General features: G+C 39.8%; 3 protein-coding genes across 5 annotated transcripts in view; 1 reads left to right on the forward strand and 2 right to left on the reverse strand.

Annotated features, from left to right (window-relative positions):
* Positions 1–17,627: 17,627 nt before the first annotated feature.
* Positions 17,628–26,584, reverse strand: LOC103698072 (two-pore potassium channel 5-like). Its single transcript, XM_008780036.5, has 2 exons — positions 25,374–26,584; positions 17,628–18,104 (listed from the first exon to the last, which is right to left on the reverse strand). The coding sequence occupies exons 1-2, from the start codon at positions 26,324–26,326 to the stop codon at positions 17,957–17,959; spliced, it is 1,101 nt and encodes a 366-aa protein (XP_008778258.1). The 5' UTR covers positions 26,327–26,584; the 3' UTR covers positions 17,628–17,956.
* Positions 26,585–27,740: 1,156 nt separating this feature from the next.
* PDE320 (pigment defective 320) lies at positions 27,741–43,724 on the reverse strand. 2 transcript variants are annotated; one of them, XR_015975122.1, is made up of 6 exons: positions 43,316–43,713; positions 42,233–42,467; positions 41,628–41,982; positions 32,239–32,576; positions 27,923–28,213; positions 27,741–27,787 (listed from the first exon to the last, which is right to left on the reverse strand). XR_015975122.1 is itself a non-coding variant. In XM_039130650.2 (5 exons), the coding sequence occupies exons 1-5, from the start codon at positions 43,585–43,587 to the stop codon at positions 28,016–28,018; spliced, it is 1,398 nt and encodes a 465-aa protein (XP_038986578.2). In that variant the 5' UTR covers positions 43,588–43,724; the 3' UTR covers positions 27,741–28,015. The 2 variants fall into 2 exon arrangements, 1 of the variants encoding a protein (XP_038986578.2); XM_039130650.2 differs by having other exon boundaries at positions 27,741–28,213; positions 43,316–43,724.
* A 23,406-nt stretch (positions 43,725–67,130) lies between these two features.
* Positions 67,131–72,089, forward strand: part of LOC103707696 (CBL-interacting protein kinase 1-like) — a 10,000-nt gene continuing 5,041 nt past the window's right edge. Inside the window, exons 1-7 of one of the 2 annotated variants that reach the window (XM_008792284.6) lie at positions 67,131–67,287; positions 69,828–70,112; positions 70,199–70,261; positions 71,387–71,458; positions 71,569–71,676; positions 71,823–71,957; positions 72,059–72,089. The exon at positions 72,059–72,089 is cut by the window's right edge and continues 95 nt beyond it. In XM_008792284.6, coding sequence (XP_008790506.4) covers positions 67,177–67,287; positions 69,828–70,112; positions 70,199–70,261; positions 71,387–71,458; positions 71,569–71,676; positions 71,823–71,957; positions 72,059–72,089 — 805 coding nt within the window. In that variant the 5' untranslated portion in view covers positions 67,131–67,176. The remainder of the gene's footprint in view (positions 67,288–69,827; positions 70,113–70,198; positions 70,262–71,386; positions 71,459–71,568; positions 71,677–71,822; positions 71,958–72,058) is intronic. The other variant, XM_088715430.2, reaches the window with a different exon arrangement.

Genomic DNA, 72,089 nt, shown 5'->3' on the forward strand with positions numbered 1-72,089 from the left:
ACTAAAGGGAGGCTGAAACAAGCCACCCAAAAATTTTATTGCAAGAACAATGTTTACAGCAGAATATTTACAACAACCACCGCATCCGTTGCAAGTGAGGAGGACAGCGGTGAGGAAGGTGGAGTAGAATTTCTAGCGGCTCCGTGTCGGCCGCCATCACGACGAACTCCGAAATACCCCTATTCAAAGTCTTGGTAGCTGCATACAAGATAATTCCAGCATAAACGAATGCGAGGATTGGAATTACTTAAGAGGGTTTGAAGTAAAGAGAGACGATTGGGATTGGAAACCTTCATTGGTGCCCTTCTTGAGCTATTTATAGTTGGCTGCTTGCTGGATGAGATCCAATATGGTTATCGTTAGCTAGGCATCCGCCAATGGGTAGGCCTTCGGGTTCATAGCCTCGGTGCTCTATTATTATTTCAAAACATAAAAATATATATGCTATTTTAATTTTTTTTATAGAAAAAGAAAGAGAAGCATAGATATAGGTGAAGATATTGAAGGGAACTAAAAAGAGATAAGAGAGGAAGGGAGGGGCATCACCATTTTTGTTCTTGTCTTGGGTTTTATTGAGCGAACCGAGTTAAAGGCTCGAAGCGATTGGATGGAGAGGGCGGTGTCTTGCTCGTGTTCCACTTTGATTTGGGAGCGGAGGACGGGACGCTTGATTCCTGCTACGCCTGAGAAGAGAAGAGAGAGGATTTCGGCGATAGCCGGAGAGGGGTTTTCAGTGTAGAGGGGTGCCCTAGGTGCCTCTTCGACAGCGACGAAGAGGCGGGCGAAGGCATCATCGCCGGAGACGTTTTCTACGCGCTGCTTCTCGACGCCACAAAGAGAAGTGGGGAAAAGAGGAGGGGGGCCGAGGATGAGCCGAGGACGAGGCCGCCGCTTGCGGTGATGGAGAGGGAGGAAGAGTAATAGAGGTAGAGGAGGGCGGAAATGGGGAGGGAAGAGGGGGATTTGAGGAGATGGCTTCTTGAATCTGGAGGGGGTTAGGGATTTGTTGGGGGGGGGAGAGGGGGGTGCGTCGGCTAGAGGAGTTATCGCTTTTGAAAGCGAGCGAAGGAGAAAGAGAGGGAGGAGGGGCGCCGGCGGGGGGTGTGGGGGAGGTGGAGGGGGGGCGCAGGTTGAGGGGCGGCTGGCTGTAGGGGTTAGGGTTTAGGGGGATTAGATTTTATATTTGTGTTGGCGCCGGGCTGGGGGGGAGGGGAGGGAATGGCCCCCGACGACGCTTCGCTTTGAAGCGTCGTCTACTTGCCTTATCCGTCGACGCTTCTTCAAAGCGTCGGCAGATTTTCGCCCCTGAGCCAAAATTGTCGACGTTTATACTAAGCGTCGGCAGTAAAAAGTCGGGATAAGCCTTTTTTTCTGTAGTGCTCACATGCCCAAATTATCAGGCGACATGTCAAAAAAATTGGATCTATGTCCAATGGATCACACCTACCAAAAAAAAGTATTTTGTTTCGACTCGGTCCGTAGTCACATTTGAAATAGCTGATGGGATAAAATTAGCAACACTTTTTCCTCGGGATCTCTTGCAGGAAAGGAATAATGTCCAACTTAGAGTTGTCAATTATATTCTTTATGAAAATGGCAAGTCAATTCGAGCAATTTATCACAGAAGTATTCAATTAGTTCGACCAAGAAAAAACTTATTATTCCTAGGGGGATGGACAAGGACCTATGGAAGTGATTCCGACCAAGAAAAAGAACATTTTTTTAAACCACAGGGCTATAGAAAAGGGCCTGTAGGGAAGGTATGATTGAGCGACCGTCTGTAGCTAAACTTGCCTCTCAGAAGTAGTCTAGATCCTAGTTTAGCTGGACTATCTCGTTCTTCCAGTTTCCTTCGATTCTATAAATGAGTCATCAGAGTTTAAGACTATGTTTCTGAGACCTACCTTTGTATATTCCTTCGCCACCCCTCTTAGAAAGGATCTTTTGGCTTTCTCTCTTTGGCATGTGAAGGGAGTCCTATTGGGCTAGATATATCTCATCTTTATCTAGTGTGCAAGTGATGTTCTTTTGTTGTCCCTTGTACTCTACCTTAATTTAAGTGGTACCACATGAAGGAATTCTTCTTTAAGGACATCAGCCCTTTCCTTACCTTGTCTTTTCTCAGCCCAAACTTAAGACCGCTTTTCTTGACACTCACAAAAGAAAGAAATTCAAAAAGGATTTTCAGTTCTGAATAGAACGAAAAGAAAGTCAAAGGGAATGAAAAGAAAGATCAAAGAGATAGTATCCTGTGCAATATAAGTTAAGGATTAAATACCCCCACCCAGAAAGACGTGTTTTTTATTTTTTAAATAAGGCATGTTAGCCTCTTTGTCCCTCCCGATTCAGCAGCAAAAGCATCATCAGCTTCCGAAGAAGATGAAGCTACCGAGATGGAAATTGGGAGCTACTCTTCCGACCGAGAAAGCGATTGAGAAAGCCAACAATTCTATCTGAATCTTTATTCCGAATATCTTAGATTGAAGATCACAAGCCAGATTACCAAAATTCACAACTCACTTCCGACTGATAAGAGGTGCCTCTATCCAACCTCGATAGTATTGAATGCTCCTTCCATCAAAACACGATAGTTGCATTTTATGGTCAGAACTCAATCTTGAGATGGTGAATTAGACTCAGCCTATGTTGGCCTTATGCTCAATCCACCGCTGGAAAATTTTCTTCAATAACCGGGTCACGGCCGTGGCGTTGGGCAGAAAGTCGATGATTTCGACGAGGCCCTTCCCTTTAACCCAAACAACCAGATTAATTACGGGTCATCCCCTACCTCCGAATCCTTTGACGAACACCAGAGAAGTTAGTTGTCCGCCTATCGTTGGTTGACTTGAACGTTGTTCTCTCTAGTCCTAGAATCACCACCTCTTTAAACCTCTGATGAAAAAGTCGTAGGCGAAAGTGGGCCTTTCACTCATACGAATGAAAAATAAGAGAGCCTATTTATCCATTTCGAGATGGTTGCTACCTATATGTTCTGATTCATTTACTACAAGAAACCCATTATTCCAAGCGCAAGTCCTGTACTTTTTTGATTAATCGCCTGCTCACTTCGGATATCGAGGAATCTCTATGATGCTTGTTAAACAGCCGAAGAGCTACTACCATGGTTAGTCAACATAATTGCATAGGCCCAAAAGCCCAGGTAGCTTGGCATGGGAGGAAATGAAGATCTCTGAACTAATGGTCGGTCACTTACTCTATAATGCTAAGTTAATCCCCTTCTCCAATACTCCAACATCATCCTATCCACCGCTGTGGATGTTCACCAGGCTATCCAAGAAGTCCAAGGTGCATAAGCCAGCTCCTCGATAAATCCTTACTCATCCTCTTGTTCGATAATCCTTTATCGGTTCTCTTCCTTCCCCACATTTAGCCCTCCTTCTCCGCCAGTACTTTCATCTCCGGGGAAGCAATCTGATCTGTCTCAAAATATATCTCCTAGTGGCGATGGGCGATGAACCAAGAACGAAGTCCAATCCATCTTCTAAAACAACGAGTTAATTGGTACATAATGTAATTGATTCATCGGCGAGAAAAGTCTGACTTCTCGATCAAAGCTATCCCTTGCTGGTCCCGTTCCCAATGGAAGCTAATCAGCTGACGAAAACTCATATCTATCTCTCTTATCTGATTCTAGCGCCTCGATTTCTACACACGCTTGGCTCATCGCATCTCTCAATCGGGTGGAAAGCCTAGGAGCAAGGAATCAGACTGAATCAAAGACAAGAGATACATTGATGGCCTTGGATGGATTAGCTTGGATTGAGCTGTCCCTATTCCTATCAGTCGAGTGCTAATGCCCTTAGCCAGTACGGAACCAACCCAGCTCCCATCCCCGCGAGTGAGTTTCGCTAGTCATAAAGAGAGAGAAAGAAGGGAATAACTTAACATTTCATGACTTTATGGTTGTTTCGGAGGCAAAAAAAGGAACAGATAAACGAACTGAAAAGGATTGGGATAAATAGGTGGCATCGGCCTATCCAACTACTTCTCAACCGGCCTAGCTGCTAGTCACCGTGGTGAGACTCGGCCAGTTGCTTCATTGATTTTTTACAACCCTTACAACCACCGTGGATCTACTTATCGAACGGATATTACGGCTAGGATTATCTTAACCATTGGCAGGGGATCATTTAATCAGTTACGATACGAATGCAACTAATGTGACATGCCTTAAAAAGCACTTTTCATGAAGGTTTTTGGCCCCTTGGTAGTTTGCTTAGGCCCCCACCTCGCCTATGTGGTTCGTGCATACCTTGCTTCAGGGGGTTGGATCTTCTATCCAAGCTAGAGAGACTAGTTTGATACTAAAGAGACGGCTAGTGGACTCATTCGTTGGCCCACTTCAATATCTATGTGTCTTTCGATTCATGTATATGCCTTTTTTTATAGATATTTCGCTATTAAGCATTCCGCACGCATTACCAATCCCAACCCCGGCTAATCTTTTTTTCTTAACCACCTCATTCATCAACCTCTTACCCTTAAACAATGGGAGTTATGTCCTAATCTCCATGGTTATGCCCGATAGCACATGGGGAGAATGATTGGACCTAAACCTTTATACAGGCTTGCCTCTTTTTCGGGCTAGCTCGCAAAACCTAGACTCCCATGGCTCGCTTGGAAAATGTTCGTACGTTGCTAACCTCTTAATCTCTTCCTATCTTCGAGCTCTTCTTGAATCGAGGAGTTAAAGTAAAGCTCAGCTAGAACAATTCCTCTCTCCGATGGATGGGCAGGGAATAGCATCTAATATGATTTCTTATCAGCCTCTCCTGATTGGAGAGAGAGAACCAATCTGACGAGAAGGAGTTCTTTCTCCATCCCATCACTAGTAGTTGCGGTTCAGCCACCGATACCGGTGCAGAAGACAAGGAAAAAGAGAAGGGTCGGTCTATTTAGTCTTATTAGTCCCCTTCAGTCCCTGGACTGGGCTCTAAGTTATGATACTGAATGAAAGGCCCATGCTAGCTCCATGCAGGAAGAAGTCTTACTAGAATCGGGTAGCCAAGCTAATCTAATGAGGGAGGCATGCTTTCTTTATGGATGGATGCACCGGAGATGGTAATAACATATTCCTAAAAATGACTGGAGGAGTGAAGTCTCGCAAAGGATAGTATAGAGTCACTCTAAATTTGACCAAAAATACTAGACATGTTACTCTCAACAAAGGAATGCAACTAGAGGGATCCAACCATCAATCTTCATGTCACTGAACCAATGGATAACATGATCATTCTCTTTCCCTTCCCTGGTCCAAATAAAGAGATCTAGACTAGCCCAGACAATCCACCCACCGGGGGAATGAAAACAAATGTCTTAGATTGTAAGAGCACCCAGAGAGATAGAATATCGAACTACAGGATCCTTCAGTTATGGTCGATCCGGAAGTCTATACCCACATTAGAAAGCTTTCGTTTCCAACCTAATACGAGAAGAGGGAATCAGTGCATAGCTTTCACCGACCAAGACATGATCAACTTCTTGTTGTCCAATCAAAAAATTCAATGGTATTGGATGAGTCAGGTAAAAGTATTGAACCATCTATGTAACCCTAAGACTTCTTTCCTCCAAGAAAAAATGGAACCGATCGACCTATAATTATTCCTATTTTGTTTTTGAGAGACGATCTGAATTCATGGATTATCCATGACTAGATAAGTAGAAAAAAAATTTCATAGGTGTCAGAGTTTAAGAATAGGTTTCTGATGAATTATCTTCAGCCATCGATATATACCAGCAATAAAAAAATGGAAGGTTGCGAGGAGCTATTGTCCGATTCCTGTTTACCTAAAAATACGCTAAACAAATCGTTGTTAGAACTGACAAACAAAGTTTAATTTAATTATACTCTTAACTTTTCTACTCGAAGAATAGTGGTCGTAAGAGGTCGATCCACAGGGAGGCGATTGGAGTTGCATAAAAATTAAAACGTTCACTCGGATTCGAAATCGATTTTTGAATGATAGAAGAAAAAAAACATTACTTTGAGGATGTTAAATGATTCTCTGGTTCACCAGAGAATATTTTTTTTATTTAAAATTAATAAAAAGCATGTACTTAGATTCAAAGAATATTTATATATTTAACTAATCAAAGAAGAGCTTTGGCATAAATTAAAATGGATGAAAATATTGCTAGGAAGATTGAAGCCTGGAACATAGATTGCATGAGAGAAAATTTCATATATTGCATGAAAAAAAATTAAAAGATTGCATAAAAAGCAGAAATTAAACTGAACCTAGAACAAGGATTGCATGAAAGAGAAATGATAGATTTTATAAAAATAAATTGATTACAAAAGTAGAAATGAAGATTGGTAGCACCTTTCTTCTGCAAATAAAATAAAGAAAAGAAAATTGCATTTTCTCTCCCTTTCTCTCCCACAGTGGAACTTCAACATAAAATACTATTTCTTTTTTTTTTCTTTCTTCTTTCCAAGAACAGAGCATCTCTGTTCTTTGGCCCAACCGAACACACCTCCCCTATTTCTTTGGCCCTCCACCGAGCTCCCCTCTCCTCCTCTCGTCCTCCCCTTTTATAGATTGCCCCCACCCCTTGAAGCATGGAGAGGGGGAGGATGCGTGATTGCTGGGGCGGAATGCAAACGGCTGGATCGGACGAAAGAAGCTGCATGAGGGGCGCTGATTCGGGAAGGGGGCTGATCACGGACGCGGTGGAGGCTGGATCATCCGGTGACTGCGAGGAAGAATCACTGGATCAAGGGCTCCTTGTAGCTGCTGGGATCACGCACGGACGCGATGCAGGCGGAAGAAGAGGTGGAGGAGTTTCGGAATGGCTGGATGAAGGAGAATAATCCGGATTGGATCTGGGAACAGGATGCTTCACGGCTGGCCGCGGGATCACTGGGAGGAGCCGGGAGTGTGAAGAGGGCAGACGCAATCAACGGGGCTTCACGAGCGGCTGGGTCGCGGATGGAATCCGGAAGGCTGGGCGCGATGCTTGGATCACGCTTGCAGTCGGACGGGCGTGGGAGGCTGGGGATGCGGGGAACGTTGATTACGGACGGCTAGATCGTGCGAAGGAGATCACGGGATCACTGGGGCCCGTGGAAGAAGCAGACTCGGAGGCTTGAATGAAGCGTGGGATGCTGGGTCACGGAAGAGAGGAGAATGTGGATCCGGTGGATGGGGCTGGGAGGACAACGCGAGATCATTGCTCTTCCCTTTGACGTGGAAGAGGCGGATGTAGAGGCGGGGTGCAGCGTGGGATCACGGACGGACGCGTGATCGCCTGGGACGTTGATCACGGAAGAGCAAGCGAGACCTGATCTGGAAGGAAAGATGCTGGACCATTGCTCCTTCCCTCTTTTCGCACGAGCTAAGATGGTGCAGATTTGGGAAGGAAGCTGGGATCTTTGATTCGGATGAAGGGATCTGTTGTGTAGCCGTTGGGAAGGAATTTGGGAAGCCTCGGCTGAATGAAACGTTGGTTTGGGAGACGAACAGTTAGATGCTTCAATGGGAATGAGAAGATAGCCACTAATCGCTTGGGAGCAGCGGACGAATATGGAAGGCGGGCTGGGATCTCCACGTAGAGGGCTGAAGATGCATCGTGGACGATTACTGGCTGCGTTGGGCTCAAACCCAATGTTATTGGGTCTCTTGGATTACTTGCACTCAAACACAAATACAACGTTAATTAGTTAATTTTATCATTAATGATTAGCTATAATACTAATTAAGATGGTATGACGATTGCACTTTTGTACTCTCATCAGGAGCAAACAAACATTTTTTGAAAAACTCCGAAACGTCGTGGGTTTGAATCAAGTGAAAGCAGATTCGAGAAAAATACTGGAGCGCAACAGGTTTGATGCTCAAACAAAGGTTCGGGGCCCAACAGTAACTGCTCGCGCAACCGTGACTGCGGCATCCTAAGCCGCAGCTTAACTACAAGCTATAGGCTACCTTTGCAGCTAGAGTGCGGCTGCAGCAAGGTGCTGCAGTTGTGGCTTGACCGTGAGAGGCTGTGGCTCCTCTTGCGGCTGGCTGCAACTATCCCTGAATATGATCATTTGAATTTGCATCAGTCCCAACTACAGCTACTTACTCTACCCGTGTTCGTTGATTATGTTATTATCGGTCGATCGGGCTATACATCGCTGAAAGATAAGGAGGAAGCACCGGCGAGGGGGGAAGGGAAGGTTTTTGTAAGAAAGACAGAACATCTTGTGAGAGATGATCACAAGTGTTAACGGGCACCGGCCGGATCAAGTTGTTAACGGACAAGTGCCGTGCTAAAGAAGTCTCCGTTAGTGCCATGAAAGAGATTTATGTCCAACTTGATCTAGCCACAACCACAGGTGGTTTCCTAAACCACACTTAAGGAATGTGCAAGACGTGATGCGCGTGTGAAATGATCATGCATGATCTTGAGAACGTGCGGTAGCCTACCAAATGCGATCAACCTACATGCCCAAATTATCGGGCAACATGCATTGGCCTTCGCCTATACAATCTACTTTTAGGAAGACCTTTGAGATAAGTGCTCTAGAGCTCTAGCAGACCACTGTGTTGTCATGCCCAAAATTCTTTTCTATTTCCTATGTATCATTCTGACTTAAGCATCAAAGGGTCGCCCACTGGATACTCTTTGACAAAAAAAACTTTTTCATCTTTGCATTTCAGGCAGGAGCTCGATGATGGCCCAAAACCTAGGCGGAACCCCAACTTCCTAGGGCGGCTCCAGGTGTGCTGCCATCTGCATGCCTTGAGTAGCTTACCATCGAACCCTCCAGCAGTCTTTCCTGCTTGGTGCTTTGGCTGAATTGATTCTTGGTAGCAATACGTTGGTGCTAAAGGAAAGGCCCTTAATCCCATTATAGAAGATTTTTCTTCAAAAGGAAGATGACTCACTACCATGAAGTCTCAAAGAGCGCAACTAGCACCTTCTAACGCTCATCCAAGCATTCTAGAAGAATCTAACAACTTTTTATAGAGCCCTCAGAAGGCTCTACCTCTATCAGAACCGTAGGCATCACCAGCAGTTACAGTTGAGCAGTTTCAACTGCTCATGTAGCAGGTTCAAACGCTAACCATAGCTATCCAAAACCTGCAACAGTTGGCCACCAATCAACAATAACAACAGCAGGCTCGCAAGCCGAGCCATCAAGAAATTCTGGCATAGTCGGACCATCACTCCCCTCCTTGGAGCTTGGGGCAGACTCAGCATAGTCACCGTACCCATCCTCAAAGCCTAGGAAAGGCCCCAAATAGTCATCACTCCCATCCACAGTGTCTAGCACAAGATCCATAGTGCTGGTTCTCTGATTCCCCATCTTGGGAAGAGTTGGCATCCAGTCACTCCTCTTGGTCTAAGAGAGTCTCTAGGAGGGAGGCATATCTTGACTGCAAGTTCAATGAGATGGATGATGGCTTGAGGTCCTAAGGCAATACCAGGCCAAGCAAAGAGGGAAAGTGGAGTTCACCCTTGAACCCCAATTCTCGGCAATGATAATAGAGGAACATATCCCTCCTTGCTTCAAGATGCTGCAATTGGAGACTTACGATGGGACTACAGACCCATTGTATCACTTGGAGAGTTTTAAAGCTCTCATGTTACTCCAAGGAGCCATCGACGTGGTACTGTGTAGAGCCTTTCCAACCACATTGCTATTATCAAACTATATTACAATATTGGTGTGAATGTGCAAAAATTTTTACTGTACTGTAAAACTCAAAATCGCCTTTTTCCTCATCTTTTTAGAGTTGTAGGTTGTAGATTGTGTAGTACTTGGCTTGGCCATGGTTGTCTGGATATGATTGAGATCATAGGTGAAAGGAAGGAACAGACAGAGCATCATTGTTGCTAGTTGGATGAATAAATTTTTTGTAATTATACATGCTTGTTATTTGGTATGAATTGAGATCATTATTGTTTAGTGATATTGAGGTTATAATAAATTTTGAAGCCTAGCATATTCTCTAGGGCCTTGCCGTATGGAGCGTGCGACTATGTCACATAGCCGACCTGGGTGATGGATTTGGGGCGTGATAGAAGTGATATCAAAGTATTGCTTAAAGATCACTAGGGATTATGATAGAAGTGGTAGTAGAGCTTAAAGTTTTGATCACTCGGGACATGACTGAAGTAGCTGAAATGGATTAAGAGTTTAAGCTTAAGATCATTATGTTTGGTGATAAAATTTATATCGGGTTTGGTATACAATGAGTACAGAAGGGGTAGATGATTTATGTCTTTGACCATGATAAGAGAGGTTTGACCTAAGGTAAGTGTGGGAAGGTTAACCTTAGCATACCATATTAGGTTTTATCATACTATGTTTATTTGTTCATATGTTATTTAAATGACATGAAAGATCAAACTTGATATGGGTGTAGATGTGATAGCACTTTTACTTTTGCTACCAATTATTAGAGTGAAATTTAAGCATGGGTCTGTCATAGTATTGGTATAAGTTAAAAAAGATTTTTCATAGTATTGAGTAGATTATTCTTCGAGTTTGAATCTATATGTAAATTATATTTGGTATTGGCATTTTTGGACACTACAAATAGGTATATTTCTATTGGTAGATTTAATTTTACTTTTAAGGCCATATAGTATGCATATTATTAGAGAATTCTAGTAATTTGAATTTTTATATTTGGACCAAGCTACTAGATTTTTCTTATAACTGTTGGAGACTATTGGATGTGTTAAAATAAACTCAAGTCTAGTATTATGATTCGACCAGGGATCTATTTGCCATTGTTGATTAAGTTACTAGTAAAATAAAATAGTGATTAGAGACTTTGGTTTGGAGATTCTTGTATGAGGTATCGCATATAACATTGTCAATAGATGTTAGAAATCTTGGTCAAGGAAGATTGGGAGGTTACTAGAGTTAATTCTACTCATAGTGATATTGGCTCAAAGACTTCTAACCCATTCAATTTGGAGTAAATTCCATTAGAAGGAAAATCAATCTAGATTATCTAATTAAATTACTAATGGAATCTAGGGTTAACCCACTTTAAATTATACCTAGATATTTTGGATTCTAAAAAGATTGTGGAGATCATGTGGTGACCTTAAACTTGACTGATAGCTTAAGGATTAGTTATGATTAATATACTCTACATAAATTGAGGACAAGGAGATTTAGAGGTTCTTTTAGTTCTACTTGAAAATTTAAAATTTGAATTTTCTTAATCCCATGCAAAGTGATATTTTCATCGAAAATTATTTAACAACCTTAGAATATTTACTAAGTTAGATTAGAGTGCATAGCGAAAGTGTGGTGATTTGAGTTATTTTTTTGAACCTAGTTAGGAACATTAATTCTTTGATCTGAAAGTTATTATGGTAGACAATTGGAGTTAAGAAAGGAGAATGCCATTGATTCTTTGGCCACTGGAGGTAATTATGTAATTTTACTAATAGGTTCTCCTACTGCTGACAATTCTAAAGAGAATCTTGGGCATCTAAAATTTAGCATTAATGGATTGATGGTTTGTTGGTCTGGAATGTTGTGGCATAGATCTCCTTTTTCTAGCACCGATATTGTTATTCCATCAATTTGAAGGGGTTTGAGGTTTTCTAAAATAAAAGTCTTATTATTAAATCATGGGCGAAATTAAGAGAAGAAAGAGGGTTGTAGATCATGAAGAGCATTCGATGGTAAAGCTTTCTCCTATTTCTATTAAGCCATTTATGATTTCTATGTAGAATTAATCAAGAGCAATTAATTTCTTGGAAAAAGAATTATGGCATTTTAATCTAAATGTTGAGATGTTAGTCCTCTTTTAAAAGAGATCAAGAGAATTCAATAAGTATTGTGAATAGAAGGAATCAAGTTTTGAGATGCCTTAATCCTCTACATCTTCTTCTCTTTCCTTTTCGGTCCCAACGACACTAAGGTCGGTACACCATTGGAGGGGCACAAGCCAGAGGATTCTTGGACACTCCATGTCGATGTGTCCTCTATCCTAAACAAGAGTGGAGCCAGACTTATCCTTACAAATCTAAAAAGAGTTATTGTAGAGTGTGCGTTGCTTTTCAGCTTCCAGGCCTCAAACAATGAAGCAAAGTATGAGGCTCTCACCAGGTTAAAACTTACCCAAGAGCTTAGAGTTCAGCACTTGAAAGCCCTCACTGACTCCCAATTGGTCACTAGATAAGTTCGAGGAGACTTTAAACAATACTACTCATAATGAAGGGATCTAACTCTAAACCAACATACCAATACAGCAAAAGAAATGAAAATTCTTCAAATGCCCGAAGAGAGGATACATTATAAAGAAAAGAATGGGAAGCAATGAACCAACAGAAAAGATCAGGCAGGTCCTAATCCGGGGATCAATGTTAAGGGATGATGTTGGCACTAAGGCGAGCTCCCCTGCGATGGTGCGGTGCCTTCAAAGGGTCAAGGACATTTCTTTGACTTTTGAGGAGTTTGAAATCCTATAGATCCCGAGGTCAAAAAATGTTGGGGCTGACCTACTGTTAAACCTTGCCACCTCAAATTGTCCTGATCTTCACAAGATGACATATCTGGTAGTGCTTGACTGGCCGAGCATAAAGGAAGAACTAGCTCCTGTATTGCAGACCGATCTTAAATTTAGCTAGACGGATGTGCTCATGGAATTCCTTCAAGATGGGAAGCTCCAGAAAGATAGGAGAGAAGCTCAGTTGATGAGGAATCAAGCCGCAAGTTACATCCTACTAAAGGAAAAACTCTACAGGAGGTCATTTACTTTACCTTTCCTCTGTATCTTCAGCCATCCAAAGCTAAATATGCACTCTGGAAAGTCCACAAAGAAATTTGTGGAAATCATTTAGGGGGAAGAGCATTATCCTACAGTAAGGCTACTACTGGCCTAGTATTCAGAGGGATGTTGTTGGCTTCGCAAAGAAGTGTGACCAATGCCAAATATACATAAATGTCCAGCGGCAGCTGGCAGCACCGCTCATGCCGATTAGTGCTCCTTGGCCATATGCCTAGTAGGGGATAGATATCCTTGGATCGTTCCCTCAAGCGACTAGGAAAAGAAAGTTCTAATAGTCCCCATCGACAATGCTTACTTGAAGAGATTCTGCGTCAACTACAAATAGACCATCGTCTTACCTCAGTTGGGAACCTCCAGACGAAAAGGAGGCCGAAGTGACCAACTAAACTATCCTACAAGACCCAAAGATGTAGTTGGATAGAGTAAAGGGACTCTGTGTGGACGAGCTCCACAGCATTCTTTAGCCCTACCAAGTTATGCATCAGACTCCAACAAAAAAAACACCTTTCAACCTTACCTTTTGCATCGAGGCGGTAATTCCTATGGAGATCTGTCTACCCTCACTCGAGTGGACTCCTTGAATGAGCAGAGGAATTTGGACGACCTCCGATCTAGCCTCAACCCCTTTGAAGACACTAGGGAGCGGGTCTGCACTCACAGGGTTGTGTATCAATGACGAGTTGCCCGATATTACAACTCTCGAGTGAAAATCAATTTTTTTTAGCCTAGAGACCTATGGTTAGGAGAGCTAAAGTAGCACAACTGGCCGAATTAGGCAAGCTCTCACCAAACTGAGAAGATCCATATAGGATATCCAAGGGTGTATGACTTGGAACCTACCACCTTGAGCATCTAGATGGAATGCCCATACCTCGAACATAGAATTATGTCAATATTCGGATATATTATCAATAAGGCATATCAGTATACTTTGTAATCTAACTCATCAACGAAACTATTTTCTTTTGGCAAGAAACTTTATGAGTGTTTTAGGTTGGACTCTAAGCACAAAGTCGGGCACATCTTATAGCAACCATTGATGAAGACATCCTTAGACACAACAGATCGGACAACCTGTCCAACGTCCCCAACCTACAAGCCTTCGCGGCTAGAAAGTTTTCAGAAAAATTTCTGCAGAGGTCTACCTACCCTCGAGCCAAAGACTTGGGAGTGCTAACCGATCTCTTGAAGATGGGACAACCCAAGTACTAGCCCTAGGGTTGAAGATTTAGTATGCTAACCAACCTCTTTAAGTCGGAAAGACCTAAGTGGAGATACCGACCCCCGAGTCAAAGATTTGGCATGCTAATCGAACTCTCCAGGTTGGAAAAGCCTAAGTAGAGATATTGACCGCAGGCTAAAGACTTGGCAGGCTAACCGACCTCCTTAGGTTGAGATGGCCTAGTGGAGACACCAACCCTCAAGCTGAAGACTTGGCAAGCTAACCGGCCTCCCTAGGATGGGACGACCTAAGTGGAGAAACTAGCCACTTATTCAGTTAATCAATTCTCATCGAGATGGCAGTGGTTCTTTTTGATGAACCCTGCCCACAAATACTGCAAGTCACAACTGTGTCTGTGGGTGCAAAGCCCTCAAAGTTCTCCCGTGCTGAGTCCAAAATTTGGTGTGAGTTTGAGACTCGATCCTCAGAAAGGATTAAACCTAACCACTCATGAGGTAGCAGCACTTCGCACTCGCGGACATCACACATGGGCAAAAGGAGGAAAAAATAGAGAGCTAAGAAAAACCTGTGTTCATCAATTGCTTTAATTACAATGGTACCAGTTCATCAACAGGATACATTCATAAAAAGGGAGATATAAGATGCTACCATTCACATGAAGCAACAACCCATTAGGGCAGTTCAAAGGTAGCTGACCCTGCCAACTATAACATCCAGAAGGAGTTTGGCTCTTACCTCGCACTGCATCTCCCTTACAAGGTCGCATAGGAATCTTCAACCAAGTAGTCCTCGATGAAGACTCAACAACATCACATCTAGTCGCAGCCGAAAGCTTGCACTTCATTATCAGAGCAGTCTTCTTTCCGTTCTCTATGGTACATTGGGATGACTTGCAACTCCATCATGAGTTTGGAAACTCTAAGATCTACTTCCTCTACTTGGATCATAGCCATCTTCAACTCTGCCTCTGCCTCTGCCGCCTTATGATGGGTTGATGTCGCCTTCTTAGCAACTAGCCTACTTTGGAGAACTCCGAGTTCTGTCAATTGCTCCATGGTCTATCGATAGCTCGACCGGAATACTCTAGTATCCAAGCGACTCATCTTCTTTCTATGAAACAGAGACCAAGTGCAACGACATTTATCCTTAGAGAATTCAGTGTGGCATTGGATGTTTAAACCCCTTTTAACTCCAAGAGAAACCAGTGAAATAGCCTTGCAGACCATATATATCTTTACTTTGGTTCATCTAAAGAAGCTTAAGGCTCTTAACAGAACACTCTTGGAGTTTCATGCATGTTTTTTCCTGACTTAAGCCATACTAAGCCTTATTTGGGTTCAAGAAAAATCTAACGTGGTCATGGAAGTTTAAATGTGGCAGCATGCGCACAGAGCCATGCTGATGAATGGATACACAACAGCTTGTCACTGAGATGTGTCTAATTGTTCTATGTACACTGGTGTGTGGTAGTAATCACTCTTGCTCTGTAGACTGCAAAAGATCTTTTTGCTGCAATGGGATGATTTTTCTGTGTTAACAAGGCCTCACACGTCTCATTTTTGAAGGTAGCTATTTGAGTTTTCACAGATCGAAGAAATCCGACTCGTTTGTGAATTTAAGATCTTATTTGACAACTAGGCTTGGCTAAGACTTTCATAATGCTTAGGTCATGACAGAAATAGGCACATAAGGTTGTTGAGATAGTAATTATCATTCTCTTTTCTCAGAAAGAGGTAATAGGATTTACTGCTTCATTTCACCATAATAAAGCAAACCAAAAGTATGACCTGCTTATGAGACAGATCATAACAATTTCACAAAACAAGCATCAAAAGAAGCCTACAAATAAAATATCTAGAACCAATTTCAGATCAAATGTATAGAACAAGGTAAAGAAATTAAATCAAAAAGCAAAATCTCCCTGGTTTCCCTGATTGTTTTAATTGATAAGGAGAGGATTGTCGACAGAGTCCAGGAACCAAGTTTCAGGTCCTTAACTAAGTTCTTCACTTCAAGCCTTCCTCATTCATGGAAAGATGATTGATATAAGACTAGGAAATTGAGTTTCAAGTCTTCCATGAAGTGGAAACTAGGTGTTCACATCAAGCCTGCACGCCATACAAGATGAATTTTGAGATGCAGAAGAAAATTTTTTGTTATACACCATGTAACACATGATTGCAGTTACAAAATCTCAAAATTCTGGTGGATTTGAGTTTGGAAACGGACTTGGTTGCAGAGTATTGAACACATGATGGCATTTCCGACTCTCAAAATCCATTGTATCGGGCAGGCTCGAAGTAGAAAGCTAGATTCCACCATGGAAGGAAGCTAAGCCGCACCCCCTAACATGACTATGAGGACCCCAAATTTCAGGCTAATTGGAGCTACTAACAAAAAAACTTTCTGTTGTTGGTCTTTCTAACAAAAAAACTCTCTGTTGTTGTTGTTATTTTTTTTTTTTTCTTCCTGCCGTTGTTGGTGGCCTTTTTTTTTTTTTTTCTCTCTCTGTTGTTGTTGGCCTTCCGTTTTTTTTTTTTCTTCTTTTTTTTCTTCTTTTTGTGCGTGCGTCCGTGCGTGCGTGTCGAGACAAATCTCAATCACCACTACTACTGTGTGTGAAAGAGAGCTAAATTATGATGAGTACTACCCATCATGAACCAAATTCCTGGCTTTCCGTCACCAGTCGAGACAAATCTCAATCACCATTACTACTGAAAAGGACGCTTTACGTCCATATGCCGATATGCGTTGGCAAGGGAGCGCCTTGTTATATTAATTCACCCACCATCATCCACTCCCATGCGACTGTTATATTAATTCACCCACCAACATCCACTTGAACGCAAGAAGAAGACTTGTTTCTTTACTCCGTTGGTTCACAAATCACAGGACCGAGAATCATCCTTCCCCATTAGTTAACTCCGTAGAAGTTAAAAAGTTACAAGTTGCCAAAACGACGCTTTTAAGTGCAAGGGTCAGGTTCTTCATCATAACAAGAAAAAAATTCAAGGGTCAGGCTTTGTTTTTTTTAATTACTTCTCTATGGTTTGACCCTGGCTGATATTATTTAGCTCATGGACAAGGAAAACAGCACGTTAGGAGGCAATGACTTCAGGGCCATTGAAATGATAAAAGGCTTATCCATTTAACAAAATCACGTGAAAAGTAGGTGACCTTGAGTGCAGGGGCAAGCACTTCCTAGAGTCCAAACTTCCTGGTGAACCAAATAAAAACTCGTTTGATTCGTGAGAAAAAAAAAAAAAAAAAAGAGAGAGAGAAAGTACGATCAACAAAAAAAATTGAAAAATGACTCATATCTAGTTGAAATTTTTCAAAAATAAAGATAGAAAAGCAGCTTACTTATAAAAATAAAATTTCTACATTTCATAAAAAAAAAAAAACTCATATAAAATATAAAAAAGTCTAATTCTCATAGGCTGAAAATTAAGATATTTTTTTCAAAATTACCCTTAAGCTTTTAGATAGAATAGAATAAAATTTTTTCCTTTATTAAAAATATAATAGATATTTTATATATATTTTTTAAAAAATAAATACTCAAATCAAATATAAGCCTAACATGGCATTTTTTTTTCCCTAAATCAAACAAGTCCTAAATAAAAGTTGTTAGTTCCCTTTTACAAGTTATAATAATGGGAAACTTCATATCCTTCCAAACACAACCCAGCACCAATGACTTGGTTCACCAGATTATGAAGCTGTTTTGGGCTATAACATGTGGACTATATTTGACTAAGCACTTGGCATTCAGTAAGAATGAAAAAGAAGCATCACCTCTTTAAACTTCCTTCCCACAAAATTTTCCTTCAACAATAATTAAAGGGAAAGAAGGAAGAATCGTCATTCTATTTACGTTTGCTATAATTGTATATGGTAAAATAGCACAAGGGTGAACAATTTTGCCCACGTATCTTCGGAGAGCAACAAATGCTGCTGCTAAGCTGGAGCTGTACATGGCGAAACATCTCCTCTGGTATCATCTGGAGGCGTTCAATAGATCAAGGAGGGTTATCTTTCCAATGTTGTTGGGGTCGAGCTTGTTGAACTGGTTGCAGATTTGCAGTATGTCTCTCTCTCCAATCTTGCCCATCTCCTTGAGCTTGTATATCACAAACTCAGATTTACTGAGAAATCAGAACAGACAACATAAGACCGCATATCATCAAAGGAACCCTAAATGAACGCATAGCAACTACTGATGAGTTGTATAGTTGGAGCAAAATATTTTGTCTGTTAAGTCACAAAATCAGCATGCTAAAATTGACAGGAACACAATCAAAACCTGTTTTCAATCAGGTAATGTAAACCCTCTAACTACGAAACAAACTCCATCAAATTTCACCCATCTCATCTTGGAAATTCATTTTATGTGAACCAATGAGGCACCGGCAAAACAAAAAGGATCTAACTAACCAGCAGCATAGTTAAGTGAGAAGAAGATTTGGCCATGCCGGTTACCATTTTTCTGTTTTAGTTCAAGTGACATCCCAAACTGAGAAGCCAAGTCAAGTCGGCTCGCAAGAAAGAAAGTGCAATTACTCCCAAATGACATGCACAATTTAACAATCAACACATGATAAGATGAACATACATTAGTGGATCTTCATCAATTAATTTACATATGCAGATTTATTTTTTTATCTTTTTTCTAAGAAACCTGAAATTAGAAGTTGAGAATAAGAATGTACAACTAACAGGAACAAGCAAGTAGTAAAGCAACAATAAGCTTTTTACTAGTTAACACTTCATAATTTTTTCAGATGAAAATAGTCTAGGGGACAGGTAAGGACAGCTGGAGGTCCAACATAGATGAAGTTGTTTTGGCGAGTGGGTTCAGTACCAAAAGAGACATTAAATAGATCACCTAATATACTGAAAAAGAATAGCATAAACTCTCACTAGTCGTCAAGCATTGTACCATCCTTCAACCCTTTACACCATTCATTTTATATTTAACGTCATCAAGCTCATTACCATAAGTCAAGTATCTGCATCGTTGAAAATCTTGGCAAGATTGGAAATCAAACATAGAGAGACAAGGAGCATGACTAGTTTTCAGTCTTAGATTGCAAAGCGAAAATGCTGGTCAAATATCCTGCAAACTGCATGTATTACTGGTAACCTAGTTAGCGACCACTTCCAATGGCCAAGCACAAAATTTGAGGAACATGCAGTTGTTATTTCATCAAAGCTTATAAAGCTAAAAGAGATCGACCTTTAAAAAATGGGCATCAAATGGCATGAGACAATTGATGTGCTCATATACTTGTCATTAACTTGTCATTTATTTTCTTAACTTATTCTTGGTAGAAGCTAGATCCATGATTGATGACTATGAATTGCAACCATTGAGTTATTCTTAATATCCTTATTGCCTTTGATCCTTTTGAAGAGAGATAAGATCTTAAGGGACTTCACAAAAGGGCTACCTGTAAAAATGAATAGACCGCCCATCTTAATTGTCTAGCAAACCTATTCTAACATATAAAACCTCTTTTCATGCACATCCCACAAAATCAAGCATTCACTCTCCCATCTCATCGTTTGTTTTCCTAAATTATGTTTTGGCTACAGACTAGGAATGAACCTTTTCCACAAAAGAAAACTATTAGGATACTGAGCCTCAGAAGAATGTAGCTTTAATAGAAATAACCCAGATGGTCTTCCAATCCCAGAATTGTTTACCCTAGCAGCTCATTTCCAAACATTCACCTGTATTTCTGCTCTGAGAAAAAGATGAGAGGAGGACATCCAACATCATATAATTAACAAAGACAATTGATAGCACAATAAATTAGTTTCAATGTGCCAAAACTTCAATTTTTTCAGTCCATATGTCCACTTTCTTGTTTAGTAGTCTTAATTAATAATGAGACACTCCATATACTGCCAATAGCCCTAGATTTGCCTCCAAACTGAACAGAAGTTTGTTCAATTAAATTTATGGAGGACATATACCAGAAATAAAGCAAATGGTTCAGACATACTCTGTAGCCTCTAAACATGTAAAAATTCTTGATACTTGCGACAAGAAACTCCTTCACATCCAAAATAATCTATGAACTGGAGATCCTTCACACTGATTGCAAAATTTTGTTGGCTTTATATAATCTGCATATTCTTTGTCCATGAACTCAATTCATCTCCATATATCTTGTATGAAATTCGATTTCATATACTATATGCAGCTAGGATTATGTATCGAATCCCCCACCAATTTTCGTAGCCTTCCTCCATGGCTTTCACTTTGGCATTGAACCCATTAATAAACAATTAGTACCCTATGATCTGTGAATAACTAACGACAAAAGGCCTCTTGTATCAAAACCTGCAAGTATTTTTCAAATACCAGGTCCTTTAAAAAAATTCAAACATGAAGTCTGAGCCACCTGCCTTGCCAAAATCATCTATAGCCCCCTTGACTAACTCAGATCATGTCTCCATCAACCTAAGCTTCTATTTCTGCACTATGACTCCATCCTCTCTATTTTATCATACATCAAACAAACACCTTTCTAGTCTCTCATCCTTTTAGCATCCACCTTCATTCTGGCAAACTCATAATTCTCGTAACATACTGGTTTAATTACACTCAAGCAAAGTTTAACTGAAATTTGAAAACCCAATAACTGTTCCAAAGATCAGATTTTCATGCATGTATTCTACATATATTGCAAAATCTGAATCATCTTATTATTCTATTGAGTACTAAAGTTAATATATATTATAATATGTTGCTTTAGAGCTTCCGTTGGTGGCCAATTTTGATTGAGGCTTCAAATATTCAACTATTGCCACTTAATTTACATTTTCCTATACCAAGTTTACTTAAACAAACTTCTAGACTCCTGCACAAAGTATTCCTCCATAATTAAAGCTACCAATGCCATCTACATGACTAATACCATACCAGATGATGCAAAATGGACTACCATACAAAAAATACAATTTGGCTTAGCTAAAAGGTCAATGTCACATCCAATTGTTAGTACTTTTCACTAGTGTCATACACCAATAACATCAAATTCAATTTATTCTTCATTATCTCAAGATTGCGGGAACAAATCATAAAAGCAATGCTAGACGCCAACAAGATCTCTGGGTAGAGAAATGCCATTTTGTTTTCTCAAGCCAAAATTGTCCTCTCAATCACAGGAACACGGAGAAGAAATTTAATTCTATATATTGCTTGAGTTAGTTGTTGCAATATTTGTTTGCATTAACATTGATAAATAAAAGGGTGTGGGAAGGTTTCATAAAAGCATGCCTGTTAAGGAAGCAATAACAGGGTTTGAACTCCTGAATACTAGGGGTATTCATGTCTTAGTGTATCCTTGCTGTGTTTTCAAGACAAGAGAATAATTTGGACAGTTAAAACATAATTAAAGGGGAATAAAAGCAGGGGAAGAATGATTGGGACAAAAAGAAAAAGAAAAGGGCCTAAAAATCTAAGGATAAGAAAGAGGAGCTCACCACAAGAAGGCACATGGAGTCTGCTATAGAAAACAAAATGTGACCATATGATAGTACATGTGAGCTCGCAAGCAATTATAAAATCCAATCTTTGAAGGCCATTAAAATTTAACTTTCAAACTTAGTTACCAAAGCAGATACAGTTGTGGAAGTGCATGTATAGGAAAGCAGCTCTCATGAAATAATAAAAATTGCTTAGGAATAAGGTGCAGGAATGAGTTTCTTAGGAGATTTCGAAGCAAATGTGACACCCTAAGTGAAAAATTCCATCTGCTAGGCCTTCAACGAAATATGGAGTCTTTTGTAATTTTACTTAAATTATAACTCATATTTACTGTAGAACTATACTATGGAACACTAACTTGGATCAAGAGGCTGCAAACACAACCCATGCTGAATTTGATTCCCAGTCATATGTCTTTCGATGCATCATTCTTTCATAAAATGAAAGAATAGGACTAGGAAGCAAGAGGAGATAAAAATGAAGATTACTATTTTGTGCGGTGTATGCAGCAACATATGCTGATGTACTCCTCTAATTGTACACATTGTTCATATGTGATCAAACTGCATACCGGCCAAAAGAGAGTTCTCTTATCATTGTGCAACTGTATACATGACCCCCTTAGCATTTGTCCACATATGTGGTCCACTCTTATGTGAGCCATGGATGGAACTAGTTCGAGCCAATGACTTGATTGGATGTGTTTCAAGCTTGCTAGATATGGGTATTATTGATGATGTTAAAATAGTAATTATGTTATAATTATTGATATAAGGTATTACATACTAACTCATAAGCACTAATTATTAGTTATAATTGTTATTAATTTTGGTATTGTTTCTTTAAAAAATATTACTACCACTATTTTTTGTATTTAACATTTTTTAATAGTTTTTCTTCTAAGTGGAAGGGTAGGACCTAAGCCCACCCAACATATTTTCATATAGCTAACAAATAGGATATTAACTGCATATGTGACCCACATACTATGCAGTCCCTTGACCACCCACATGCCATAGCCAAGTTTAATTTATTATTGATATCATTTGATAAATACACTCTCTAAGACAGATTTGGAGATGCACTTCTATCCCTTTTAGCAAGAACTGAATGAAGTGGGATATTTTTATTCAAGATAGGAGTATTTACAATGGTGAGAAGAGGAAGAGCTATCAAGAAAAACAACCTAGAGGCTCACAAATAGCAAGGTACCCAAGGAGTTATGTTTAATAATAATATTAGAACGTATCTACTCCTTGACAGATTATTTCTCTTGGTGGTTGCCAATGGAAATGTTTGTCCATCCTCATATTGAAGTGCAGTCACAATAAGAAAAGGAGATGATATTTTCATTTCTATCAATGTGTCATTATTACTATTAGTGCTTGTCTGAATTTGAACATTTCTAGACAAGGTTGTATAATTACAGTCAACTTTAAACTAGAAAAACAACCATAGGTTCTCTTAATCTCCAAAGTGTGAAGTGAGGGAGAAAATGAAATAAGATTATAGCTGCTTACCTATGTCGTGCCAACTTGGGACTGGCATGGCACATGTTGTGCCATGTTGTGCCAGTAATTGGCATACCTAGCATGCTAGAATGGTACATGTTATGTCATGTTGTGCCAATAATTGCCATCCCTAGCATGCCTGATACTGCAGCCTGCCAAGCACTAGCATGCAGGTTGCCATGTACTGGACTGCCACATGAACCATGCTATAATCCACCGAGAATAGTAAGCCAAACGTATAAGAGAAAAAAAAATCATGACTTGCAATCTAGAACTGCTAAAGTCCCTAAAAAGCAAATAAAACAGCCTCGACCTGAGATGACCCAACTCAAATTTATCCCTCCTTTCAGCCAAAGCAACTTTATTAAGGATAAACAAGGTCAGCTGGGACTTCAGGTGCAACAGGAATTTCAGAAGCAAAATTAGGGGTGGGAATGCTTAACTGTTTAACCCGTTTAACTTATTTCAACCTGTCATAGATCGAGCTAGATTACATGTTTAACAAAATGGTCAGGTTTAGCTCTGACTTTTTGATTTATTTAATAAATATGTCGGATTTGGATTGACAGATTTTTTTATTTATCATGTATCTGACCTGACCCATATCTTGTTCGACCTGACCCAATTACCAACCCTAAGCAAAATATAAAAGAACTAGATTTAGTAGAGAAGAAGAGGGCTTAGTTATTGACTGGAATAATCTAGATACAAGGAACTGCATTTATAGAGATATATGAGCAAAGCATAAGATAGTATTTTTCAGGAGGCTCCAAACTGCTTGACATGCCAAGGCTCTAGTTCCCAATCTTTACAGAAGGAAGAGACAATTCTAACATCCCTCTATTAGCCTTCCTACTCAACTTTTTATGAGATTTTTCTGTTAAAAAAAAGTACATAAAGTGACATTTAGGCTTCAAAAACATTAAATGCTCCTTCCTATCTTTTGACTATCTAAAATCATGAATTAACTTCAAAAGGGGCAAAAAGGCTGTTAACTGCAATTAGTAATTTTCTTATTGTCCCTTTGTCCCTGAATCCTCATTGCAAAAGCTCATTTGGCAGAATAACTTGGAATAATGTGGTATTCCACTCTTATTCTATGATAAGCGACAAGCAGACAGACCTTTGGATCAAACCAAAAAATGTCCAAACCAAAGCCATATGTTCCACTCTAACAAATATTTTTAAATTGTTTTAAACCTGTAAGTCATTTGTTATTTACCTTTGTCTTTTCAAGTCTTTCAAGCTAGCATGATACTCTTAATCAGGTTAATCATTTTGCTTTTATTAGGGTATCTAGAGAATGTTCACTGTAACTACCACATCAGACATCTTCATTATGCTTATTTATGGACACAAAACTGCCTTATTACTGAAGACTCCAACCCATACGACGTTTGGTATTATTAGAATGACCAAAGACTATAGTAGATAAAGGCTGATAGTGATCAAGTATTTCAACTTGCAGTAGCTAGAGACTTAAAAGATAACTTGTAAAATGGTTAATAGTTGGGCCAAAGTTCAAGAGGACTCATAATTCTTGTATGGCACCTTAGCTAGCAGGCTCGAACTGTGATTTGACAACACCCGTGATCACATATTCAAGCAACATTATATGGATAATATTATCCTGAATTGTTTGTAGTAGTGACGCCTTTCAAATAATCATGAACAAGGGTTATTAAAAGGGTGCCGGAATTCGGTGGACCAAATCAATAATATAACAAGAAGTCTTACAATCATTGGACAGATTGGTAAAGAAAGATTCAGAGAGATGACGCCAAATACTCAGGAAAAGGCATAATGATGGTTACTGCTATGAGAATATGGAATGGACAATACTGATGGGTCATAGGAGATGGTTTATATATTACATATTTTTTGCCTTTCCAGCTTAAGTTTCTTTATCATGTAATTTCCTTTTTTTTTGGATAATCATATTTAGTACACATAAGAAAATAAGCTTTCTTATAAAATAACAGTGTGTAGTTTATTATGTCAATTTTAACTTTGTCTTGCAAATAATAAGTCAACATTGATATTCAGCTGAGATGTTGCATATTGCACTTCTTACGACTATTGTTAACTATAATTTCACCTACTTTTTAACTTCAAGTGAATATCTTAAAGCCGGGCAAGACCCTACTCTCAGACTCTCATGAGGCATCAAATGCTGTGTGCTCTGTCCTGTATACGCACCTTGATAGTCTCCAAAGTAATTTTATTATTTTTTTATACACATTTAGAGTCAACTAGCAGTCTTGCATATCAGTTATCAAGTGAAACCAAGAACACATGATTTGTCACAAACTGATTATATTCCAGCATTCAAACTATATTTACAAATTTGATGAGCATGCACTATAATGAATTATGGGAAAAAGAAGAGAGTAGAATGCGCCGACCTGATGAAGCCATTCTGGTTTAGATCAGCGGCAAGCAAATCCTCTACAGTCAAATCCCTGTGCAGCACCCACTTGGCAATCCTCCGGTGCCGCTTATCAATCCTGGCCTCCGCCAAGTAGAGAAACGCCCTCGCCACCGCGAGCGTCGACACCAAGAGCCAGAAGGAAGCGAAAATCCTGCCCGGCAGCGTATTGAAGGCCCGGTCCCCGTACCCGACCGTCGTCACAGACATCACGGACAGATACACCGAGTCCATCCAGTCGAGATCCTCCACCAGGTACAGAGCCAACGTCCCCACCCCGACGCAGAGCAGGACAACACCGATCGCGAGAGCGACCTTCATCCGGATCCGCATCCGGCCCTTCTCGGCGTCGAACACGTAGCTGGCGGCGCCGTCGCCACCGCGGGCGCTGGCGAGGATGAGATTCTCCTGGACATCGAGGACGTAATTGACGGCGCCGGAGAGGAGGACGTCGATGAGGCCGAAGCCGACGAGGACGAAGACGCAGGAGAAGGCCTTGGTGGCGGGGGTGAGGGGGTGGATGTCGCCGTAGCCGATGGTGCAGAGGGTGACGATGCAGAAGTAGAGTGCGTCGACGGCGGGGTGCGTCTCGACGCCGGAGAAGCCCTGGGGGTTGATGGAGTAGACCAGAACCCCGAGGGACAAGTAGACGAGAAGAAGAACGGAGGAGTGTTTGAGGATGGAGCCGGCGGAGCCGAAGTTGGGCATGGAGGAGGAGGTGGTGTCGGCGGGGAGGAGGTCGCGCATGACGGCCATGGCGGGGGCAGTTCGGGCGCGGTGGAGGGCGGACTGCCGGCGGGGGCAGGGGTCGGTGGCGGAGGAGGTGGAAGGGAGCAAATGATCTTCGATCTCGGAGGAAGAGAAGGGGAGACGATTGGAGAGTTGAAAGCGGAGAAATTGGGGCAATAAGGACTCCTCTTCTTCCTCCATTCACAATTATATAAATATCCAGGAACTCTAGATTAGCGCTGTTCTTGGGTTGAGAAGTTGATTGAAGTAGAGAAAGGAAGAGATAAAGATCGCTCCTTCTTCCTTTCTTTCCTTGCTCTCCTTGAGAGCTCTATTAAAGCTCCTCTTTTCTTGTTTTCTCGAGATGGAGCGAGGGAGGGAGAGAGTTCTTTGCCTGGTTGGTGGGTTTTAGCTTGTAGGTGTTGCGTGTGAGGGCATGAGAGAGCATCAGAGCGAGGCGCTTGATTGGAGTCTGTCACTGCGTTTATGGGTGGCGACGGACAACTCGGAGGCGGACTGATCTAGCCGTCCAATAGAAAGGCCCCTTTGGATCGTAGGGCATAATTTAGGACATAGAATTAGAGCGTGTGCCGAAAGGCTGGTGCACTTTTGAGCAACAACAAAAAAAAAAAAAGGGCAGGTGCACTCGTCGAGGGTGGTACCTTCCGTACTGGTTGTTTGTGTGGGGCCGATTTAGTAATAAAAGGTAAGAATTTGAACCAACGTGACAAGCCATTCCTCGTGCACGGAGATTAAAGCATCATGGCCCATTGTTGAACAAGGGAAGCTAGCCTCCGTAAAACCAAGAGATGAGCCATGCACATCTGGCAACCACTTTGTTCCACTTTTTCGACCTTCCTCACTTCATCTAATCACAGGAAGAAAGAAAGCTCTACTTGCTCAAAAGCTAAACCATAGCTTCTACTTTGTGGAAATGAATAAAAATAAGTAACATGAACAAAAAGTCTAAATAAATATACATATTCTAGAAACTACACAATGGCATGTATATTCATGATATGTCATACTATATTGAACCGAACGGTATCAAACATACCGACACTCGATATGCTAAAAAAATCGTATATCATACCGTACCGATACTATGCTACCGTGGCACAATAGAGAGTCCGATACCGAAACGACAAACTTTATGCATATCTCATACGCACACCGCCTCGGAGCACGCTTTGCTCATCCTAAATCTGGATCTCAGGTTAAGTGTTGTAATTGTAAATGAGGGACAAGCTGTGCTCGCACAACTTGCAATTATACAAATCAGATGGAAACAAAATGGCAAGAAGGCATCTCCAACACCATAAGTGGCATTATTGGGTAATAAGAAAACAACATAAGATCAGACCCTTGTAGGAAAGATCCCGGAAACATATGTGAGATTCACAAAAAAGAAGGGAAAACTACCAAGAAACTGGTACCCAGTGTTTTGCTGGCTTGTACAAAAAGTGTCGAGAAATTATTTGAAACTCTCGGTTTATAGCTTTATTAGATCAAGAAGATTTCTGGACAAATTGGTATCTCAATTCTCTAGATTGTAATTTTTTTCCGTGATAAAAAATGGTGATACAAACAAGAAGGAACAGATGTATCAGTCTTCTGACTAGTAATCAGCTCTGCACTTCCATCCTTGACGTAAAATTGGAACTGAAAATGGCACAGAGTAAATTTGATGTTTCCCAAATTTATCTACATAACTGATTAAATGAAAAAGTAACCCAAAAAGAAAAATACAGGAATACAGAAAAAAAAAAAAAAGAAGGAAGAAGACAACAATGAAACCTCATGCCCAGCATTGCAGCGAAGCAGGTACGATTTCCTCTTCAAGCTATCAGAAAGCAATTGCATGTTAAAGACAAGTTATTACAGAATTCTTCAGGTCTCGAAGAACCTTAGCTCCACCATGGCCTCATGATGCTTTGGGGAATACCAAGCTGTTGCCTTAGCTGAACCGAGAACCTTCAAAGCCCAGTCAATTGCATAAATTGACTCACCTAGACGAACAAATTGGCTTTTGTCCCTTGGGTCGAATTCAATTCTGGAGTCAACTCGAAAGCTGAAGGGTCCAACAATCTGCGATGTGGTTGAATAAAATTCACAAGGTAAGCAACCTTACAATGCAAAAAGGAAAAAAAAAAGACAACGATCTGGCTTGAAAGAAAAGTGAACCATGCATTCAGAATTTGTAAAACTACATTATCTCCAAATAAGATTGCTAAGTTGGAATAACAGCCATTGACTGTATTCTAGCTGGAAAATTAATAATAAAAATTTATTAGATGGAAGTGGAAAAGATGTCGCACAAACAGCATCCAGTCTCCTTGTGTCAAAAAATAAAAGCAGCATCTAGTCTTTAGTCGCTTCACCCGAAGCAAATGCATGATAAATGCAAGATGGGGGGGCGGGGGGGAACAAAAATACAATAGTGGAAGATGTCTAGCTCCTCAATGCTTACAATCATCCACAGAGCCTCTCAAAATGTTAATATGTTCAAGTAGTATTACTTGCAACATACTCGAAGAAATTATAGACCATGGCCATAATGGGACCTCTAATAGTCTTTTTACCATGTGATTACCACAATTCTTCACCACTTCAATTGGTCCATCTCCTATTCTTCCTAAAACGTTATCATCCTACATGTGTTCTTCCTGGTTTTGCTACATAGCATTCTCACCAATAACATCTTTGCCATGCTTATCTTATGCTCATAGGTCCTCTTCGTCTAGAAAACACTTGCATCTAGGCATGCACAATGCACATATTAAAAAATAATATGTAAAACAAAAATATCATTATGAGTAATTGAATTATATAACACAGATAATAAAAAATATTAAACCAAGTGCACAAAACCAAATCAGCGAGAAAGTTGGGTGATGTAAACTTCATGAATTGCAAGAGAGTACTCCCAATTGCTTAAATTTAAAATAAATTACGGGAATAGTAGCATCAGAAAGATAATAATTTGCGTAGTTGGCTAACAGAACAGATAAAAAAAGAAAGAAAGTATTCTTTTTGATATTTGTTGAAAATCCCATTGATAACATGATAGTCGCATGATATGTTGCTATAAAATTATTGGCATTTTGGTTAGTAAATGTTCATCCAAGTTGAGAAGATTTTTACAAAATTTGATTGTCGAATGAATAAAACTGTTTGTTTTTTGCTAGCATCATATATACCCGTAACCATGCTTTGAATCCTTTCCTTTTTTTAATGTATTAACTAGAAATCAATCTACCATGGGGAAGCTGTGCAAAACTCCAACTCTTGTTGCAAAGATGAGAGGTCATTGCCATGGGTGAAGAAGGCTTTTAAAATGAGATTGGATTTTGATGTTGTTATGCTGCAATGCTTATATGTTAATTTATGAACTGCTAGAACAAGATTTGTTTTCTTTTTATCATTTCCATTCAAGAATTTTTTTTTTTTTTTTTGCAAATTTGAATTACTAAATTCATAAAAATACTTGTGTTGGATTATCTTGAGAGGATTTGATAATCAAATTTTGGTGAAGTATTTGAATAAACTAGCAAACAGGCATGCGAAATACACACTTTACATAAAAAAATAATGATTATAGACCGTTTTTATTATTTACATTCTTTTACATTTAAAGTTATGATGAGCTTATATTATATTACCATTTTGCAAGCTAGCCCTTTACCATTGCCACCACCTCCGTTTGTAATGAATCCATTTTCTGTCCCTTGCCCTTATGCTTCGATTCACTGCCCCACCATCTGTTTTGCTACACGCTGCCCCACCATTCAATGTTCTATTTTACTGAATTTAATCGAGCCAATATAGGCTTCAATCAATCCTTAGTTCATTTTTACCGAAATTTCATGTTTGAGACTGATCCAAGATAATTCAAGCTTCTATCTTTTGATCTCCACCGACCTTTAAGGCCAAAAACATGAGAACAGGCCTGAATTTTTTGACCCCCAAATCTTTGTGCTACTTGGGCTTGCTCAGCTCATTAACAGTCCTACATGTGGCTTAACATAGAAGATCACCAAATTTCAAGCAAACAGATAAAACGCTTGAAAGGATGCTTTGAATTAAGTAACATTTATCCTGAAGCTGTATTTGCTTTATCATTTATGTAGTAGTAAGCCTTTCTATTTTTATTTTATTTTTAGGATTAGAAACAAAGATTATTAAAATAAAGCATAACCATTTTCTTATACAACCCACATTTATTAGCTGGTTGCCTTGGTTTTGTTTCGGATTCCATATTAAAATGTTCTATGCTTCTCTCCACCCATACTTCCACCAGCCTCACTCAACACGCTTTCAACCCTTCTTTGATCAAGCATCACTATAGCAACACAGTTGCCCATGTCACTAATCGGGACCAGCTAATGCTAGAAATTCCAGGCCCAAACAACTGTTTTGGTCATGGTAGGAGAAACAAAAATGGCATTTTGTGTGGTGTGCACATTGTGGAAAAAAATGTTTATGTCCTAGCCAAGAGAAATAGTAATATGGTTTTGTCGGTTTTCTACTATGTTCCTTCTTGTCATGATGGCCTCTTTAGTTGATCTCAACCCAGACTTCTACTTGATTGCTAGAAACTGGAATAGGAATGCTAATGGACAGTCAAAGGGCTGGTTACAAGAGCAACATGCCAGCAGTTGAAGGAAAATGAGAGGAATGAGTTTGGTTTTCAAGCTTCAACTTTGCATGTGTTTGTGTATGCGCATACGAGTGCAAATGCATGTTTTGGGTTACATGCAACTAGCTCTTCTTTCAACTCTTTGTTATTTCATCTCTTGTATTTCTTAGGTTATGGTGTAACTGGCTAGTATTGAAGTGGTATGATATAAGAGTTTGGGGTGCCAGTAGGACTTGGTTCTATTAGTTGGCACCGCTTTTGATGACTGATGATAAGTTCCATGTTCGATTCCAAAGGTTGTCCTCTCACCATATCTCCAAAATTAGATGCACACATGTATTTCATACCTAACTATTCAAAAAGGACGAAGCCCCACATCAGCAACTTTAGTTTTCAGTTTTCATGTCAGCAAAGCACTATTTAGTGGAGAATCTTGCACATCCAATAGTGAGACATTGGAAGGTGAACCTTCAATCCCATTAGTTTATCTTCCTCCAATTAAATCTGAAATAGATAATAGTCACCTATGAGTATGAAGATCAAGATTTGCCAAACCGGTATTGGGACCCATGCCGGTCAACTATTGGTTTGGTACGGGTGAACTGAGTGGTTCACCCCTGGTTCAACAAACCAATTTCAAGCCTTTAAAAAGGTGAGGGGGTGAACCGGTTCATCTCTGAACTGTCTAGTTTGGAATGATTTATGATATTTTCCAAAAAACAAGGCCAAACCGACCTAGTTCCACACCAGTTCGGTTCAGTATAGGGTGAACTGGCCAATTCGGCTTGGTTCGGCATACCTTGATGAAGATTTTGAAGTCAATTCTTGGCAGTTTGTTCATCAAATACTCTTGGGATCATCCTAGCCTAAAGAAGCGACTAAGCAGAAAAAGAAAGATGACATCCACATACCCACTCATGATATGCAATCCATATTGAATCATCTTTATCCAGCATTTTATGCAGAAATTGATTTCACATGCCTGGATGGTGTTTTACTTGAGAAAAGAGAAAGCAACAAATCTAATGGCTCTAATACCATAAGACATCTCCAGGTCCCATATGTAATATGATTGTCAGACAACAGCTATTCACCAGTTAATAGTCACATATTTTGCTTCCCTACAGACATACCTGTTGAACTCATGACCACATATGATTCTCTCTACTTCAATTTCTAAAATTTCAACTATGCTGCAAACCTAGTAATTTAAATTTTCATTTAGCTTTTGAAAGCACTAAGTGATTGCATAATGCTATTAAGGATGATGTAAATGTGCAAGAGTCTCAAATATGGATTTAAGGGTCAAAAGAAGGGGATTCCAACTGAGTAATCCACAAAAAATGTGTGTGCAGCATTCAAATGGGCCCACATGCATACATAGACATGTACATATGTATGGACAAAAATATTCTTATGAACATATGGATGTATATACATGCATCTTTATGTATGTGAGAGAAGACATAGCTACCTGTTGCTGAAGAGAAACTGTCATGTCTGGACAAATAGCACACATTGCTGCCGAATCTGGTTGCCGAGAATGATAAAAATCTTGTGCTAGACGTGCAGTGCCATTTAAGAATGTTGAACCTGAAGGAAAATCTAGTCGGGCATTTATTCTTGTGAGATCAAGAAAAAGCCTTTGAAAATTTCCATGTTGAGCCGTAAAGGAAAAAGATGCAAAGAGATCAGCAAATAGTGCAATTTTATTTTTCTGGGAACAGAAACTGACGGTTTTGCGTCTGTGTGACTCATCCTTGACAGAGAACCTCACTGAACAATCTCCCAGCGATGCACTGGTCACTGCACCTGTAAGACAAAAGGAATGCCTAGTATAAAATGGAAATTCAACAAAATAATCAGCAAACAACAGAAAGAATGGCCGTTTGCCAAGCAAAAAAATTAACAGGGGAAGGAGATATTCACTAGTCACAAGAGAACCACATTACATCCTTGTGATATGCTGACAAATTTGCCAAGAAATGATGAAAATCAATAAGGAAATGAAGAATAACCCTGATATAACATAGCATGATAGTAACACTGCTGGAAACGAGCATTTGGTAAATCAAAACTACTATAAAGCAGGAAGGAGGTTGATATGCAACTCAGCCATATCAAAGAATGACTTGCTAAACCCCTGACAGTAAAAATATAGCTACCTTTAGAAGATTTGAGCATACCTCACTAGACATACCAATGCTTGGACATATTACTATGATAGATCAAGGTGTATTTAGTGAGGTGTATTAAATGAGAAGGAATGTCTGAGAAGAAGATCCACATTTTTTTGAAATTTATATATCACAAGCACCAGTGTAATTTGAAACACGTGAACACTTACCTTAGTGATGAACAAAAGAAAGATAGGCCATCATGTTGCATGGTCACATGCCTGATACTTATCCCATGGCACCAGGGCTGTGTGTCCCAGCCTCTAATCTGGTGTATATATTGATGATCCTGAGCTGCACGCTCTGATGTACAGGAAAGGGCTTACTGAACCACTATTCACCTTGATGAATTGTCGCATCCCCATTGCAACTTGGCTCAACCACCAGCAAATACAATTTGGTAACTCTTTTCTAATCATAGAATCATTATGTACCTTTTGTTTGGAAGAGTGGAGGACCAGAAAATACATTCTCTCCTTATCTTTCAAATTCTGAACAATAGCACTTCTTTCACCCACTTTCAATGGACACAAATCATAAAAAACAATCTAAAAAGGTTGAACTATAGATTGCAATCCTCCCTAGTGGGAAAAAAAAAAAAGACCATGTACCATAAAAGTTCTAATAAATAACTAGAGATAAGCATAATCAGCAACCCTCATTGAAGTCCAATAAATAATTCAGCAAGTCCCCTATATTCTTTTCTAGCTTTGATCTAGAGTGAAGCATTTAATGATTGAAGATAACTACCAAAATGAAAAGAATGAAAGAGCAGAAAAGCATAAATGTTATGACAAACGAAGATCGCATTGACATATAGTTTAAGAAACAATAGTTGGATAAGAGGGGGACAAAGAAAACAAATTGAGATGTTTCATCACGTGCAACTACTAAAGTTCAAAAAAGTTGCAGTAATGAGAGGCACATTAATTAGTGGGAAAGGGTCCGAAAAGAGAATAAGACACTTCTTATATACATGGATGAATGTTCTGAAAGAAGCTTGTTTTGACTGTTCCAGCACAAAACACGAACAAGTTAAGAATATCAAATAAGGACACTTAACCTTAACTAAAGAACATAAGGTTCCATTCTAATGACTAAGGAAGTTCTCTAGCGAGAAGAGTTACCAATTTAATAAAGGGAAAGAATTTTAAATACTATGTATCTCTGTGTGTTTCAAACTGTAAGGCATCGATTCAGATGGATCTAGAGATACTTAAAGATTATGTCAAAATAATCACTTTCCTTTTTCAAGGGGAAGAGAGAAAACAAATATCTAATATACAATAATTACCTCTACAGAATATTTAATATTCAATAATTACCTTTACAGTATTTACTAAACAATATCATGATGAATGCCTCTACAGTATTTACTAAACAATATCATGCTGAATGATGCAAGGAAAAAAAAAAAAAAAACCTTGACATAGCAAACTGAAACAACACCATTTGACATCTGCAACAATGTTCTCTAATATCTGTATCATTCATGTTTTCATGTATTGATCATGATTTGAGAGACAAATTGGCTCAAAAGAGCCTAACCTATTTCATTAAGTTAATGAAATAAAGGATAAAGTACACAAAAGAACAAAAAATAAAACAGGAGCTTCAACCAACCCAAAAATATTCCAAACAATACCATGCTATGTAGGGACCCAAACACTTGAGAGATAAGCTTCAGTTCTTTAAAGGTCATTGCCCCACACTTCTAGGCTCTAGCACTTGCAACTCTAAAGCAATCCCTGAGCCATCTCTTGGTCCTTCCGAATGCTGATGGTGTCCATCCCTATCTATTTCTTATGGCTAAAAACTCATGTATTTCTTTCCAGCCAAATACCTGAAAAAATGCCATCACCACTGAATCCGATCCGACTCTCCATGCCTTCTTCAAAGAGTAACACCTCCATCCCACGTATCCTCTAGAAAGCTATGCACATGCAGTCTATGATGAAAAAGGTGACATATGGATTGAGCAAACCCAAAATTTAGGAACAAATGGTTCACCATTTCCTCTGTTCTTCCACAAAATTGACAACCATTGGGAGCAAGCCAACTTTGCTTCTTTAGTTGATCCTCTATTAGGACTTCCTTGTTCATCACAAGCCAGTTAAAAGCCTTAACCTTTTTCGAGGGCATTTCCACAGGGGGAGAGAGAAGAGCAATAACACCATCATCTCTAAAGAATATGTGAAATCTGTCCACCTAGAACACCCCATTCTTCCCTTATCTCCAGATTAGCTCATCTCTGCGTAGGTGAGAGAGGCATTGTTTAGGATAATTCATTAAATTCCCCTACCTTTTCCCTTGATATCGAGTATCAAAACCTTAGTCACCAAGCAGTTACTCCATCTCTACTTCTATATATTCCTGGCGCTAGGCTCTCCTCTTCTGTAGACAACTTCTAGAATAAGACATGGAATGGGTGGTCTCTCACCCACCCATTACCCACCTTCTTGCACACACTACTTAAAAGGTCTTCCTCCATTTTGAGAACCCCATGCCAAAAGGGTGAAGCTACAGCCCTTAGTGAGTGATCGCTGCTATCAGGGATCCTTGTCCTGCAATATCTCAACAAGATCGTATTATTTCATGAGGCAGCACCTCGCTGTAGTAAATTCCACCAACACTTGTAGAGAGCGCTGTTTTTTTTTTTTTTTTTTTTTTTGCTAATACAGGTGGATCATACCTGTCGGGAACGGATACACCCAATAAAGTCAAAAAATAGGATACCTCGGAGTGCCAAAGGCAACTCCCCATCTCCAGTCCACAAAGTGTCTCCGGAATGGCGAGCTACAAATGCAGCCACCCAATCCGCAGCCCCATTGGCTTCACGGTAGATATGCTTGGCCTGAAAGGCCCCTCCATCCCTCGCCATAGTCCATATATCACGAAGCAAAGGGTGGTCACTGCCGTCACCCCTAGGACCCTCTCGGATCCAACTGATAACGGTGGCTGAATCACCCTCTAGGGTGATAGACCTAGCCTGTAACACGTACCGGGCATGTCGAAAGCCTGCCCAGGCAGCGCTCAGCTCCGCGCTCGGAACCGAGGTATCAAATAAGTGACTGCCACCAGCGGCTACAACCCTAGCGAAAGGGTCCCGAATGACGAAACCCGCACCTCCCCTCGTGCCACCATCCAGGACTGACCCATCAAAGTTGACCTTGAGGAAACTCGGGGGTGGGGGCTCCCAGGTGAATAGCTTCAAGTTAGTGACGCCTGGTCCTCCCTATATCTTAGATCTGCAAACTTGTTCCCATTTGGCTGGGCAATAGTCACCTGTTAACTATTTTTTCCATTCCATAAGAAGCTCCTTAGGATCTTGTCGATCCTCATTAGCACCCATGCCAGCATGGAACACAAAGAGGTAGTACATAGGTAGGACCAACAACACAAAATTGATCAATGTCAGGCGCCCTCTAAGTAAAAGGAACCTACACTGCCAACCTGTCAGCTTCTTGTCGAACTTGTCTACTACTAGAGGTCTCCACTCTGCTCCTCTTAGGTTAAGTGGATGTAGAGGCAAGACAAGGCACAGGTGAGGAAAAATTCACTACCCAGCACCTTAAAGTCCTTGCACAAGTCTGTATATGAGCTGGACCTCACCTAGATAAGACATGAAACTCTAGATAAATTGATCTGCAACCTACATAAACAACTCCAGTCTGAGGAAGATCACCTGCCTTGAAGAAAATTATTGTATTGTCTGGAACCGAATTTCCAACACACCAAACACATTGTTGGCATCCTCTACTCCAACAAAGAGTCCTCTTCAAGCTTTCTCAAGTATTCTACTGAGAACATCTACTACAATATCGAACGGATAGGGCTAGATGGGATCCCCCTATATTCACCCTCTTTTGCATTGGATCCATCTCCCTAGCAACCAATTCAACTAGAAAGTTGTTTTTGCACAACCTCCATCCTTGTCTGAATCCTCTTGCTTCCAAGGTTTCAAGAAGGAAATCCTAATTCACCTTTATAATATGCCTTCTCGAAATCTAGTTTGCAAAGTACCACCCCTTACTTCCTCCAATAATGGACCTCCAACACGTGGTCGTACAAAACAATCTAGAACATTCCTACCCGCTACAAATGTGAGCTGGTCCAGGCCTACCTGATCATGGATTGCCTTTTTCAATCGATTGGAAAGTGCTTTGGATATAATCTTGATCGAACTATTTATTAGGTAGATCATCGAATAGTCCATCTCACTGGAGTCCATTTTCGGAGTGAAGACGAGGAAAGAATAATTCAAACCATCCACTCGAATCATTGAAGGTCTCAAACAAACGGAACAAATCTCCTTTTAATACTTTCCAATACAACTAGAACACAAATATGGGGAGACTATCTAGCCCGAGGGCCTTGTCCCCTACAAGATCGAACACCGCTTCCTTATCTTCTTCCAAAGAGAAATCAGCTTTAAGGATGCTAAGATTCCTCGACTGATTTGGATACAAGCTGCTCCAATCCGTCCTCGCTTGGCACCTTTCCTCCACACCAAATAAGCTGACACATAGTAAGATCTAAAAGCATTAGCAAACTCCCCTAGGTTGGTCACCTCCTCTCCTTGCCAACAAACTGATAGGATGAGTTGTTTCACCTTTGATAACTTGCAACATGGTGAGCGAAGGCCAATTTTGATCTCCTTCCTTTAACCATTGGATTCGCGAGCATTACTTTCACAGTACCTCTTCCTTGGTGGACAAATCCTCTACTTTCACTTTAGCTTGTATCCTCTTAGTCCTTTCTAGTGAGGTGAGCTATCTTTCCTCCACCACAACATCTAACCATTCAATCCTTCTAAGCAATTTCATGAAATTGTAAACATTAGCCTTGCTCCATCTCTTCAACAAGGATCTTAGGTTTCTGAGTTTTTGATTCCATGATGCTGTCAGACACTAGAAACTAGGGATAATCCTCCCTCACGCTTCAAACAACTCATTGAACTATGGGTAAAAACTGCATGCTTTCTCAAACATAAAGTCATCTCCAGAAGCCCTAGAAGGAAGGCACCAACAATGAAGGGCTACAATCAGTAGTAGGATAGGGAAATGCCATCATAGAGCATGAGAACTTATCCTCCCACCAAAGTTGCATTCTCCCTTTGATTGGACCACGTCAATCTCCTTCCTTGTACCAAGGCCTCCACCAGTTCCATGTCCCAAACGAACTTAGAAAATCGTAGACATCCTTTGCCTACTCTTGCTACTCCCTATTTCTCATTAGAACATAAGATGGCATTGAAGTCACTTGCTAGCAACCAAGGCCCACTAAATCTTCATATGATCTTCCTGAGCTTTGGCTAAAAATGTTCCTTCAAAAAATATTCCATCAAGCCATACACATTTGTCAAGGTCCAACTGAATCCACTTTTCTCTGAACTCTACTGATATGGAGAAGCTTCCCTTAACAATGCTCCTCGCCTCCACCTGATCTTCTTTCCAAGCCATCAGAAACCGCCTACTAAACCCAAAGCATCCAAGGCAAACCAACCCTCAAAGTTCCTCCCCATCATTTGCCAGCGTAGATTGAGAGAAAACGCGGCCATTTTCATTTTTTGCAGACAAAAATGGTACTATTACCATCTTTGATACTTTCACAAACCACAGCTCTCTTGTTTGCCTAACACCCTCATATTCCATGTTAGAATACACATCTCGCCACCCAATCCACTCCTAAACCCACCAGCTACTGCACCCACTAGACCTCCCAACAACAGCTCCAACTTTCCTTCCCTCAACACAAACTGCAAGCCACTCAAGCCACCCGTACCGCCAAACAAGCAACAAACTACTCTCTCTGTGCAACCCTCATAACTGCTCACTAATCACCCCTACCACCAATCCACTTTAAGCTAAGACTCCATCCCCCTTAGGGAGATCCGAAGCATCCTACTCTACCTTCTTGTTTGCAATCCCAACACCTCTTTTCTCCTCTCTAACATCTTGAGTTCTTCCAAAGTTGCTTCTGCTCCCTACTTGGAAAATAAACCACATTTCTTCCTAACATCTCAATTTCTTCTTGGCTTAAAGTGCACGTCACCTACTCATCATATGAGTCTTTTTCTTGAGTTTTAGACTCCTGTACCATGGCAACATGTACCATGTTCCCATGGTCACCATTGCCTTGTTTGCCTTGTTTGAAAGCATAGGCTTTCACTTTCAACCTATCTCTTCTTTTGTACCATGGCATCATGTACCATGTTCCCATTGTCACCATTGCCTTGTTTGAAAGCATGGGCTTCACTTTCAACCTATCTCTTCTTTCGTACCATGGCATCATGTACCATGTTCCCATTGTCACCATTGCCTTGTTTGAAAGCATGGGCTTTCACTTTCAACCTATCTCTTCTTTCGACCATGTTGACCCCAATCAAAGTTCTGCGATTCCCTTTCATAACCACAAAGAGCTTGGGTTGCACCGCAAAGGGCTTGGATTACAGTGAGATGCACTCTGATTCACCCAAGATGAGTCCAAAACATCCAAGCTTAATGAGATAAGTGATACACCCTAGATCTAGCTGCATTGGGCTCCTCGTCAAGCATACACTTGTCGGCCTCCTATGGGTAGGAATCTTAGCCTTATCCCATGCCTATTGAAGTACATCATCCATAAGTGGAAAGTCAATTATGCCTAGACTCTAGAAGTTTAGCCCTCACATGATATAGCCTCTTAGAGGCTAGGTAAGTCCCAAGTTGTGACTGAACTCTTACAAAACTTCTAGCTTGCATATTCCAATACATTATTATGAAAATCATTGAGCACTAGGATTGTCTCCCTACTAATAGGCAAGGGACAATGGGGGAGTTATTCAAATTCAAATTCAGAGTGAGTCAATTTGAAGGCGAACCAGATTTCTCCACTTGGTTTGAGTGCTCCACTAGGTTAAATTTGACTGTTTTGCCCTTCCCCCACCATTGCTCCTCCGCCTCATTCCTTAGCCCCCAAAACTCACTAGGCTTCTTCCTCCTGCAAACTCTGAGACATCTCTATGAAAATCATAAAGTACCAAAATTGTCTTCCTGCAAATAGGCTAGGATTAAAAGAAGTTGCTCAAATTCAAATTTAGCATAAGTTCATTTGGAGGTGAATCGGGTTCCTCCACCTGGTTTAAGTGCTCGACCAGGCTAACTATGACCATTTTGTGCTACCACCGCCACTACTCCTTTGCCTCTTCGTTGGCCTCCCAAGCTTCTACATCCGCTTTGGTTGAAAAGTTCGACCTCACCTACCTATCTTCGCAACCAAATTCATCACCCAATACTCTTGAAAAATCATTAGCCATTTCACTAGATGTTGCAAGCCAAGGATCCCAATGTATTGTCTGTCACTATTGGCCGGAGTATGGGACCCAATGGAGTCTCAAGACAATAGAATCTAATCTTCACCTTCACCACATAGACTCTCTAACCATTAACTCCACTTTTGGAGAAACATCATTACAAAATATGATTGCACCATAAAACTTCAATTCCCTCCACCATATGCCTTTTTAGAATCAAACAAGATGCCAAACCCCCTAACAATGGCTTCAACCATCAATTGGCTCCAACAAGTAAAGCTCATAGTAAGATCCACGCTTGTACTTCAGTTGCCCTAAAGATCCACCAAGGAAATAGACCAAGAAGACATAGATACTCAAAATTCTAGAGTGCTAATGGTTACCTCCCTAGCCATCCTCGGAAGCAACTCGCTCGATGGCAGGGAACCAAGAAGTGTTCCTCTGAAAGAAAACAAGCCCTCCACGACCACCTATAGTAGGATTGAGCAATTAGAAAAACCTCCACATATACCGCCAATGCCACCATACTTACATGGAGAGAATGAAAATTTACAATCACAGGGTTGTTAAGTGCTAGGAATTTCGAATAAATATCCTGAGTCACTATGATAAAGATCCAGGCCTTTGATGGAACAAAGGGGTCACCATCTTAAATATGCGGCAACATCTAGTCCAAAAAAGATCGATACCTCGACAAGAGTAGCAGTGCACTCTATTTCTACACATTATTCAGATGTGCACAAGCTCCCCACACTGGACGTATCCTGACTTCCTACCCCCTCCACCTATAGCAACGATCGGTCTTTGACCCTAGGCATGCATTAGCTTTGATTGTGCTAGCGGTAGCCAAGAAGCTTGCTACAATCATCCTCCTCAGTCCCTCCCGCAGCACCAGGTCTTTCCCTTGTGAACACCATTCTGCCTACTCTAACCCCATTGTTTGGCCCTAGAGATATATTCCTCACTGACCGCCATCTCCCATCTTCTTTATAAAACTCCATGGCTTTCCTCCACTACCAGCCGTTCAAGAACCAACTGTTGTCCTGCGAACATCCAATGTTCTCATGCATCGCACCTCTTGCAAATCATCCTCATCATCAAACTCCGCCGCATTGCACCACCACCATCCACCGAAAATTCAGCAGCAGCTATCCGAACTCTTTCCACCTCTTTACTTCCTCTTGTGGCTTTTTGTGAATTGATCATGATAAAAGTAACTTAAGACGCACTTTTAACAAGAGCATAGACTTAAAACTGTATTGTAACATCATATTTGTCCATCTCTAATATGTATTAAATCTTGATGGTGAAAAACAAGGTAATTAAGGCATAGATCTACATGACTAGATACATCTCACAAACTAAATATTTATATAATAGTTTGATCCTTACCAATAATCCCTGATGCTGAAATATGAGGATCTGAGAGGAGTACGTCATACGGTTGGACCATTTTTAACTTGCCTTCTTTTGTTCTCCATAGGTCTACATTCTTTTTTATGGAAATGGCTGCCTTGGCACAAAACCCGGGCAATAAAGACATAGGTTTATCACTCATTTTATCACCACCAAAGTGTTTTGGTTGTCCTCTGTTATGCTGCAAGCATAAATGATAGCTTAAGCCAGAAGCAGCAGTAATTGAAGCAAGATCAATGGCCAATGACAATGGTACATCCCAGTATGTCCCATTCTTATCAACAAAAAGTCCAGGCCAAGCTGCCTCCAATGTTAAATTGTGTTTTGGAAGCTGCAAGAATGTAAGAAGTCATGCTGTTTAGGCAGCACCTTGAAATAACAATTCCAGCAGAAAAAAGAGTTAATTGGCTATAAACAAAATGCATAACAAACACTAGTAAAGAGATTTAAATCCAAGGACATTACTGCTCATCTATAATCTCAAGGAACAGGGATGATAAACCCGGTCCATGCCAAAATATATACATAGATGCTTGCAAGTTATCAAATCCTATAAATCGACAACATTATAAATGACTTGCCTTGTGATGAAAGATAGCTTTGCATCGATTTTCCTTCTTAACATCATATGCTTCAAGAAGAAAAGAAGAATCTGGTGTCACTAGGAATTCTGTACCGAATCCCAGAGACAATATATCTAGCATGTGCTTTGCAATGGTCTTAGGCCATGAGGTCTTCTCAAGATGATTTGACGCTCTCTCTTTGATAATAGATACAAATTTCTGTATATGGAATTGCTCCAGAACAGTTGCAGACCTGCAAAGTGTCAATCCACACTTAAAAAAGAAAAACTGTGTAGAATGATGAGAATCTAAAAATTGTAGTTAGAAGTATAAAATGGATATGCATTGAATATTTCAAACTCAATTAGAAGATTTTGAAAAAAGAAAACAAAAATACGAAATTAATTAAAAAAACATAAATTTCTTTCGGAAATAACATTAAATAGTTATGGAGTTCAATGCTTCAAGCTTCACACTGAACAGAATGTAAATATTGGCAAAGTAGAGTCTACCTTTCTGTTCAAAACATTCTAATTGAGTATCTTCTACTATTATTATTGTGATAATTCACAGAAATGTAACAATTGTATAATTAAAATTAAAAACAGAAAGTATAATCTATACTTAATGTTATAATATCTCCAGATAACTGCCATAATCATCATGTATAACAGACCAACTAACAAACAAGAGCAATTTGCCTCCCCCCTGCTACAGTAGAAGCTGAATTCAACAATTATTTTGCCTCATCACCATCTAACAGACCAAGTAACAAACAAGAGCAATTTGCCTTCCCCTCTTATAGCAGAAACTGAATTCAGAACAATTATTTTACCTCTCCCTTACAATAAATATAGAGATCAGACAATTCAAACCACCGCCAAACACTCACCCACACTTCTTAACATACCTCCATGTAACCAATTAAAGATGAAACCTTTCAAATTACACTCATTTTCCTCCTATTGATGCTTCATTCCCACACACAAGAACAAATAAATATTCGAAGACATTTCCCGATCAAACTTCAAATCCTAATAACAACAACAACAATTGGAGGCATCAACGACGGGGAGACAGAGAAATAGGCCAGAAACCGACCAGTTCTCGTGTAGATGGACGGTGTGGGCGTGGTGGAGGAGGAGGCCACGGCCGCCGTTGGAGGGGTCGCCGGCGAAGGAGGGGACGAGGGGGGAGGCCATGAAGCGGTGCATGAAGTCGAGCTGCTTGGGGCGGGAGATGCGGGGGCCGCGGGAGAGACCCAGGGGGAGGGGGTCGCCGGGGACGCCCCTCGCCGTCCCCTCCATCGTCACTGGCGCCTCCCGGTCCAGCTCCCATAGCCCCCCGTCGGCCACCCATCGGAGCCGCCGCATCTCTTCTTCCCCACCAAAAGCCCTACCGAGCTTCCGCCGGCGCTTCCTTCCCTCCAACGACTCCAAAGAGCCGCCGGATAACTTTTTAGAGCGGGGGAAGAACAGCCGTGTGATCACAATGATAAAATGTACTCTCACTGTTGTCTCCTACGATAAATGATGGTGATTTTTATGAAAAAAAATTATATATAACATATTTTAATTATAAATAATTTTCGTTATTTAATTGTTATTATGTTGTAATTGTCACCAAAATATAATGAGAACAATATCTGTTACCCAACAATTACTATCACACCTCTGATCCAAGATCGCAAGCTGGAAGTCGCAGCAACCGCTGCACACTTATAGAAACTCTCTCTACCGGTATGCAAGGCATCTCGATATCAAAATCACGCAGCGGAAATAATTCAACTAATAGTATAAAAATTTTATTTCATTAACTAAATCAACTTATAATGTCTCACAGTTCGAACATTAGTCTAAGGTAATATATTAATTCAAATAAATTCTAATCTAAGATACCTTGTGTCACAGTTTTTTTAGTAATTCTTTCATATTGAAAAACCTCGGTAGGCTAGTTCTCTGAATTTGAAAAAAAAAACAAAAAATCGTATAACAAGCTAAACAGCCCAGTAAATAATGGATATCTTAACTAGATAATTCATATAATAGCATAAAATATAAATACAAATTACAACCAATCGATATAAACACAAACAATTCGGTTTCAAAACACAAATCCATTAAAAATTCACATCTTTCAAATATTTGTATACGTAATTATAAATCTGATTTGAAACAAAATACATTCAACTCAACAACCTTAATTATGGCCACACTTATACCATTTAACTAGGTTAAAAACAAAACTGCACTTATATCCTACGAAGTAGGCCAGAATACCGTACTTATACCATATAGAATGAATCAGAATACCGTACTTATATCTTACAAAGTGGGCTAAAATTGCCAATACATAACCTCCAATGGACGGGGTCCAAAACATAACCAGGCTGAGAGTTCTAAATCTGATACACATCAAAGTTCTTTTTGTAAAATAATAGAGATATCATAATCCGATCAAATATGCATATACGATGTAAAAATAGTAAATATAACAATAGTCCGAAAAATATTACTTCAATTTATATATCTATTTTTCATTCAAATCGCCATCTCGTAAATTACATAAATCACATATAAATCTAATAATAATTTATTTGATGCAAAAATAATATTATATAAATGAAGAATTTAGAAAAGACAGATCATTACTTACCTTACAAATGCAATCTAACTAATAGATTTAATTAATCCTGAAAATCCTTCTCGAAGCCTAATATTTCAAAATTATACTTTTCATTAGAATTTCATCATAATTGTTTTAAAAATAAAAATCCTAAATTCCAATACTCTTATAGGGCTAACTAAGCAGGAGTGGCTTGACATTTGGGTTGGTCCGATCAAGATGATTTCATCGAATCATGCTCGGACTAGAGCACAGATGGTTCAATAGAGATCAGAGGTGATCAAATCTAAACAGTATTGGCAAGGACCAGAATGGGAGCTGACATGCCGTCCGATAACTTTAAATCATGACCCTTCATCAAGGTCAATTCAAAATCATTGTGAAGAGTCCCTACTTGATTCAACTATCCTAGAGAGAGTATAGAGAGAAAGTCCAAGTAGGGAAAGAAACTTCAGTAGAGAGAAACAAGAGAGGAAGAGAGAGAGAAAATGGAGAAGAGAGAAAAAAAGAGCAGGAGAGAGAGAAGCTAAACTCCCTCTTTCTCCCTCTATTTTTCTTTCTTTCTTCTCTTTTTCTTTTCCCTTTTTTTTCTCCTTCGATGAAACTGGGAAAGCTTCTCCCCACGACTAGCACAACTATGCTAGAGTCGATGGTGGCACCTCGAGTCAAAGGACTTCATGGCCGCCGCCATGGACGGCGACCGATGGCAGCCACCGACCGACAGCGAGGGAGAACGGACTGAAATAGGTCCCCCTTGTTTCGGACGGTTTCTCGACGATTCGCCGGCCCAGAGCTCATCTGAACTTAGCTAGAGAGAGAGAGGAAGAAGAAGAGTTACCTCGGTCCCAGCAGGGTTCCGATAGTTTTCTCACCGGCGATGAATCGAGGAAGATGAAGACCCGAATCGAAAGAAGAGATGGGATTTGGTGGCTCGACCTTAGATGAACTTGGAGGAGGAGGAAGAGCTCTATAAATAGGTTTCTCCCAACCTTATTCGAAGGTCTCCAGATCGCGATTCCATTGTGATCGGGAAGGAGTCTTCACGATTGGAAGGGAAGAGGAAGACTCCAACCATTTACTTTTGGGTTGGGCCGGTCGAGTGGACCGAGCCTAGTCCACTGGGTTTCATGGTTACATTATTCATCTGAGCAACCTAATTTTTTTTTTTTTTCAATTCTCTATTCTAACGAGCAAGATATTGTATTATTTGATCCACAATGACATAAGAAAATGGTGTCATTATTTTTTCCTAATTATTTGTTATGCTCTCTTATAATTGATGAAAATAACAGGTGTTATAGCAATAATTTTTCCTAGTCAAATGTTCCTATTCTATGCAGATTTGGATAGCTAATGGAAATGGCAATTATTTCGAAAATAATGACAAATATAAGGATAAAGGGTCATCTCCATGGAGTAAGTTGCTTTTCTAAGAGAGGAGTACATCAAACAACAGTATGAAAAGAAATTGCAAGCAAAAAGGGTCCGATGACCAAATAGATAATGACCATTTACTGTTCCACTGCAAATGGGGTTGATCATTCCTCCAAGAAGAAGAAGAGTGACTTGGGCTCGACATTCAACTGAACCAGCCTAACTTGCTAATTGTGTCAAGTTGGGGCCAAGATTTTTATGAACTCATATTAGGATTGAACTCAAAATCTCTAATCTAACTCCGGGTTTGGTTGGACTCAGCTAGGAGTGAGCTTGAATCCAACTACTAACTGAACCAAACTTGAGGCAACTAAAAGTTAAGTATGAAATTTATATTTGTGCTTCATAAAATTACCTATATACTTCATTTAACTCTATCTATAATTCTATTGGTTATAAAATTATGCAACAAATGCAACGAAATGAGATCCCAAAAAAATCCAATGCTAAGCTAACAAAATCGCTCAATCTCTTTTCTAAAATTACTTGTACAATCCAATCTAACATAATTAATCCAATCTAACTTAACACAACCAAACCCAAGTTCAGCTTACGTTGGGGTTTGGTCGGAGAAATCTCAACTTGAGTATATAAAAGTTAGGTTGGATTAGAATCAGTCCTCAACTCAATCCAATCCATCCAAGTTGCAGAATCCTCCTATTTTATCTACTCAACCAATAGATCATGCGAAAAAGCGGAAGCCCTCATACGTATTTACACTAGACTGATATAATAAAGATCGATTTACAACAACAACAACAACAACAACAACAAACACAAATCCAACTTGCATCCAACATAGATCTATCGGCGACCTTTTTTTCATCTCTCAAGATCTGCCTCTTGGAAACACTGAGAGGAATGCCTAATGAAACCTTTTTTTTCCTCTTTAGGATCGATCCTCAGGAGGCCTGCTACACCTAAATCTTAGGGAGGGATTCATGTCATGTGGCCGCTACAAAAGAAACATTACTGCTAGCTACATATCCTTCAGATGCACTTCCATTTCCTTCAGCTGAACTTCATATCCTTCAAATGCACTTCCAGTTCCTTCATCTGAACTTCAAGAAATGCGAGCAGCAGTTCACAGGCTTATAATGCAGAAGATTGGGTCAGGGTGACCCTAATGCAGTCACAACAGGATAGAGAGAAAAGCCCGCCTGGTTTGTGAGAGAGCCTAGCACAGGCATGATGGTCTTTGGGTTGGGTTCGGGTTGTACCTTTTGGCGAAAGAATGATTGATCTACTCTCACGACATCAACAGTTAGATCATGCATTGCATAGATCTCGAAGCACTCCGAACTCCCTCTTTCATCTACTTGCATAGATTTTGTAGCGGCTGTTGCATGATCCAACGGTGCATATGGCATAAAAAAGATGAATCACTCTTTCGCACGCAAAAGATACAACCCGAACCCTTTGGGTTACCCCATACCCATTTTTTTAAAACTTGGACATTGCCCTTACCCAACCTGGACTCAGTAAATCTCTGAGTCATGTACAGGTCCACTGCTAGACTATAAAATATTTTGAGTTTGGTCTAGAGGTCTTGTAAAAGTGAATCAGTCCCAGAGTTTTACCCTTATATCCTTCACAATTGGGGATATGGGACCAACAGGCCAACAACATGGAAATAGCTTTTATGAACTCAATCTGGACTCAAACCCAATTGGGACCTGGTAGTTTAGTTGGCATACACTATATAGTTTTACTCTTGAATTGTTTATATTTTTAATAAAATTTATTAATTATACCCCAAAATTATATGACTAATGCACTGTTTTGAATGTATGAATGAAACCTGTCACGCCACAACCCAAAGGCACGAGCCAAGCACATTGCAAAAAGCCGCGAAGGTTGTCCAAGGGTTGATCGTTTGGATTTGTGGTATTTGTGATGGAATTTAAATAGATTTAGATTCTTAACCTGATGAACACGTTAGAGTTTAAACGAAAAAAATATACGAGAATATGTGCGAGCATATGTTTTGTTCTACATCAGCGATTACTAGATGGATCTTAGTATTTATACACATCAAAATATGTCAATAAACTCGATGAATTCTATTCCAATACTTTGATTGTCATGAAAAGTTGTAATGTACTTTGCTTGTCTCTATACTTTGTGTGCAGGCCCTCGTAAATTATACCTCCATTCAGAAACGGCCCAATACATTTGGAGGCCTAAGGCAGTTTCAGTGAATGAGGCCTTTTTTTAATAATAAAATTTTTTAATAAGTATAAAATATTTAGAAAAAAGATATGAAAATAGATAGCCATAAAGTATATTATTTTAACAAAAATGCATGTATGCAACAAAAACAGATAAAAAGTTTTTTTAATTTAATATAATTTTTGAATGAAAGCACGGAAAAGTAATTATGTTTAAGGAAGGCTCATAAAACTGATTAAATAACTGAGATAATGCTTCAGGGTTATCCCATGGCACTTCAGGGTCAAGGTAAAGGAAAGAATTTGGGGTGGTTCTATATACACCCCCCCTATTGCTCAGGACACCCCCCAAAAATTAAAAAAAAAAAATAAATACTCTCTACACCCCCCCATTTGCTAAGGACACCCCTAAAAAATTGAAAATTCCTAAATTACCCCCCACCCTCCCCACCCCCTCACCTAAATTGCTCTCTACACCCCCCAAACCCCCCCCACCCCGCTCTTCCCCTCCAAAATACCTCGCCAACGCCCAAAACCCCCCCGTTCCCCCTTCTCCCTCTCGTCGCCGGCATTCTCCCGATCTCCGACCACCTCGCCGGCTTCTCCCGGAACCACCTCGCCGGCTTCTCCCGAAATTTTTTTTTTTCACGGTTCGTGCTCCGTTCGGCACTGGATCGCCGAACAAAAGGCTTCTGTTCGGCTGAACAGTGCCGGACAGAAGCCTTCTGTTCGGCACTGTGCAGCCGAACAGATCTGTTCGGTTGAGGGTTGCCGAACAGAAGGCTTCTGTTCGGCACTGTTCAGCCGAACAGAAGCCTTTTGTTCGGCGATCCAGTGCCGAACGGAGCACGAACCGTGAAAAAAAAAAATTTCGAAACAAGGTGGAACACGTACCTTTGCGGCCGATTCTTCGTCCCAAATCACTAGTTGCTTGTCCATGCTTCGAATGGGGCTTAAATCTCCTTCAAAGATCGCCTAAACGATGTAAATGGATCGAGGGGTTTAAGGGGGGTTTGAGGGGTGTTTTTTTTTTTTTCTTTTCAAAACGAAACGGAGGAGGAGGAAGGGGGGTGTATGAGAAAATTTCAAGGGCAATATGGTAATTACACTAAAGGTTAGTTTGGGTATTTTTTTTTTGGTTTTTGGGGGGTGTCCTTAGCAATAGGGGGGGTGTATATAGAACCACCCAAGAATTTGTCAACCTCCCTACGAGAGAAAGTAGGGGCATTATGGGAAATTCACTCTATCTAATTAATAAAAGTCCCATCCCACCATCTCCCCTTCAAGTGAGTACCCAGGCAGCCACTGCAACATCACAGCACAGCAGCCATTCAACCCCCCCTCCCTCCTTTTCTTTCTCTACCCTCCAAGATGTCCATCTCCAACCCCCTATCTTTCTTCCCGATGGCCCAGCTGGATCAGGAGTAATGTGAGGGAAGGAAAACCAAGACCAAAACCAAAAAAGAGAAGGGATGAAAGATAAAAGTGGCTTCAGACATGTATCAAGCCAACCAAATCCCTCCTCTCTCTCTCTCTCTCTCTCCACCCAAAATAAAACTACTGTCCCCAACTTCCCAAATTGCCCCTCTGCAGGCCAGGAACTCTCCACCTCCCTTCCGTCAAGGGGGAAGACTCGTAGCCAGCTCTTGTTCCCGTTTTATGTGGGGCCTTTGCTTCCTTTTGGTCAGCCTCCTGGAGGCCTTTCATTGGCCCAAGGCCTTAGGCGACCGCCTCGGTCGCCTAGGGCTCAGGCCGGCCCTGCCTCCATCCTCTTGCAGTGGATTAATTGCAGCTATAACCATGAAAGAAAAACATAGATAAGAAAATTTTGTGCTAGAATAGGTGATATATGGTTCCATATAGAAAATGCGACTATCATTGTGTACTTGTGATGACCTTGGCTATTAACCTGGTGGAGACCCGTCCCATGGACATCTGTATGTCCTAAGTTGATTTACATGGTCAACTTGAGATGTTCTAATCCATCAAATTTCTCCACTTCTTTTGATGAAGAATAATTATTTATCAGAAAATTTAGCTTATCACATGAATTTATCAATAGGCCAGTAGTCACTCTCATTCTCAATAGGATGAAGTTTTGGGTGGAAAACTTGAGAAGTATTATTTCCCATTAATTGGATCTGAAATCGTGAGTAGGACATATAGCAATTGTCGTATACTCATAAGAAATTCTCCTCGCAGCACTTGTAGACAAAAATTGTATTCTAAATAATTTCTACTTTGGTAAATGCAACTTAAATTATAGAACATTGCAACAACTGCTTAAAGAATACAAATATAAGATAAGAAATTAACGTGTCATTTGGTATCACTTTTATTTTTTTTTCAAAATAAAAAATATCATCTTTAAAATTTTAAAATAAAGAATATATTTGATATAGCCTATTTTTAAAATCATAAATATGGTGATAGTGATCAAGACAGTGATAATAATGGGAGAGATAGTGGAGCTCGTATTGATAGCAACAATAATAGGGGTGCTAGTAGTGGCAGCGGCGGTAGTTGTGGGTAACTGGCATTGTGCTAGCACTAATGATGAATTGATGATGGTGGTAGTGGTGTGCCCGGCAATGTGATGAAGGTGGTGGGGTGGTAGCCATAGTAATGGTGGCAATAGTGGTTGTGATATCGATGGTAGAAGGCGACAACAATGATGATCGTTGTGGTAGAAACAATATAGTGATGCTAGTCATAGAAATGATTATACTAATAGTGATGATGATGGTTAAAACAATGGCATTGACGGTGGTGGAAGTGGCAGATACAACGAATGTAACGGTGACAGCGATGGCAGAGACAATAGAGGTGGTATTAGTGGTGGTGGTGGTGAAAGACAGACATAAATTTCTTATTTTTGGAATTAGTAAAATTAAAAATTTCTTTCTTTCATTTTATAGAAACAATAAACATGTTGTTTTTTTTAAAAAAAAGTAATATATCGAACATGCTTTTGCGTCGGTTTCTATAATTTTATCTTAAAAAAAAAAAAAAAAGCAATGCCTGGTAGGCCCTAAGCATCTCCAAAGAACGTGCATGGCAAGTAAAACAAAGTGAAAAATAGTCTACAGAGGTTTTAACGGTCATTAATTATAATCAGATTTTGATATAATGTGTTATAAGACATGTTAGAAGAAATAACTGGCATCTAAAGTCTAAAACGTATATCGAAGGCTCCTATCCTTTGATCCTCTTTCCTTGTGTTAAACATAGAGTGGCCGTATTTTTGATCCTTTATTCAGTGTTTGGGTTCAAAGGAGGTGGATTCTCATGGGGCGTAGCCAGCCTACGAAACATGAATACCAGGATGATATTTAAATAAACTGCTCTGATATATTTCTTTTTGCCCCTAAAAATGGGAACACAGGAACTACAAGAGAGCATATGATTAAAATCAAACTTTAGTTTGGAATTAGTAGAAACAAAAGAAAACATATTGAGATCTTGAGCAAGAAGCTGGGAGACATATAAAGAATGTTATAATCTTCTAGATTACATGTGTGCAAGTCCAAGGGCATCAAGCGGAAGGCATAAGATATTAGTGCAAGGAGCAAAGATTCCCGTCCTATGTGTATAATAGGGCATCCTCCTAGTACTTTATATACCATTTTGACAAGAGAATGTGGACCAACCTAGGATGGTTCTAGAATGCTAGCTCACTCGTAGGGGTGCAAATGGGTCAGGTCGGATCAGGTCAGAGTAACTCCGACCCAACCTGGTTTCTTATTCAAATTCTAATTTTAGATCCAAACCCAATCCAATAGAAGATCGAGTTGGGTCAGGTCGTGTCAGATCCAGGCTACAATTTTTGACCCAACAAGTCATTCGGATCGGATCGGATACATATATAACCCAAATCTAATCCAAAAAATTCAGATCCAATTCGAACCCAAATTGGGTCCGGATCAAAAGTGCTACGAGATATAACTTCCAGATGGCCACATGCCACAGGAATTCAAGTACAGCAGAAAATATTTCAAAAGCCCACAATCAAAACAAAAACACTAGCAACTGTTATTGGCAAAACTTTATCTCTCCACCCAAGGCATGGTAATATCTGCCAACCTTCTGTCCTTGCAACTGTTGCCTCTAAGTAGTCAGTCAGTCACAGGCTCACAGCCAAATGTAACACTGTAGTATGCTACATCATTGACCCATTGCAGAGTCATTTCAAAACAACAGCTGTTATGTTAATGATCAACATTGCAATCTGTTTAAAAATCATGACGAACACGTCAGGTAGGGTAGGCAAATAGGTTACAGGTGAACTTCCAAGTCAGGATCATTGGCAAAAATAGGGTCCAATCATCAAATATCCTGCCCTCATGCACAACCCATACAAGGCATCACAAAAGTAATTCTAGGTGTATAATATAAATTCACATCCTGAATCTGAAAGTACCAAATTTTAGCATACAGCATATTAACATGCAAGTGAAATTAATTATGTGATTACGTAGGTCAGATTTCACTTAATTTCACTTAATTATTTGTTCTTTTGGTTGGATATAAAGATCCCAAGAAGCTGCAGCCCTCGTATTATTCCAGCATCAGCAGGACTCAAGCTATTGATAGAAACAATGTACATGTTAGCACAAGCCAATGTTTTTTTTTTTGTCAAGGTTTCAAGCAATCCTGGATCAACTCACAAGCACATTGTAGCTGGTGGGGCATTGAGTAACAGTGCCTCAATCAAGTTCATGAAACCCAACACCTCGCATAAGCATTCAACTTTAAGGAGTCACAGAAATATAATAATCAACTCAAAAACTTTCAATTATTGTTTTCAGCATGTACAGGCTAATTTGCTGCCATTTACTTGGTCACCCAAAATCAGACACCTCACCAGAAACTGAATAATGCCACCATTGCTGACGAATAGAACGTAATCCCATCATATTCTCAAATGATTCAAGCAACAAAACCCCAAATAAACCATTGTAGACATCAGCCTCGGCATCTTCATAGAACTTGGCCAAACAATATTGTGCCTGGATGCTTGTCTTAAACCCTACTCGTTCTTTTTCCGATACAAGTCAAACTGAAAAATTGGCAACTTCCTGCTAGGGTTTCTCCTGTTCACAAAGTCAATAGTGGCTAGAGACAAAATGTTGAACATGCAACTTGTTTGCAAAGATAATGCAGCCTCAAAGAAGACAAACACATTAAGCAGCAGTTAAAATGATGAAAGTTTTCTTCTAAAACTAGGAGGCAGATATGCACATCATTGAAGGAAAGGTCACTGCACTTCCTGCGGCCTGAGACCAGAGAGTCTCGGAATGGATAATCTCCTACGGCTTACAGGCTGTGGGCCTGTGGCCCAAATGAATAATCTGGGTTCAAGTTGGGTCGGATCGGATCGTTAGATAAATGATCCAAAATTGATCTAAAAAATAATGGGTTGGATCGGGTCTAATCGAGATTCAGTAAATTCAGACCCGAACTGAAAAACGGAACAGATCCAATTTGAAACCTCGACTCGGCCTATGGGTCTTTAAAAATGGGTGAGATTGTATTAGGTCACGAGTCAACCCAACCCATTTACAGCCTTATGAACTAGATCTCCTAACCATCCAACTGTCATTTAGGTACAAGAGAGGGGAAAATCAAGAAACTCCATAAACCCCATTATTGACTCACAAACCCTATTAGAAATATAAAAAGTTAATTAAAATCTTATTAAAAAGATAAAAATAAAAATAAAAAAATAAATAAAAGAAAAACATGGCGTCCATTTATAGTACTGTTCTGGGATGCCAGCCCGTCCAGAGTGTAAGGATGAGACATCTCAGTACCATATTGACCCGGGATAGATTGGAGTAGGTACAGGTGCTGCCGGGACTTGATCCATGGCAACGAGCTTCATTCATTGACCCCAAATGAAAGGAATAACGCAGCATAAGAGGTTTAAAAAGACAAGGAGGAAAATAAAGAAAGGAAGTGAAGCTTCATTTGGGGTCATGCAAATTATAAAAAGTCCCAATAATCCATACATATATGTATACATGTATATGTGTATATAGAAAGAGAGAGAGACAGAGAAAGAGTAGAATTTTTTGAAGCTTTAGTATAAGACTACTGCATTACAAATGGTGGTTCATGCAAATTATAAATTTCAAGGCTCGTGGCAAAGCTATAATCCCCCTAAACGACGCTTGGTAATCTGGGGAGCTAATTACAAGCAAGCTTATCATACTGATGAATACTTTAGATGGATTATTGGAGATGGTGAACATGTCAGTATTTTCAATCATCCTTGGATCTCTCCTCTCAATTTAGATGGAATTGGTGCTAGTTTAAAGTTTCAGATCTTATAAACTCCGATCGGGCGTGCGATGCTACAAATGTTCTTTCTTTCCTATGGTATTACTTCTCAGATCATGGCAACAACAATCCCCCTGCTTGATCCACCCCACACACTTGGATTGGGTCAAAATTCTATCAAGGTTCTGCTGAGTAGGTGTAACCTGTAATCTCATGATCAATGATCTCTCAGCTCTGCATAGAGGTGGGCATTGGGCCAGGCCACCCATGGCTTACAGTAACGGGCCGTGCTAGGCACGGCTCATAAAAGGGGGGCGGCCTGGGTTAAGGATTTCTGGCCCGCGGGCCGAGCCCGACACGGCCCATAAGGGCATGGACCGGCACGATTCGTGGGCCGGCCTGGGTTAAGGATTTCCCTCCCCCCCAAAATACCCCTCAAATTAGCCGTTTTATGGCTATTGGGAGGGGCAAAATGGGTAAAAAGCCACAAATAGTCGTTATGGGCCAAAAAAATAGCCGTTATGGGCCACCCATACGGCTATTTTTTTTGGACAGACAGGCCGTACCGGGCTTAGCCTTTAGGTTAAGCAGGTCGTGCCAAGCACGGCCCGTTTGGTCTGTAGCCCGGTGGGCCTGGGCCGGGCATCGGACCGTGCCGGCACGGCCCGATGCCCATCTCTGCCTCTGCACCAAAAGGTTTCTCTTGAATTTGGAAGTATAAGGTGGTATTTTGGATCTGTTTTTTTAATTTTGGAGATTTTTTTTGCTTGAATAAATACCCTTCTAAAAATTTAAATTCGTGTGAATACCCTTTTAAAATTTATATTTATTTTTGTATCCTCATAAAACATTATTTTTGCACAAATGCCCCTAACATAACAGTTCTTCTAACACCATTAATAAAAACCATATTTTTTAAATTAAAAATAAAATAAAATTTTGAAATTATTTTTGTATCCTCCATTGAGATTGCCATATAAATATTTCTTTTTGCATATCTACCCATTAAGGATATTTTCATTATTTTAATTTGTAACTGTTAATTTTTAACGGTGTTAGATGGCGTGGATACATATGCAAAAATAAAGATAAAAAATAGTAAAATAACAAAATAAATATTTTACGATGTTATCCATGTAAATATTAATTTTGAGTGCGTATTCATAAAAAATTCGATATTTAGGAGGATATTCATGCAAAAGATTTTTTTTTTTGTGCTGGAGAGTTGTTTGAAGGTGATTTCCATGTAAAAAACCTGTTTGGCCAATAGAAGCCTTATAATCATTGTGATGCGGCGGATATATATCAGTCATGTGCTTGTGAATGATCCTTCAGAGTTGTTTGATCTACCTTGCTTAGTGAATGATCTTGACAACCTTCCTCCACTTATCTTAGGATACACAAGACGGAACCCGGGGAATGATCGTTCATTCTAAGGAAAGAATTACATCATGCCGTCACTGATTCCTAATAAGACAATTCACATGGCTTTGGAGTATAGGTGTGCAAAAGAATAATTTGGACCAGGTTTCAGCCAAAAATCGAACCCTAACTCTACAGGCAGAATAATTTTGGACCAGATTACAGCTTGAATTTAAGTACAATAATGAACTGGTTCCAATTGAAGTCCAGCCCAAGCTCAACAACCCAGCTAGATCCACAAATAAGTGTGGACCTGCTCAAGTACTACTAGAAACTTTTGTACACAGGGTGGAACCAGCAGCATGTTAGCTTAATCCTTTTGTCTTCACGATCGAGCTACACTAATGTAATCTAGCCAAAAAGAATTCCTCATCCGATGTCACTCCACCATGCACGCATGTCATTGAGGGAAGATTGATAAAGGATTCCATTTTACATGTGTAGTTCTTTTGAGTGTAGCTTCTAAGTTAATCATTTCCTTTCACAGTGAAACTTAAACAAACGTTTGATGGTCACGTAGGACCAACATGTTTTATATAAGGTGCACAGGAAGTCAAAATAATACCTTGAGTGCAAGACAACTCACGCTCCTTGTAGGGAATAAGAAACAACCCAGCTTCACTGATTAATCTCACAGGTTGCTCGAGGACTACGTGGAAGCAGGGCCCTCTCCACATGCACACCTCCCTACGAAGGCAACATCAATCTAAAAAGAAAGCAATGGCAAGATAAAACCAAATTAAAGAAATGCATGGCATCCACATATGCTTCAAAATTTTAAATGGAAAATCAATATGAAGGATTATATGCCCCCCTCCGGCCGTCACAATTAATAGCATTGGCTCACACCACAAAAATTTCGCACGAAAGAATCGTTGGAGATCTTGAAGTAGCTATTGCACGATTTAATGGTTGGCATTGTGCCAAAAAGAGGAATCATTCTTTTGTGCGAAAGGTACAACCAGCCCCAATCTTATTTTTGGAAGGGATTGCAAGAACAAGTAATGAAAACAAAATGGCATTTATTCTAGCTATGTGAATGTCTTGGCCTTTAGCCCTTTACTACTGAGATTTGCTTTCCCACTTCAGGGTAAGAGACCGCCGGTTCGCTGGGAACCACTTATGAAGCTATGGCAAATGCTTTAGGCTATCCAAGATGAGGGTGTGGTCTTTGGTTGGCATTAATGGTTGGGTCGGTTTCGGTAGCTTTCCACATTAAAGTAGAATTATATGGGATCTGGAAGCGATGCTTATCACGAGCTAAGGCTACGACTTTGTCAATGTCCAGCAATAGGTGATGTGACTGAAAATAGTTATCTTCAGAAATCACTATAAATCATTATAACATTATATGCATTATATAGAATGATTATTTTGCCGATACATCTAATTCTATTGAGTTGTTTTGTTGTTGCATTTTGGTGGTCATTATGAACTTTTTACAAGGACTTGCAAAGAATATATATAAAACATGATATGATTTGGAATGTGATAAAAGATTATTTGAGAAAATTTAATATAATGATTAAAAATGAATTACAAAAACATGGTAAATATGGGTATTAGCATTATTGTACAGTATCATTTTAATGCTCATAAATATATAGAAAATATAATGGAGAGCCATCACTGTGAGAAGGTAGTTAAAGACTGTTGAAGCTTATTTTTCATTTCCTATGATTTCATGGGAGAAACTAGGGTTCCAATACAAGTGTAATGTTTTTTTAGATTAAATATGCGCCTGATCTCTTTGAAGGCTTAAAGTGAAACAAGTCCAACATACTTTACACCAAAATGGAGATGTGGAGCAAGGACTAGTCAAGGTTTCAACTATAATCAAAGTTCTTAAAAGATAAGACAACATGTATCAATCAAGATCTCCATTCATCTTGACTAAAACAGGAGCTAAAAAAAGTTTGAGAGCAATTGAAGAATTTCAAGATCTCACCAATATATAGAGATCCAAATATTGAAATCTTGGCCAACTATTTTGATTCCATGAGAGAATGGAAATGCCCCAATCCTCAAACCCCAATCTAGCCTCTTTCAAGTTTTTAACTTTTATACTGGTTCAAGTTACAAACACATCGGAGAATATGACCATTCCGAATTTCCTTCCAATCTACTCTGATTCTAATTCAGGTCGTGAGCCAAATGCACTAGCAATGTTTTTGGAGACCAAAGACATTGCCTATTTCTTTTCCATTGTGACCTCTACCCGTGCGTGCGTGCGCGTGCGTGCGTGCGTGTGTTGAATAGCACTTTTGGCCATTGGGAACTCATGTTTTAGTTAGATTCTGATTCATCTAGGTAAGTTTATATGGGGGACCTACTTGCATGCATGGTAGTAGGTCATGATTCAATTAATTAAGATTTTCTGGTTTGTTTCCTGTCCTACGTAAGCAAAGATATCTTTAGTACGCCAGAAGAAGCTGACTTGAGGGATCTTGTTGCATAACATTCAGACCTGATCCATGGAATAAGGAACTTGCATCATGTAAAAATAACGACAAGATCAATCATCTGTGATCTTTATCTATTTCTCCTGCAAGAGATCCAAATACACTCCAAAGGAGTGACAGTATTCCATAACAAATACCTTGCTAATTTTCTCCATCACTAGGGTTCTCCATCATGATACAATTCCCCCCCTCATAGTTGAATGACTTAGCTCTCACCCTCTTAAATGTAGTTTGAACTCAGTCCGTTGATTCCTCATGAAGAGCTGCTTTCTTTCCCATCATATGACCTTGGCAATAAGGCAGCAGATGAGATTAATAATGCATTATAGACAACTGCTGAAAGCTATTTACAGCTGTGGTCATCAGCTATAGACCCCACAGTAGAGACATGAGAGGCTAGGTTTGCTTTCCTACCAAATTCATAAGTATATTCATTTTTTGTCCATTAATATTGGCCTCATGATGTACAAAATTGTGAGCGATACATGTGTGTTCATATCTTCCATTCGAAAGTAATTAGTGCTTGACAACAACCCTGAAAATGAACCATTTGGATCGAGTGATTGGCATCGAGACGCCCGTGACATGTAAAACTTTGGGAGTAGGTTGCATAAATTGGTGTCATCTCCATAGTGGAACACATCTCCAAAGCAATTAAAAAACAAGGATTAGAGCTGGTATAGCCAGCTTGCGTATGGACATGTGTTGCACATTATAATTTATTTAAATGCGCTTTACTCGTTGATGAGAGCATGCTAACCCACTTGCATAAATGTAAAGTTAACATTTTCTTATTTGGTCCAATCAATATTACCAACATAGAGGTGTCCTAACTCCCAAGCCATACATGATAATTATGTTTTCCCATCTAAATGCCTGCATGATATACAAAAATTGAAAACAAACGAACATATTAAAAAGATTTTGATGTTACTATATAAATTTTGCATGTGACATCCTCTTTCTTCTTGGTTTCTAGAGATGTTTTTGCTTATTTTGTATATTAAAAGGAAATCGACATTTTGGCATTTTGGACCTTTCTCGAGGTGTTTTCCCTTAATCGTTTTCACTAACAACTTGTTAAAATAGAGTATCCCATGTCCTAATGATGTCTTTATCCATTAGAGATTGGTTGAGTACCATACAAGTGCGATGTTTAAAATTCGCTATTTGGTTGAATTCCATTCAACTTTGGTTATTTTCAACCATACATATGCATGCCTCACTCTCCTGCAATTCTCTCCCTTGTTTTCTTTTTAATTTTTTATAGTGACAACAAGTTATCCTATGTACTAGTACCATCTACTCTTTGTTCGCTTGATGAGGTCCATAGGCAATTTTGAGCTAGATATAGAATGGAAGCTAGATCTTCCTCCACACCCTCCCAAAAGGTGAAGCATTTTAAGAATTTATTCTATAGGCTCAACCTATAACCAATTCATTTATAATCAGGTTGATATAGGCTAACATATATACCAAATTCAATTGTAGAAAACCCTCAATCAAACTATTTATTTCAGATAAGTTGATGCAGACAGACAAATCTTGATTAATTACCACCCTAGTTGGCAATAACTAGCATAGCATCCAGTCAATACATTTTTACCAAAATTATGTATGTCCAAGAATTCAATGACATGCTCCCTAACACCCCCCAGCGAAAAAAAAACATAAAGTAAGAGAGAAAAAAGATTGCATAGATTTTTTTTTTCTAATGAGAGAGGAGATTGAGGTTAGCTTTGACCATAATTACAGAATTTGACTCTTATTAAGTTACTTTAAGTAGTTGAACTGCCAAAGTTTCTTTCAAAAACTATACTTTATTTAATTCAGCTTGAAATGTGTGGAGAGGAGAGACAAGCAAGTTGACTATCTTATATTTTCAAATATCAGTTATAACTACTACTATATTTTTATTTTTACTATATATTCTAATGGTAAAATTCAGATACTATCAATGTAGCACCATCATTATACTACTTCATCCATATTGCACCTTTGAAATGAAATACCTCCAATAATTAGCATGTATCTCCTACATCATAAGCTACCAATTAGTAATTAGTTTCTTCAATTTTGGCAGACATGTTGCCATATTGAAAGTCAACACATTGACAACATTTACAAGAGAATAGTAAAATCTTGTCATGCTAGGCAGGTTATGTATGATCTATTCCCTTAATACAAATGCTGTTTGGGATCCCAAGCAACTTGGACCTTAGCAAGGCTGGCTCATGAGCACTGCACATATCCTGTACTAGTATTCACAATATGAAGCGAAACAAGGATGGTGTATTTCTCATGTCCAGAAATATAAATATTAAAATAAATCTATGATAAGGTTAGAAGTCCATAATCATCCATATTACTTTAATGGACATGCCAAGGATGTTTTGAGAACAATCACATCTATATGATATGATAAAGCCTGCTACTAGTGTCATGCCTCAAACTCAAAGCGTAACAAATGCCGCCTACCTGGATGGCAGACTATACAAGCATGCAAGGCTACAGATCATATCAAAGCAATAATTTTTGAAAATTAATTTTCAAGATCTTATACAAACAATTCTTACAATCAATTATTCCAAAGTGACATAAGTCAACATATACTTAATTATTTATTTAAATCAAATAAAATTTTCGACTAGTCTAAATAGTCTAACTGGAACTCCAAAAAAAAAAACTGAAAATATCTTCAAAAAAAACTAGTGCACTTCCCCAAGTCCCGAGTAATATGAATTTGGATCTGAAAAATAGGAAAAAAAAGAAGATAATGAGCTACACTAGCCCAATAAGCAATATAATACCCTATAGTGGGTCTAAGCATGCCAAATAAATAATTAGTTAAAGATCAAGATATTGACTGAAAATAAATTATTTTTTAAATAATACATATATCTCTTTTGGAGTTTACTATTATTTTCATAAACTGATACTAGAAACCCAACATCAGGCTATGGCCACATAACCCAGTGGCATAGGTCAGATCATAACCGTATTGAGAATACATACATATGAAACAAATTTTATAATTTACCCAATCATATTTTTCAAATTAACATAGCACATAACATATTTTAAAATAATTACTATCGTAAGCGTCACATGCCTGACTTGTTTAACCAAGTATAAAATGGATATCATAATCAAATTTAATTAATATTTTATAAAAAATTTAAAAAATACACTTTGAAGAATTAGAGTATTTACCTTTTCTTGCTTCAAAAATCTACTTCAGTTAGACAAGCCAAGTTCATCTATTTTAATGTCATTAAAATATAATTAATTTTATCGTCATCTCAGAAGCCAAGGGAAGTCAAAAATTAAAATATTATTGGGGATACAACCTAATGCTCCTAAATCAGATTGGTCAAATGGTAATGCCCGACTTCCTGGATCGATCCGAGCAATATGAACTCAACAGGTTAGGTTCAGACATGAATTAGATAACTCAAAGAAGATCAATAGTGGTCGAATTTCAAAAAGACCCGGCAAGGGCAGAGGTAATGGGTCAGTCTACCACTTGGATACTGGAGCAGTTTAGGGCCTCCACACCAGGTCAACTTGGATCCGAGCCAAAAGAAAAACAAGGCTTATACTAAGATTCTTGAGCCTACCTAGAGAGAGAAAGAGGAAGAAGAGAGAGAATCTCAGTTTGGGTTAAATCAAGGGTCTGGTTTGGTCTTGGTTGTCAATGGCACAAATCATCCCTGCATCTAATCTACATACCAAAGAGGAAATAACAGCTAGAAAAGTCAATCATTTTTCAAATAAATAAATAAATAAATCAAGATAAAATGGGAAGAAAAAGAAGAAATAAGAAGAAGAAGAAAATGGGGAGGAAGAGAGGGAAGAGGAGAGGAAAGAGGCTGAGGTGTTGCCGAAGGTCTAGCAGCATGGCCTCGGAGAGCCGGCAGTGGCGGCGACGGTAACTATCACTACAAAAAAGAGAAGCATAGCCGACTCTTGAATGCCGACGCTAGGGAGATGCGTTGGTAAATTTGGCTCCCGCGCCAAAATTTTCCGACGCTTCTAATGAGCGTCAGCAACTTAAAAGAATAGACAACACTTAAAAGCATCGTCATAGTCCTCAAGCGAAGACGACGTTGGGAAGCATGGGGAGTGGACTTAAGACGACGCTTCTAAGCGTCATTATTGTCTCCGACCTAAGACGCGACGCTTATAAGCGTCGAGCTAAGATGATGCTTATAAGCATCGTCGAAGGTGAGGACCCTTCCAAACCTAGCGCCCGACCCTAAGCCCTCATTCTGCCCCAGCTACTCTCCTTTTTCTCCTCTCCGGCGCTACCCTGGCCCCCGTCTTCTTTTTCTCCGATGCCGACCGTCCAACTCCAACCTCCTCTCCTCCTTCCTCTTCTCTGGTGCAGACCAACCAACCCCAACCCTCTCCGCCTGAGGTATTTTTCTCCTCCTCCCTTCTCTATCTCCTTCTCGCTTGTTCTCCTCCTTCTCTGCCTCCTCTTGTTCGTGTGTTTGTGAGTGTTTTTTTCTTCTTTAATTTGTTCTCTAGCTTCACCTCTACCCGAGGATCTCCTCCTCCTCCCTCCTCTCTGGCGCCGACCGAGCAGCCCTCAAGCCTCAATCGAGCTTCATGACATCCCTCCTCTCCGGAGACCGGCGTCGACCGACCGGCCCGAGGTAATACACTATCTTTCCTTTATTCTTCTATGCTTAGTCATGTACTCTAGGTTTTAAATTATCAATTTGATTTTTTTTGGTATATAAGAATTAGAATAGAGCTATGCAATCATTAAATTATCTGATGAACTTCTAAAACTGAGATGCAATCATTAAATTAAGTTAGTTTCCCCTCTCCAATTTAGCCACAATGAAACCTTTATCTTGATGTCATGACATGAATATTCAAATAATCAAGTAAAGATATTTGCCAATGAATTGCATTCCAGAACATTAATGCTTGATCCCACCACTTTTGCAATTGTTGAAGTCTCTTGGAAGGAAAAGAGAAATGGAAACCTCTTAGTTTGAAATATATCTGTTTAATTAGAAAAATAATTTTGAAGAAGGTGGACAAAGAAAGTGATTCTGAAAGCTTGATATATTGGTCGTCTCAGTAATGAACTGAAATATCAGTGATGAACTAAAAGCTTAATTGGCTGTTATTCAAGTAGTAGTAGGAGGCTTGCTGAACTTTTGCACCCTCCATCTTGTAGCTGAAGATGTCTCTGACAAATGTTCATAACATTCGACCTATCATTAGTGCTGCTAATAATAGAGGATAACTAATATTGATTCTTTTTTGTACATACTAGATAACAACATGCCCCGAGAGAAACGATTTAGAGATGTGGAGTTTCAGCATTCTCAGGTGGGATCTTCTTCTGATCAGTCCCAGCATCCCTGTGAGCATCAGCAGCACGAGTCCTAATCTCAGTGCAAGCCTCCTGCTGATTACCCGAGGGAGGATGTTGTTATGGATGACCTCTAGATCTAGGGTAATTCGATTTAAATTTCATATTTTAAGTTCATATTTGTCTTCAATTTTTAATGCATATTTTATTTAATTTTAATAGATGAATAAGGGATGGTGAGGACGAGACGGAGACCCACTCAAGCAAACGATGTGTGGCAGCTTCGTGAGGGTAATAAGATCATCATCCAATGCAACGAACTGGGGCAGCCCGTCAAAAGGGCTGGAAGTCCTCTTGATGGCGGTGGCTGGTGGAGGTGGCCGGTGGAGGTGGCTGGAAGTTCTTTTATATGGTGGTGGTTGGTGGAGGTGGCAAGCCCGAGAAAGTCACAGTTTGACTCAAAAGCAAGAGAATGGAGACTCAAGTCCGAGTTCATTCGTCATGTAATCATATGAAAGAGGGGAGGGGGTTACCAAGGGCAGTGGCAGTAATGGAGCTCGACCGGAAGTGGTCGTTTCCGACAAGCTTTGCAGTGGCAAGGCCCGGAATAGGAAAAACATGCCAATAGAGGGCTTCTAGAGAGGGAAGACGGGAGTTCGACGGCGGTGCTCGGCTCAGGTGGTGCGGTGGCCACCGGAGAAGAAAAAGGAAAAGGGAGGAGAGCTTCTGAGGTAGATCGAGCGGAGGGGACTCGAAAATTTATAGGAATTTTGAGAGAGGTGATAAGCTCTAATCGAGCGACCGTTTGCCGGTTGTAGTGGCCCCCAACGGCCGCCGGCCGTTCGCTCCAGCCAACGAATCCTCAGCGGCCACGGCTAAGGTGGCCTTATCCCAATTGTTTCGATCTTTTTTTTTTTTTTTTTGTAGTTTTTCAATTGAAGTTGGTGGGCATTGCTAACTTCAATTTGGGATGGGCCCAATTAGGCCAATTCTTGCGGCTAGTCTATTGCTAGGCATTCCACCAATAATATTATATTTGTTCGTACAAATGATTTAAACAGCTTTCTAAATTCTCCATCCACGCATATCAATCAGTCCGACTTTTTCGTGTGAAGGCTCAATTAAACCACTGGCATTAGGTGAAAGACATGCAACCGATGGGGTCGACGCAGAGAAAAGTAGAAGCACTAGCCATCAACCTAGTCTCCTAATGAGAGAGGGAGCAAAAGGAGGACATGGTGGTTGTAATCATGTCTCCTGGAAATGTACCCACGAGTTCTTCACTCAATCCTAATAAGATATAATTAATTGAATCCCGTGCATGTAGGACTTCCAAACAAAGCCACGTCATGGTTCATTTCCGAGTAACGAGGGAACCAAAGCCTGGTTGAATTCCATATAACCGTATCTTGGGCTTCAACAAATCCTTTCCTAACGTGAAACATGCTTGTTGGAACCTTTAATTTATTAGAGAACTCGTGATAGTTTACAAACGCGGACTTCTAATCCTACACATGTTAAGCGAGGGCTGGTTTGGATAGCAGAAAGAAGTTTTCTATAGTTCACACGCTTTACCACGCGTGGCTGATGAAAAGCTTTCTTTTTTTGTTTTTTAATAGATGTGTACACGTGTGAACTCTTGGTAACATTTGGAATTCTTTTGTTTTTGTCTACTGCAAGCCTTCTGAGAACCTGGGACGTGTCACTTTTTAGGTGAAGGTAAACCATGGCTGCAAGATAAGGCCTAAAGATAAGCAACTAAGTTAGACAAACGTAGTTATCAGATTAACACTTGTTTTGACTTCTGATGAATGCATGGGTCATGGCCACCACTATGACACAACCAAACTAAAGAAGAAAACCAATTACTGTTTTATATACAATAACGAGTGTTTAAATCGCCGATCGCATTATAATGAAAATTCACATGTCCGATTAAATAACATATCATTGTCATAAAAATTCAAAACTTCTTCTCAATAAACCTAAATGTTTTGTTTCATAGACAAAGATGGAACCAAATAATGTCATTGCATATTAAGCCATAATAATGGCCTTTACAACAACGACGTTTTACTTAGAGAACAATTACTCCAAATAAAAGTCTTGATTGGATACATAGTAGCTGTTATTTTTATTATAATGCTCAGCACATTTTTGAAGAGGGCATCTTTTGAGCATTGCTCGAAACTTTAGAAGAGTAATGCCACAACTGCACCAAAATACTTAATTAGCTTGTCCAATTAGGAAAATGGGCCAACCTCGTATTATGTTTTGGAGCTTAATAATAACTCGATAAAATTAATAGAAATTTTTCGTATTTATTCATCAAAAGAATTTATTTACTTTAACATGAAATATGAATATATATAACCCAACAAAAGTCTACACTTGTAGATATAGATATATAGATAATTTTAGCTTTATCCTTTTAAATATATTTGCGCATATACTTTCCTCAATATGTTTTCTTGCTTATTTATAACTAAAAGTTGAAGGACTCAAAATTTCAAACACACCCCTTTATACGCTTTAGAAAAGTATATATATAGTGAAGGACAATAAAGTTAATAGAGAAGTTGATTTCTCTTTAATTCTTAGCTAGATCACACTTAGAATGACAAAACAAATTTAGGCATATTTACAAATTTCTAGTATTGGGGGGAACTCATATGAATTTTCATTTTTTAACCAATAAATACATGGTTATTAATTTATCAAGTTGGTAAAGTCATTATAGGCCTATGGTATGCAACTTTGCATACAATTGAGTGGTTGGGTGGGGTGCAACCCTTTTCCTTCAAAAAAAAAAAGCCAATAAACACATAAATATAATTTTCTTAAGAATTACATATATATACATGCAAAAATTACATAGGGGCCAATATCAAGCTAAAGAAAAGTCCAAGATATACTTTTCTGAATCATTTATTCTCAAAAAAAATAATTTTCCAGGCAATCCATCCAAGATGATTACCTCAACTTCCCCTAATTTATTCTATAAATATATGACATTCGATAACAATAAGTATTTATGATCATTACAATGAGCATGAAAAAAATCTAACAGCAGTCACATACTGCTAGTTTACGTTAGAACTTATTTACAACTCGTCTCATAATTGCAAATTATTATATATCCGCAAATCCTTCCAATAGACACATGACACGCGAGGCCTACTTTTCTCACGCGGGACGCACTCATGAGAAGCCCTCCCGGCCTATAAATAAATGAGAAGCTGCGACCCCTCCCTTGCCGGACTCCCACCGCAACCACTTGACCCTCCTGCACCGCTGCTGCCTCCTTGGTCGCCGTTCCGCCACCTTTGCAGCGCGCTGCGGGTAAGCGAGTTTTATTCTGTTCTTTTAAAATTTTTTCCTTTTGCTTCTGAACTTGTTCTTGCGTGCGATTTTTAGTATGGAATGAGTGGTTCTCTTACAAAAAAAAAGAAGAAAAACTCTTTGCGTGAAGGAAGCGAATCATCCATTGAATGATCTTTTTTTTTTTCTTTTTTTTTGGTTAAAGTAGGTCCCTGAGTCCTCACTTTTTGGCCTAGTGCCATATATTCAGAGTTCTCTTCATATCTACAATCTGGAAAGTACTACAAATAAGAAAAAAAAAAGTAATGGATATCCCCTTCCAAACACAAAAACCAGTCTTATTCCTCAATTTTATAAGTATTTTTGTAATAAAAATATATAATCTAATTGTAGTTTGCATTAAATATAAATAAATAAATGTTTGGCTGAAATGGTGGGGGGTAGACGCCATGGAAGCAAAGAGAGGCATCGGCAATATTTTACTCTAATAATTTTATTTTTTAAAAAAATGAATAATATTTGTTATTTTTAAAATAGAAAATAGAAATAAAAACAACAAAAAGAGATTGCTTTAGCTCTCTTGGAACTCGGAGAGATCACATTCTTCCCGTGAATCGTCGAAACCGTCCAATAAACTGTGTTTGGTGAATTAAAACGGACGCATCGGGTTCGGATTGTGTCTTTCACGCGAAAGAACGATTCATCTTCTTTCACGATGTCAATCGTTGGATTGAGATCACACAGATCGCAAAGCACTTCAAATTGGCGCAAAAGATGCAACCCGAACCCGGAAGCGTCACGATCCCCGCGAGAAATCTGCGCGGGAACGAAGCGAACGAGACGTCATCTAGCCCCACTTTTATACATCCCATGCTACGTCTCAGCTTACTTGTGGCTCGCATTTTCCCACGTCGAGCCCAGATTGGTCGCCTTCAACAATGAGAAAAGAAAAGCAACCAACAACGTGGGCCCTACGTGTATTTGAGTAGGTGTTTCCGTGGGTGCATCCATGTGGGTGCTAGTGTAGCTTTTTCTACTAACTTTGGCTGGCCATGGGGACGGTGAATGCGAGGGCAGCGTGGCTTCGGGCGTTGTTGCTTTCTTTAAGGTGGCTCCACAGCTTTTCCCTGTAGTCGGAATCCATGCAAGCTTCCAAAAAATTGCTCCAATTGACCGTTTGCTAGTGTTGGGGTTGTACACAGAAAAAGCTTTGAAACTTTACACCATTATGAGATGATATATGTAGGTAGCTGGCCATATCTGGTGTGTGGTTTTGCTTCTTTGTACTTCTAAGAGAGGGGGCTGGGCTGGTCTACAAATTTGAAGGCTCTGGATTCATGGGGAGTATATGTTAACAATATGCTAGGTAATGATAATGAGAAAATTCTTAGATGGAGATTGCTTTTTCTTGTCCATGAAGTTATATACACTTAGTCATCATTGTATGGATGAAAATTATGAACAATGACTAGGTCTAAATATTATTTGTCTATCTTGTTTATGTGTCTAAGAAGGTTTGACCTGGTCTATGGTTTGAATGGTGTAGATTAGATTGTGATCAGTTTTTCTTAACAATTAAGTTATGCCACTATCTTTCAAGTAATAAGGAGTTCTAATACAGGGAAAGTACAAAAAATGAAATAATAATTATTTAGATTTCTTCTAAGGGCACACAAATTGAACTGTATTGGTCTTGCCACCATAATGTACTGAAGTTAGGTTTGGTACGAAATAATAAATCATGCCATGAATTGTAGAGTGCTAGCTTAATTAGTTGATATAATCAAGCTTCCCTTCATCTCCTTGTGTCTAGTTGCCAAGTCTGTGATGCATGGAGGATCAACCTGAGCCTTGATTCAAATTAAAAAAATCTAATAAATCAATTTCAAATTAATTAGAGAGGACCAACCAATATGGATGCATATATATGATCTTCATAGAAAAGGGGCGTATCTTTTGCACGAAAAACTTCACCTTCCTTTGCACAAACCCATCGTTGGATCATCCACCAGTTACTTGAAGACCCATGCAGGTAGATATATAAATGATGGAGTTCCGAATATTTTGAGATCAATAAAATGTTGCTTTAGAACACCCTAGTAAACCTGCGGCTCTTATCGAACCCACTTGCCCGTATATAATTAGAAAATAGAAAGCAATCACTAACCTAGCTAGTAGCCATTATTAGCTGAGCCAAACGGAGATAAACCTCAACCTCATTCCAGAAACACGACAACTTCCGTGGATTATAATATTCTGCTCTAAGGCCTAATCCACTAGTCATTAGCAGTTAATCACAGGGGCGTTTCAGTAAATTGCAAACAAGATGCCTTTTTTGTGCACGCATGAACTGGCGACCGTATCTGGATTGTGCTATATAACTTTGTATTAGTCCTAATCCTGGGATACACGCACCGTCCTCGGAGGGGGCCCCGGCGAATAGCGTTCCGCCACATGGCGCCACGCAGCTGGCATCGCGGGCGGTCACCGTCCCAGGGTGACGAGAACTCTTTGTTGGGGATTATTCTATTGTTACCTAATCGTCGTCGTTTTGGAAGCAGGAAGAGGGATCCAGTAACCGTCCACGCCTATATAAGAACCCCTTCGTCTCACGCGAAGTTATTATTCGGATCCCGTCACCGTCATCGGAAGAGAAGACGAGAAAGAGGAAAGGGAGGTCGCCGGCGAGGGAGGGAATGCGACTGGGAAAGTACGAGATCGGGAGGACGCTCGGGGAGGGGAACTTCGGGAAGGTGAAATACGCGCGCCACGTGGAGACCGGGCAGGCCGTCGCCGTGAAAATTCTTGACCGGAAGCGCATTCAATCTCTCAAGGTCGACGACCAGGTAGGCAGGCCCTTTCTCGGAATAACCTTCTGTTTCCTTCTCTTTATCTCTTTCTCCGCCCTCCTTAAAGGTTGAGATTCATGCAGATAAAGAGGGAGATTGGAACGTTGAAGCTCTTGAAGCATCCGAACGTCGTCCGATTGTATGAGGTTCGTTCCCATTCTCAAGCCCTTTCTGGGAAGAAGTTTTATTATTTTTTAATCATTTTTTGGTATTGTGGGAAGTTTTCATGAGTTTTTTTTGGTGGGGAGGGGGAGAGTCGGGCCGGCCGACGAAGCGGGGAAGGAAGGAATCGAGCTACCGTGTTTCGATATCTCGAGTTTTTTAAGTAAATAAATATGCTTTGATCCTGACCGTCGGATCAAGTCTTTCGGATACGTGGGACCCACCCCGTGGCAGTATTGTTAATTACCATTACCATCATTCTTGGTGGATGAGCTGCTTCATGTGGGGCCCGCAAATGCACGTGGGGGAGCACCCGTCTCGTCAGACACGTGAGCCGAAATGCCCATCAGATCCGACGGTTGGTAGGGATAGCAACACTACACCGATCAGAATTGTTTGACGAAGGTTCTTTTTGTGGTAATGATCACTGCGTGATCGCACTATAACCGAATGGACCCAAATTATTTGTGGCCCCACCTCACGCATATTGTGCAGAAATTCAGTGGGTCCCGGCCATGTGATCCAACTAAGCCTTCATCGGTCTCTTCTCTGGGTCCAACTTAGAGGCTGGGCCACGCCCACTTACAGTGTTCCAGCGTGTCCTGCCTTTGGTCCATGTGGCCACCAACAATACCTCCAAGGGAAGTATTTAAGGTGCTGCAGAGTTGTTGTCTAGCTACAACAATCCAATAGTAATATAAATACATTTTTTTGTGGGAATATGAGTTTCAGAAGATTGGTTTATCATCTTTTTTGATACTGATCACTGAAAATGACTGAAAGTTACTTCATGGTCTTAGCTAATAGAGTTGCAAGACTTCGCAATTCCTGCAGTAAGATGAGTTTGCTTTAGAAGACTGGTTTTTATCAGCCTTTTTGATACTGTTCACTGAAAATGATTGAATGTTACTTCATGGTCTTAGCTAATGGAATTGCAGGACTTTGCAAGTCCTGCAGCAATATGAGTTTGCTTTACTGAACTTCCTGATCTACATATATTTTCCATTCAATCTCTAGTCATGCGACATCTATAACATATAGGACACAAACTACACATAAGAGATATACTGCATTCTAGTTTGGTTTTTGATGATTGTTCTGTCTGGCAGGTTTCAGCGAGCAAAACTAAGATTTACATGGTCCTTGAGTATGTGAATGGTGGCGAATTATTCGATAAAATTGTAAGGAGCTCTGGTACACGAACAATTTTTTTGCCTACTTCTACTTGACATTACATGCGATCTTATTGAGTAATTCTGAAGTGAATTATTTTCATTGTTGGATGTTGAAGGCACAGAAAGGGAAACTGCCAGAACCAGAAGGACGAAAGCTTTTCCAGCAGCTAATTGATGCTATAAGCTATTGCCATGATAAGGGTGTTTATCACAGGGATTTAAAGGTGAATGATCATATTAGTCTGAAGTATTTTAGTATGTTCTATTTTTATGGTCCATTAATCCTGTCTTCCAATCTCTTGTAATGATTTGGCGTATCGAAACTATAGTAATTTATACTAGCTTATGCTTTTAAATTGTTTTTTTACAGCCAGAGAACGTTCTTGTTGATGCAAAAGGGAACATAAAGATATCTGATTTTGGCCTCAGTGCTTTACCTCAGCATCTTGGGAATGATGGTTTGCTTCATACAACCTGTGGCAGTCCAAACTATATTGCCCCGGAGGTAGTAACTGAAAAGTTTTATAATATCTCTTGTCAGAGATGAAATGTTCATGTTTATAATAATGTCAATTAATCTAGAGGTTCTTATGACAACGTTTGCAGGTCCTTGCCAACAGAGGGTATGATGGTGCCA

This window comes from Phoenix dactylifera, chromosome 2 (genome assembly GCF_051530095.1).
Source record: "Phoenix dactylifera cultivar Ajwa chromosome 2, Ajwa_hap1_PhDact_Kaust_v1.1, whole genome shotgun sequence".
NCBI classification, from domain to species: Eukaryota; Viridiplantae; Streptophyta; class Magnoliopsida; order Arecales; family Arecaceae; genus Phoenix; species Phoenix dactylifera.

Bases quoted from the DNA above. Each gene is read 5' to 3' on its own strand.
- LOC103698072 (XM_008780036.5), bottom strand. From the start codon at position 26,326: ATGGAGGAAGAAGAGGAGTCCTTATTGCCCCAATTTCTCCGCTTTCAA. The intron at 18,105-25,373 runs GTCGGCGCATTC...CTGATTTCTCAG, and splicing joins AACCAGAATGGCTTCATCAG to TAAATCTGAGTTTGTGATAT.
- PDE320 (XM_039130650.2), bottom strand. From the start codon at position 43,587: ATGCGGCGGCTCCGATGGGTGGCCGACGGGGGGCTATGGGAGCTGGAC. The intron at 42,468-43,315 runs GTCGGTTTCTGG...GACACTTTGCAG, and splicing joins GTCCATCTACACGAGAACTG to GTCTGCAACTGTTCTGGAGC. The intron at 28,214-32,238 runs GTAGCTATGTCT...ACCACATCGCAG, and splicing joins CAGTTTCTCTTCAGCAACAG to ATTGTTGGACCCTTCAGCTT.